Raw genomic sequence first — 72,089 nt, 5'->3', positions numbered from 1 at the left:
ATCAATGAATTGTTTGTGCTGTCGGAAGGGCCCAGGAAAGGGCAGGAAGTGTTTAAAATCGACTATTTCAAAGAGGATTCGGCAATTATAATCCAGGCTTATGGTTAGAAAAGAAAGGTTCCGCCTTTTACAGTTAATGTGCACTCTACTAGAGCAGTGAGTGCTTCATAGGCAGTGTATCACCAAGCCTCTATGACTCAGATTTGCAAGGCCGCCACTTGGTCGTCAGTCCATACTAAATGTTATCACTTGGACGTAAGATGGCAAGAGGATGCCGCGTTTGGGCGCAGTGTACTGCAGGCAGCAGTATACATCAACACGCTGATGGCAGTCTGCTTTTATTTGTGTCTCCCTCCCCTCAGAGGAATTGCTTTGGGATATCCTAGATAGTAATTACTATGGCTGCTCTGTGTCCCGTGATGTAAGATAAAGAAAATAGGATTTTTATAACAGCTTACCTGTAAAATCCTTTTACTGGAGTACATCACGGGACACAGAGGTCCCTCCCCTCTTATTGGGATATATATATATATATATATATATATATATATATATATATATATATATATATATATTGTGACAGGAAGTCAGGTAAATCTGTGGGTGTTGTCACAGACGGAACATACATTTCTGCCTTGTTTAGACAATACACCAATTGTTATTAGGCGTCGGCTGCAAAAGTAGCCAGAAAAGGTCTAAGGGCGTTGGAAAACGTCAGCTGTTCAGAATGAGGCAATTAAGGCCTCTATAAGTAATCCAGAGTATTACCACTGATTTGCTGCATCCTGAGGCTTTCTGAGTGAAAGAGAGCAGTAGCTGAAAGTCTTCTGAGGAGGTGAGGAGGTGATTGATTTTTCTGTGTGATAAAAATCAAAAAGAGACTATTGTTTTTTTCTGTATGACCAGCCATGTCTGCCCAGCACTAGGCTGTGCCAGACTCCCTAGATAGGTTCCTGTGTGGTAAAGGTAGACGCCCCAAGTGGCCAGGGTTTATTTTATGTTTGATTTTGTTTATGCTGTTTGGATGCTTGCACTTGATTCCAGCTAGATGGAAGAATAAACCAAAATCTTTGTTTTCAACCATCTTCGACTGCCTGTCTGTATAAATTCAGTGTGTAGTGAACCCATCCAAGGGGTCACACACCCCGCTACCGAGCTAACTCCTTACAATATATATATATATATATATATTGCTTTGCTACAAAAACTGGGGTACTTCCTGTATGGGAGGGGTTATATAGAGGGGGATTTCCTGACTTGGGTTGCCAGTGTCCATTCACCTGTAGGTGGCATATTACCCACATAGTAATTACTATGGCTGATCTGTGTCCCATGATATACTCCAAGAAAAGGATTTTACAGGTAAGATGTTATAAAAATCCTATTTTTCCATGTGAAAAATTTGTGTGGACCTCTATAATGTTTGTTCAATAGACTTTATAATCTATAGACTAGAAAAAAATAAAATCAAACAAGTTCTAAAAGTCCACAATTGGTTTTATTTTTCAGGGAGTGAGAACTGCATGACGTGTCTGGACCACGAATGGCCAAATGAGAACAAAACTCAATGTAATCCCAAGCAGATCGAGTTTTTGTCTTATACTGAGAACTTGTCTTTATTTTTCATGGTTATCTCTTTGTTCCTTTGCATTTTAACTTTTTTAATAACAAGTATATTTATTTCATATAGAGATACCCCCATTGTCAGAGCCAATAACAAGAGCCTCAGCTTTGTCCTCCTGGTCTCCATCATGTTGGGTTTCCTCTGTGTGTTCCTCTTCCTGGGTCGTCCCCTGGATACAACCTGCCAGCTACGCCAAACATCTTTTGGAATTCTTTTTACCATAGCGGTCTCCTCTGTGTTGGGCAAGACTGTAATGGTCTGGCTTGCTTTCAAAGCCACCAAACCGGGCAGTGTGTGGAAAAAATGGGTTGGAGTAAAGCTGCCCAATTTTGTCGTCTTCATCTGCTCATCATTCCAAGTTTTAATCTGCATCGCATGGTTGTCGGTCTCTCCCCCCTTCCAGGAGTTGGACAAACGATCATATCAAACCAAGATTATCGTTCAATGTAATGAAGGGTCAGTTGTTGGGTTCTACTCTGTCCTGGGGTATATGGGGATCCTGGCTGCTGTCAGTTTTGTTACAGCGTTTTTAGCCAGGACATTACCGGACAGTTTTAATGAAGCCAAATACATCACCTTCAGCATGCTGGTGTTCTGCAGTGTCTGGATTGCCATGATCCCGGCCTATCTGAGCACCAAAGGGAAATATATGGTGGCTGTGGAGATATTCGCCATCCTGACCTCAAATGCTGGACTTCTAGTTTGTATATTTTTTCCAAAGTGCTACATAATGATTTGTCACCCCGATTTAAATTCAAGGAAGCTTTTGCTTGACAACAGAAGCAAATAATTATTTATAGTGATATTAAAAATGTGTACCTACATATTAAAGTTAAAGCAGACCTTTCATGAGAATTGAACATCTGCTTTACTGATGGTCCTCCACCCCCCTAAAACAAATGTTTTTTTTTCCTAACAGCCATTCTTATGAAAATATGTGTTTAGGGTCTGTCAGTAAAACAAACCTTTCTTTTTCTTATAAGGTTGGCTTTAAGGTTTGAATGCGTTAAATGATGTGCCATGTGGAATAGTTTCCCGTTGTAGTGCTCCTCCATAGGAATGCACACCATTTGTAGCAGTTTGTCTAAGTTCATATATGCAATTTAGAAAATAAACATTTTCCCAATCAAAAGCTATAGAACAGATATCCTTTGCTGATTTCAAAGAAGTGTTATGTACAAGTGTTAATTACCAGGTCGACGTCCTCAGGATAGCCCCATCAGGAGGTGAGCAAGCCGGGTCCAGTAGGAGATATAGCATGTAGGGATAGTCAGTAAACAAACCAAAGGTCAGTAATGAGAGGTTGCAGGTAGGAATCAAGCAGAAGCATAGTTATTGTCAGGTCACCTGAGTCCAGGTGACAGATGCACACCGTTGGGGTTAGGAGTGCACTGCTAAGGTAGTGGACCCTATGGCTGACTGCCGCAGATGGAACTGTGGGTGGTTAAGGAAGGCAGGTCCACTGGAGCACAAACAGGGATCCCACAGGAAGCTAGAGCCTAAGATTCCCCAGGGCGTGGAATCTAAGAGCCAGCAGGTGTTCACCAGAGCCTCTAGTGGTGAGGATGGACTGGGCTGCAGGTAGATCCAGGTTGCGGCCCCCAGAGTCTTCCAGCTCTCGCTCACAGTAGGCTATAGAGGATAGAAGGGAAGCAGCAGCTCAGTATAACAAGAGATAGTAAGGGGGTAAGCCAAAGGTCGGGGCAACTAGCAGACAAGGATAAACAAAGGACACGCCAAGGGTCAGGGTCACATGCAACCAGGGATAGTCGAGAACAAGCCAAGATCGGTAAACCAGAGAAAGGCGTAGAGCACACAGCCAGCAGGAAACCAAACACACAATAGCTTAACAAACAATGTTGATCAGCACGGCTGGCTTGCAGTGCACAGGTTAATATAGAAATCCCTGAAAGGGCCTGGGGTGGAGCCATGCTTAGAGGAGAGATTACTTAAGCAGCCAGGTGAGAGTGGCTGGCCTCCTAATCTGAGCACATGGAGGAGGTAAGCTGATAGACAAACATTACTGCATAACCATGACAGTTATGGAGCAAGCCAAAGGTCAAAAATGAATGGTAGCGAAGATCCGGACAGCAGCGGGAGTGACAAGACTGAGATATGGGCTGGAGAGAGTACAATGTTCTGGTAAACAGGAGGTGTAGAGGCATGGCTTAAATCAGGAAGTTCATGGATGGAGCAAAAAGTTCAAGGTTCAGCAGAAACAAGGTACAAGGCAGGATTGTCCAATGGGTCAGTCAGGGTGCTGTCCAACATCTCAGGTGGTGGCGGGCATCATGATTGACAATGGATCTACACCGGGAGACATTGTATTTATTTATTTTAATAAAGGATTTGTCAAAAACTGCCTCCTGTCTGTTTTTACACTGAGTAGGGGTACTATGTAGGGGGGAGCTGGGATCTTCCAGATTCCGATAAGCCCACAAAACCACTGGCCAGTGTTGTAAGGAAGAGGCCCCTTTCCCAATCAAAATCAGGAAAAGGCCCTGCCCCAATGCACCCCACATGTGGAGGGCATGTGGCCTGATATTGTTCTGGGGGGCATTTGTTCACCTCTCCCTCCCCTTTCCAGACCTCCATGCTCAGATAGGGGTCTGGTTTGGATTTTGGGGGGGACCCACACCATTTTTTTTTCATTTTGACATGGGGGTTCCCTCAAAATCCATACCAGACCCAAAGGGCCTGGTATGAATAGTAAGGGACCCTACGCCATTTTTTTCTATTTTTTACACCAATATTTTTTTTTGCATTCAGCGAACACCGCTGACAGCTGATGACCCATTGGTTGTTAAGGATGCGGCTGTCGCCCCATAACAACAATGACAGAACCACACAAAAATGCCCCCCAACCTATTTGGGTTTGGATGGATGCCTATCCTGGAATGACTTAACCAGCCGTGGGGAATGAACAAATTACAAGCAGGCACCCAAGTAATTTCTGCAATGGAGTAGCCCTTCGAGTCCACTAGATACTATAATTGTCTACCCCTACGTCAGGAATCAAGAATTTGACTAACTTCGTAATCCTGATGGTCATCCACAGAGACAGGAGAAGGACTTCTAGAGTGTAGAGAGAGCCTATTCTTGACAAAGGGTTTAAGCTAGGATACATGAAACGTATTGGGAATTTTAAGGGATGGGGGCAAGCGTAGTTTACAATCCACTGGGTTGACCTGACAAAGAATGCAAAAAGGTCCTATAAATGTCAACAGGGGTTCTCTTTCCATAGCTCTAACTTGGCCAAGTGTGGTCTCTAAAGCAACAGGGTCAGTTTTCCTCAAGGAATCTGTTTTTTAATAACCAAGTCTCTCTATCGAAGTCCTTAAGGGTGTTATTGTTCCTCCTCAAACAAAGGAACTGTCTCTTGGGGACTCCTTCTAACCAAGGTTGATGATGGCAACTTGCCCTTAATATATACGCGTTACGATCAGTAGCCTTGAAGAAAGAAGGTGATGTAGTTAAACGGCCATTATCCAATGATCAAATCTAGAAAATGAATTTCCTTTTGGCTCATCTCGTAGCTTAATTTTTATTGTTCTAATAAAACAACCTCTATTGTTCTAATTCAAGGTGCTCATAAACTCTATAAGGGAGGTGGAGTCACCTCTCCAAAGGAGGAGGATGTCGTCTATGTATCTAGCTCACAAGACTAATTCCGTCCTTCGTCGGGCACAGACAACATCCTCCTCCCATCTTGCCATGAACAAATTCTCCACAATGGGAGCATGTTTAGCCCCCATTGCGTCACCTATATTTTGAAGGAAGAAACCACCTCCAAATCAAAAATAGTTATACGTAGCTGCATATTTCAACAGATTCATGATAAACTCTTTTTGAATCGAACTTACGGGTGAGTCCTGATCCATGAATTCAACAAGCCGGCCGGCTCACAATGCAGCCCATGGTCCAGGACAGGCACAAACATGGTGACGTGAGCACGTTGCTCCTCCCTACGTGTTTCGTCACAGATGTCATTGTCCTGGGGCAGCTTGAGAGGCAGAGTGGTAACGTTGCCAATTTATAACTTTGTACTGTTATTACTTTTACTTTTAATTAACTGTCAGCAAGTTCTTTCTGAAGGCCCATGTGGTTTATTGCAGACACTACTCAACCCTTTCTAGTCCAGCTTCTGAGTGCTGGTAACTCTATCATCTTCCCAGAAGAGTTGAGGCTGTTAGACATGTGCATGACAAAAAGAAATATTTTGTTTTGATTTGTTAATCTAGTTATTTGGTTTTGGAAAATCCGGTTGATTCGTTCCAATCATATTAGGGATTTGCATTGGAAAAAAGTATTCTGAATTTTTTTAATTTTCTATAAATTTACAGTTTTTTTTTCCATTTGAAATCGTTTGAATCAATAAATTTCAAATCGGTCGAATCGAAAACTTTAGATTTTTTTAAAATTTCTATTCCAATGTGGCAAAGTGAACAAACAAAAGAAAAATCTTCATTAAATTATTACAATAGGGGTTGATTTACTAAAGGCAAATCCACTTTGCACTACAATTGCACTGCAAGTGCACTTGAAAGTGCAGTCGCTGTAGATCTGCAAGGAAAATAAAAAAAAGCATTCCAGCTTGCACATGATTGGAGGATAAAATTAGCAGAGCTTCCCCTCATTTCAGATCTTCCCCCTCAGATCTACAGCGACTGCACTTCCAACTGGTGCAGATTGGTTTTCCCTTTAGTAAACTCCACACAGTCTTTGAATTCAGCAAGAAGTGCACAGTTATGCCCCATCCACACGACCGGGTTTTCTGACGGGAAAACTGCGAGGAGAGCTTTTGGCTGGGGATCCCGGCCGTGTGTATGCTCCCTCACAGTTTTTCGGAAGGAAAAACTGCCAATCCCGCCAGACAAAAAAAAAGAGAACAAAGCTCTCTTTTTTCCCCCGGGATTCCGGACTGGCTTTTTCCCCGTCAGAAAACCCGACCGTGTGTCGCAGAAACCGGACATGTTTGGCAGTTTTCCTGCGGGGAAAAGCTCCGATGGAGCTTAAACGCGGCCGGGATTCCCCACAGGAAAACCGATCGTCTGTACGGAGGGGAAAAGTAGAGAGCAGGTTCTCGGTTTTCCCCTCGGGATTTCCGATGGACCTTTTCCCGTCGGGACTCCCGGTCGTGTGTACTAGGCATCTGAATTTCACTGAATTAGAATTCGATGTCAAATTCGTTCCCCCCTCCCGCCGCCATCCGGTGCTTCTCCGGGCTCTCCTGTGCCATCGGGGGCCCGGAGAGCGAATCGGTCGGCGCTGCCTGGAAAGCATAGAGATGACTGGTGACCAGTAGTGTTGAGCAGAATATGCCATATTCGATTTCGCGATATATCTCGAATATATATTCGAATATTCGAGATATATTCGCTAAATTCGAATATTCGTGATATTTTATCGAAATTAATTGAATGCGATTTTTCGCTATTGCGAATGCGAAAATAATTGCGATTTTTTAATAACTGCGGTAGGAGCGCTCTGATTGGCTTAGAATATTCGTGATATTTTATCGAAATATCGCAACATGCGAATGCGATATTTATTGCGCAATTTCGAGATATGCTGGAGGAGCGCTCTGATTGGCTCAGAATATTCGTGATATTTTATCGAAATATCGCAACATGCGAATGCGATATTTATTGCGCAATTTCGAGATATGCTGGAGGAGCGCTCTGATTGGCTCAGAATATTCGTGATATTTTATCGAAATATCGCAACATGCGAATGCGATATTTATTGCGCAATTTCGAGATATGCTGGAGGAGCGCTCTGATTGGCTCAGAATATTCCTGATATTTTATCGAAATATCGCAACATGCGAATGCGAAATTTATTGCAGATATTTCGAAAACTGCTGTAGCAGCACTCTGAAATCGAATATGTATGATATTTTAACCAAAATACATATTGCGATTGCGATTTTTCGATCGCGCATGCGCAATTGCGCGAACAACACGCGACCATTTCCTGGAGCCTTGCCAGTTTCCCAATATTACAGCAACATGGTGGGAAGCAATTTCTCAAAGTCTGAGGAAAAGTTGCTGATTTGTGTAAGTATTTTGACCACTGTTATTTCATCATCTTCAACTGCATTTAAGTCTAGTTTAAAAGTTAGTATATATGATCAGATATTAGTATTTAACCAAAAATGTGTCTCCTGCTTTTACAAAACTACAAGTCCCAGCATGCCTGGACAGCTGCAGACACCCTGGTTGGCAAATGTGTATTTAGGCACTTTTCCTTGTTATTTAGCATAATGAATTTAAAATTTTTTTGGACATAGGACGTATGCGAACGTCCTGACTTCAGTGTCCTCAAGGCCCAAGGACGTTCGAATACATATTGCCCTTTAGATGTTGCAGAACTACAACTTCCAGCATGCCTGGGAATGCTGGCACTTCTAGTATTGTAAGTTCTGCAGGCCCACATTTTTCAGGCCTTTATGCACGGGTCTCTAAACTGTGGCACCCTAGATGCAGCAAAAGTAAAATTCTTAGCATGCACTGAAAGACCGTGGCTGATGGGAGTAGTAGTTTTGCAACAGCTGGAGGTGGACTGGTCTTGAAACCCAGAGTTAGGTAACAAACCCGTAGTGTTTTGCAACCATTCTGCCTCCAGCTGGTTATTTTCTGTTGAAAAGCCTGTGGCGTGCAAAACACAACCCAAAAACTCCACCCGGTGCAAGGAAAAATTTGCACACACCTAAAGAGTGACATCACAAAAAACTGCGACGGTTGCATACGTCAGTGGTCCTCCGAAAAGGTCCCGTCTCTGACCCCCCGGGGCGTTAGGCTCCTAGGCTCCTGACAGGGAAAAGAGTTACTGTGGTCCATACAGCCGAAGCCATATGGACCCATCTCGGTCCAAGCAGCGCAATCAACACGCGAACAACACGCGACCATTTCCTGGAGCCTTGCCAGTTTCCAACTTATGATCGCAGCGCAATCACACAGCAACATGGTTGGAAGCAATTTCACTAAGTCTGAGGAAAAGTTGCTGATTTGTGTAAGTATTTTGACCACTGTTATTTCATCATCTTCAACTGCATTTAAGTCTAGTTTAAAAGTTAGTATATATGATCAGATATTAGTATTTAACCAAAAATGTGTCTCCTGCTTTTACAAAACTACAAGTCCCAGCCCAGCCCAGCATTTAAGTCTAGTTTAAAAGTTAGTATATATGATCATATATTAGTATTTCACAAAAAATGTGTCTCCTGCTTTTACAAAACTACAAGTCCCAGCATGCCTGGACAGCTGCAGACACCCTGGTTGGCAAATGTGTATATTGGCACTTTTCCTTGTTATTTAGCATAATGAATTTAAAATTTTTTTGGACATAGGACGTATGCGAACGTCCTGACTTCAGTGTCCTCAAGGCCCAAGGACGTTCGAATACATATTGCCCTTTAGATGTTGCAGAACTACAACTTCCAGCATGCCTGGGAATGCTGGCACTTCTAGTATTGTAAGTTCTGCAGGCCCCCATTTTTCAGGCCTTTATGCACGGGTCTCTAAACTGTGGCACCCTAAATGCAGCAAAAGTAAAATTCTTAGCATGCACTGACAGACCGTGGCTGATGGGAGTAGTAGTTTTGCAACAGCTGGAGGTGGACTGGTCTTGAAACCCAGAGTTAAGTAACAAACACGTAGTGTTTTGCAACCATTCTGCCTCCAGCTGTTTTTTTCCTGTTGAAAAGCCTGTGGCGTGCAAAACACAACCCAAAAACTCCACCCGGATGCAGTGAAAAATGTGCACACACCTAAAGAGTGACATCACAAAAAACTGCGACTGGTACATACGTCAGTGGTCCTCCGAAAAAGGTCCCGTCTCTGACCCCCCGGGGCGTTAGGCTCCTGACAGGGAAAAGAGTTAGCAACGCATATCTCCCCTATACGTGTATCCTGTGTTGTTAATAATATATTCATAATTATGCAAATGATAATGGCTGCTATATTTATGCAAAAAAGGTGGCGACCGAAATGGCAGGATATAAAATCTTTCATGTTACCCCTGTCATTGATTAATAAGGCGAGAATGCTTCCAATTGTTGAATAGCATACATTTACGTCATATATCCATAAGGCTGTCAACAGAAGTATTACAATATACTTTGTTCTTCATCTTGCAGAAGTTCCTGGAAACAGGATATGATGACCTGCGGCGGCAGCCACAGAAAAGGGCTGTGGTCAGCGCCCTAATCGCTGACTTTGGCGGCCAACATGACCACAAGGCCATTGTTAAGAAGTGGTCTGACCTCAAGAGGCGCCAAATGGGTAATGTCAGACGTCTTCGGGCTAAATATCATCCAGGTAAGTTATTGTTGACAGTTATGTTTTTTTTTAAAAAAGTGTATTTTGTGCGTGAACTCGAAAGAGAGAGGAGCCGGCCTGCAGGAGTTGGGAGGCCTCCCCCAGAGGCAATCTGCCACCTTTCTCCATGCCCCGGTTGGCAATGGCGGGTGTGAGGGGGTCCTCCCAACCCAACCTCGCATAGCACACCCACCAGTGGCGGGGCTGAGACCACCAAACTCAATTCACAGGTAGCCGAGAGCGGGATCCGAACCCCTAGCTGCAGAGGTGAATCAGTTGTCAGTGCAGTGGCAATCGCGTGGAGCCACCGCAGCTCCTTTGGTGACAGTTATGTAAGGTCATATGTAATTCATGTAAGGTCAGATGTTGTTAACCAAGATGCCATGTTGTGCTAACATATATCACCACCGGCCAAGGTATTCATAGTACTGTTGAAAAAAGACATGGGGCAGCAGACAGGAACACAGAAGTTATGTGGGAACATAATTTTCCCATTGCTTTGCATGGGACTTTAAAGAAAAACCCCGACCATGGCAAGTGGGGGTGGGTAAGGTTTAAACCACCTATCCTATGTTTGTGGCTGACATATAAGTAACCTGTGTGCCAAGTTTCATATAAATATCTTTAGCCGTTTGTACGTGATGCTGGAACATACATACATACATACATACATACATTTATGCACACACACACGTTGAGTTTTATATATATAGATTACCACTAAATTCCTGTGTTAGGAGTGGGGTTGTTATAGTAATCCCGTGTGCTCCATCAGGCCCTTTTTTTAACATGAGATGGTCTGAACAAAACAAAGGAGACAAAAACAGCTCATTTTAACATGGTTGCATCCCAGCTCACGCTCAGTCCCCTGTAGTGCCCACAAGACCCTTTAATATAACATTGTCCCATTGGTTAACTGTCTATATAAATCAATTTGTATTCATATACAATACAGCACAGTACACAGAATTTGCATACGTCATTAGAAAACATTTTTATAATATATGAACATTGTGTTATTATAGGAGCTCCAATGCCAGTTGTCCGCGCCAAGCGCAGAAGGCGCCAGGCCGATGAGGAGGAGGAGGAGGATGCGGCAGAGGAGGATGCGGCAGAGGAGGACATGGATGAGGAGGAGCAGCCAGGGCCCTCCCACTCCCCAACCCCAGCTCCTGTTGAGGAGCAAGCTGAGGAGCTTCCCCCCCCCACCACCCCAACTTCTCAAGCAGAAGAGCAGGAGGAAGAGAGCGGTCCTGTGAGCCTCATTCAGGAAGGTAAATATGTGCACAATGATTAATAACATTTCAACAACAAAATGTAGATATAAAAATGGACAACATATAAAGCGCACCTGTCAGATTGTATAACCATAATATGGTATTGATGCTAGAAGTATACAGGTAGTGCATAATTATTAGGCAAGTTGTATTTTTTGAGGATTCATTTTATTATTGAACAACAACCATGTTCTCAATGAACCCCAAAAACTCATTAATATCAAAGCTGAATTTTTTTGGAAGTAGTTTTTAGTTTGTTTTTAGTGTTAGTTATTTTCGGGGGATATCTGTGTGTGCAGGTGACTACTATTACTGTGCAGAATTATTAGGCAACTTAACCAAAAAATAAATAGATAGCCATTTCAATGATTTATTTTTAACAGTGAAACCAATATAACATCTCAACATTCACAAATACACATTTCTGACATTTAAAAACAAAACAAAAACAAATCAGTGACCAATATAGCCACCTTTCTTTGCAAGGACACTCAAAAGCCTGACATCCATGGATTCTGTCAGTGTTTTGATCTGTTCACCATCAACATTGCGTGCAGCAGCAACAACAGCCTGCCAGACACTGTTCAGAGAGGTGTACTGTTTTCCCTCCTTGTAAATCCCACATTTGATGATGGACCACAGGTTCTCAATGGGGTTCAGATCAGGTGAACAAGGAGGCCATGTCATTACTTTTTTTTATTTAATACCCTTTCTTGCCAGCCACGCTGTGGAGTACTTTGACACGTGTGATGGAGCATTGTCCTGCATGAAAATCATGTTTTTCTTGAAGGATGGTGACTTTTTCCTGTACCACTGCTTGAAGAAGGTCTCTTCCATAATCTGGCAGTAGGACTGGGAGTTGAGCTTGACTCCATCCTCAATCCGAAAAGGCCCCACAAGCTCATCTTTGATGATACCAGCCCAAACCAGTACTCCACCACCACCTTGCTGGCGTCTGAGTCGGACTGGAGCTCCCTGCCCTTTACCAATCCAGCCACGGGCTCTTCCATCTGGCCCATCAAGACTCACTCTCATTTCAGCAGTCCATAAAACCTTAGAAAAATCTTTCTTGAGATATTTATTGGCACAGTCTTGACGTTGCAGCTTGTGTGTCTTGTTCAGTGGTCATCGTCTTTCAGCCTTTCTTACCTTGGCCATGTCTCTGGGTATTGCACACCTTGTGCTTTTGGGCACCCCAGTGATGTTGCAGCTCTGAAATATGGCCAATCTTGTGGCAAGTGGCATCTTGGCAGCTGCACGCTTAACTTTTCTCAGTTCATGGGCAGTTATTTTGCACCTTTGTTTTTCCACACGCTTCTTTTGTTTGATGATCACGCTTCAGAAGCTTTGCAACTTTAAGAGTGCTGCATCCCTCTGCTAGATATCTCTCTATTTTGGACTTTTCAGAGTCTGTCAAATCCTTCTTTTGGTCAATTTTGCCAAAGAAAAGGAAATTGACTAATAATTATGCACACCTGATATAGAGTGTTGATGTCATTAGACCACACACCTTCTCATTACAGAGATGTACATTACCTAATATGCCTAATCTGTAGTAGGCTTTCGAGCCTATACAGCTTGGAGTAAGACAACATGCATAAAGAGGATGATGTGGTCCAAATACTCATTTGCCTAATAATTCTGCACTCCCGGGATGTGTTAGACACATAACAAGTGTATACACATGATAATGATTGATTAATAAGCAAAAAAAAATATTTATTTATTTGGTAACGTTATTTGAAATCCAAATGTTTTTTTATTATATCCTAAAAGCATCAAGAGATCTGAAGAGGCAAAATATACTCATTGAAAAGACGCACCAGAAGATCCTTCAGAACCAGCGTAAGATGAGCTACCTCAACCAACAAAATGCTCTGCTAGAGCAGCAGCTATCGGGTCAGATTGCGGAAATGCACCGCATTCAAAAACGGATTGAGAGCTATATTTAAATTTATTTTTGTATTAAAAAAACTTATTTTTTGGAAATGTTTCATTTCTTTTTGAGATAGAGTTGTAGGTTTTTCAACACATCTAACTTCACATCAAACAAATCAACATCAACACATTTAACTTCATAATAAGCAAAAACATTTTATACTATTATTTTATTTAACATTAACCTAGGATAAACTAAAGCACACGACACAGACACGACGAACACAAAATAAACTGTTGAAAAATGAACATAACAAAAGCAACAATATATATATATATATATACAAAGAGAGAGAGAGGGAGAGCAAGAAAGAGAGAGAATGCAGATGAGCTCTTGCAGTCAGCCCAATGGTTGCAGTATAAATGCCGCAAAACAGGGTTTAACATAAGGTTCATTGTTATAGTTACACTTGCTGTTTAGATCCGGTCTGGTAGTCCGGTCTGGTAGCTTGTAGCGGAGGCTGTTGGTGGATCCGCTGTGCCAGAAAGGTCATGAAGCTTTACTCAGCATGGAGGCAGCAGCAGGAGTATTAAAATATAATATAACTAGACAATGCATTTCCTGAGGAAAATGCGAGTGGGAATGCTTAATTGGTGAGCCCCTTGCCAAAGACATTCACCATAACCACTACACTATCTTTAGGACACACAGCTTCTTTCTCTATCTGCAAAGTATAGAGTATGCTGACTTCCTGGTCGCCCCTCCCCCCTCAATAGGTTTCCCCTCCCCCCCAGGTCAGTGAGGAGGAATATTGCACTGAGGTCAGGAAAGTTATTTATGGAAAGAAATAACATTACAAACGCTTTTAATTCACAGATCTAATACATGATTTAAGCCTCCAAACAAAGCTTAATAAATCCTCAAACGTACATGCAATTGATACAACGACTACACCGTTTGAAATACACGGCCCTTGTAAACGCATCGATATGAAATTTATGTAGATAAACTTAAAAATGTGGCCATTTCTGCGATTTAGAAAAGAGCGTCTTTGTGAGTTCTGCAGCAACATTTTTTAGATAATTTCACATGAGAGTCTATGAGACATAATTTCTGGCTGTTGCTCCAATAATTAAAACTAAAATACGTATCGCAGAATTGGTCACATTGCCATAAACCAGACAAGCATAGCTACGTTTTGATCTAAAAATTGTGTATGAAAAGTAGATCTTGTGGGCGTGAGACCAATTTGTTTCCCCTTTTTGTAAAGATATTTTTAATTACAAAGATCTCCAATGTTAAGGTCACCTGACAGACTCTAAATCCCCTCCATAGGATTACATTATAACCTATTGCATTTTTGTGAAAAATTCGCAAAACGTAAATTGCGTTTTCACCAAAAAATTGTAAACGATAACGATTTGAAAAGTCATAGCCGGATAGCTAAATATTTTGTGACCGCTTTAAAGTTTTTTCAGTGTCTGTAAGTGAAAGTATGAAGTAGCTGAAACTTTTGGCATGGCATGTGAATTCAAAGGGGAAAAGGATGTTCTCATTGACTTCAATGTTTAATAAAAGGGTCTAAAAGCTTAAAATTTATAAAAGTGTAAAAAGTAGAAAAAAACTTGAAGAAGTCCCATCATTAGCTGAACGAGACGAACATTTTTACAGTTGAATGGTCTCAATAGTTGAAAGTATGCCGAAGTTACGCAGAACCAAAAAACTTAAGGAATAATAAGATTACTAAATTTACGGATATCAATACTGGAAATGTTTATTAAAGCATTCACACTAATTAAGATTAATACATTTACGGGTATCCATACTAGGAATGCTTATTAAAGCATTCCCACTAAGTATCACACAGGCATGATTTACAAGCAGTAGTGGTAATAGTAATACATAGCATAAAAACACTTGGGGAATACTTTACAGCATCAGTAGTGGTCATAGTAGTCAATAGTGTACCAAAAAATTGGGACACAGGTGTCTTGACTGAGCTGTAATAGTAGTAGTAGACATTGACAATACAGTGTCAAATCACTCGGGCAAGAGGTGCCATGATGAACAGCAGTCTTAATAAGAGTATATAGGGTGTGAAATAACTGCTGACATAGGTGTCTTGACTGGGCAGCAGAAGCAGCAGTAGTAGTATTAACAGTAGTAGTTGATACAGAGTCATATCACATGGGCAGGAGGTGCCATCATGAACAGCAGTAGGAATAGGAGTATATAGAGTGTCAAATAACTGCTGACATAGGTGTCTTGACTGGGCAGCAGCAGCAGCAGAAGCAGCAGCAGTAGTATTAACAGTAGTAGTTGATACAGAGTCATATCACATGGGCAGGAGGTGCCATCATGAACAGCAGTAGGAATAGAAGTATATAGAGTGTCAAATAACTGCTGACATAGGTGTCTTGACTGGGCAGCAGCAGCAGAAGCAGCAGTAGTATTAACAGTAGTAGTTGATACAGAGTCATATCACATGGGCAGGAGGTGCCATCATGAACAGCAGTAGGAATAGGAGTATATAGAGTGTCAAATAACTGCTGACATAGGTGTCTTGACTGGGCAGCAGCAGCAGCAGAAGCAGCAGCAGTAGTATTAACAGTAGTAGTTGATACAGAGTCATATCACATGGGCAGGAGGTGCCATCATGAACAGCAGTAGGAATAGGAGTATATAGAGTGTCAAATAACTGCTGACATAGGTGTCTTGACTGGGCAGCAGCAGCAGAAGCAGCAGTAGTATTAACAGTAGTAGTTGATACAGAGTCATATCACATGGGCAGGAGGTGCCATCATGAACAGCAGTAGGAATAGGAGTATATAGAGTGTCAAATAACTGCTGACATAGGTGTCTTGACTGGGCAGCAGCAGCAGCAGAAGCAGCAGCAGTAGTATTAACAGTAGTAGTTGATACAGAGTCATATCACATGGGCAGGAGGTGCCATCATGAACAGCAGTAGGAATAGGAGTATATAGAGTGTCAAATAACTGCTGACATAGGTGTCTTGACTGGGCAGCAGCAGCAGAAGCAGCAGTAGTATTAACAGTAGTAGTTGATACAGAGTCATATCACATGGGCAGGAGGTGCCATCATGAACAGCAGTAGGAATAGGAGTATATAGAGTGTCAAATAACTGCTGACATAGGTGTATTGACTGGGCAGCAGCAGCAGAAGCAGCAGTAGTATTAACAGTAGTAGTTGATACAGAGTCATATCACATGGGCAGGAGGTGCCATCATGAACAGCAGTAGGAATAGGAGTATATAGAGTGTCAAATAACTGCTGACATAGGTGTCTTGACTGGGCAGCAGCAGCAGCAGAAGCAGCAGCAGTAGTATTAACAGTAGTAGTTGATACAGAGTCATATCACATGGGCAGGAGGTGCCATGATGAACAGCAGTAGGAATAGGAGTATATAGAGTGTCAAATAACTGCTGACATAGGTGTCTTGACTGGGCAGCAGCAGCAGAAGCAGCAGTAGTATTAACAGTAGTAGTTGATACAGAGTCATATCACATGGGCAGGAGGTGCCATCATGAACAGCAGTAGGAATAGGAGTATATAGAGTGTCAAATAACTGCTGACATAGGTGTCTTGACTGGGCAGCAGCAGCAGCAGAAGCAGCAGCAGTAGTATTAACAGTAGTAGTTGATACAGAGTCATATCACATGGGCAGGAGGTGCCATCATGAACAGCAGTAGGAATAGGAGTATATAGAGTGTCAAATAACTGCTGACATAGGTGTCTTGACTGGGCAGCAGCAGCAGAAGCAGCAGTAGTATTAACAGTAGTAGTTGATACAGAGTCATATCACATGGGCAGGAGGTGCCATCATGAACAGCAGTAGGAATAGGAGTATATAGAGTGTCAAATAACTGCTGACATAGGTGTCTTGACTGGGCAGCAGCAGCAGCAGAAGCAGCAGCAGTAGTATTAACAGTAGTAGTTGATACAGAGTCATATCACATGGGCAGGAGGTGCCATGATGAACAGCAGTAGGAATAGGAGTATATAGAGTGTCAAATAACTGCTGACATAGGTGTCTTGACTGGGCAGCAGCAGCAGAAGCAGCAGTAGTATTAACAGTAGTAGTTGATACAGAGTCATATCACATGGGCAGGAGGTGCCATCATGAACAGCAGTAGGAATAGGAGTATATAGAGTGTCAAATAACTGCTGACATAGGTGTCTTGACTGGGCAGCAGCAGCAGCAGAAGCAGCAGCAGTAGTATTAACAGTAGTAGTTGATACAGAGTCATATCACATGGGCAGGAGGTGCCATCATGAACAGCAGTAGGAATAGGAGTATATAGAGTGTCAAATAACTGCTGACATAGGTGTCTTGACTGGGCAGCAGCAGCAGAAGCAGCAGTAGTATTAACAGTAGTAGTTGATACAGAGTCATATCACATGGGCAGGAGGTGCCATCATGAACAGCAGTAGGAATAGGAGTATATAGAGTGTCAAATAACTGCTGACATAGGTGTCTTGACTGGGCAGCAGCAGCAGCAGAAGCAGCAGCAGTAGTATTAACAGTAGTAGTTGATACAGAGTCATATCACATGGGCAGGAGGTGCCATCATGAACAGCAGTAGGAATAGGAGTATATAGAGTGTCAAATAACTGCTGACATAGGTGTCTTGACTGGGCAGCAGCAGCAGAAGCAGCAGTAGTATTAACAGTAGTAGTTGATACAGAGTCATATCACATGGGCAGGAGGTGCCATCATGAACAGCAGTAGGAATAGGAGTATATAGAGTGTCAAATAACTGCTGACATAGGTGTATTGACTGGGCAGCAGCAGCAGAAGCAGCAGTAGTATTAACAGTAGTAGTTGATACAGAGTCATATCACATGGGCAGGAGGTGCCATCATGAACAGCAGTAGGAATAGGAGTATATAGAGTGTCAAATAACTGCTGACATAGGTGTCTTGACTGGGCAGCAGCAGCAGCAGAAGCAGCAGCAGTAGTATTAACAGTAGTAGTTGATACAGAGTCATATCACATGGGCAGGAGGTGCCATGATGAACAGCAGTAGGAATAGGAGTATATAGAGTGTCAAATAACTGCTGACATAGGTGTCTTGACTGGGCAGCAGCAGCAGAAGCAGCAGTAGTATTAACAGTAGTAGTTGATACAGAGTCATATCACATGGGCAGGAGGTGCCATCATGAACAGCAGTAGGAATAGGAGTATATAGAGTGTCAAATAACTGCTGACATAGGTGTCTTGACTGGGCAGCAGCAGCAGCAGAAGCAGCAGCAGTAGTATTAACAGTAGTAGTTGATACAGAGTCATATCACATGGGCAGGAGGTGCCATCATGAACAGCAGTAGGAATAGGAGTATATAGAGTGTCAAATAACTGCTGACATAGGTGTCTTGACTGGGCAGCAGCAGCAGAAGCAGCAGTAGTATTAACAGTAGTAGTTGATACAGAGTCATATCACATGGGCAGGAGGTGCCATGATGAACAGCAGTAGGAATAGGAGTATATAGAGTGTCAAATAACTGCTGACATAGGTGTCTTGACTGGGCAGCAGCAGCAGCAGAAGCAGCAGTAGTAGTATTAACAGTAGTAGTTGATACAGAGTCATATCACATGGGCAGGAGTTGCCATGATGTACAGCAGTCTTAATAAGAGTATATAGGGTGTGAAATAACTGCTGACATAATTGTCTTGACTGATCCAAAGGAGTCATGGGAGAAAATCATGTGGTCAGATGAGACTATAATATAATTTTTTGATCATAATTTCACTAACCGTGTTCGGAGGAAGAATAATGATGAGTACCATGCCAAGAACGCCATCCCTAATGTGAAGCATGGGGGTGGTAGCATCATGCTTTGGTGGTGTTTTTCTGCACATGGGACAGGGTGACTGCACTGTATTAAGGAGAGGATGACCGGGGCCATGTATTGCAAGATTTTGGGCAACAACCTCCTTCCCTGAGTTAGAGCTTTGAAGATGGGTCGAGGCTGGGTCTTCCAACATGAGAATGACCCAAAGCACACAGCCAGGATAACCAAGGATTGGCTCTGTAAGGAGCATATCAAGGTTCTGGCGTGGCCTAGCCAGTCTCCAGACCTAAACCCAATAGAGAATCTTTGGAGGGAGCTCAAACTCCGTGTTTCTCAGCGATAGCCCAGAAACATGACTGATGTAGAGAAGATCTGTGTGGAGGAGTGGGCCAAAATCCCTCCTCCAGTGTGTGCAAAGCTGGTGTAAAACTACAAGAAATTTTTGACCGCTGTAATTGCAAAGAAAGCCTACTGTACCAAATATTAACATTGATTTTCTCTGATGTTGAAATAGTTATATTCAGCACTGTAAATACATCAGGTCCGGGGCTTCATCAGGGAATGCATGGCAAGGGACCCTTCAGCGCCCTGAACCGACGACGGGTGCCAGAAAGTCACCGCCGATCCAGGACTCATTCATCTTTATGAATGTGAGTCTGTCCACGGACTCTGTGGACAGACGGGTCCTCTTGTCCGTGACCACCCCACCTGCCGCGCTGAATGTCCGCTCAGATAGTACGCTGGAGGGGGGGCAAGACAATAACTCCAGCGCATACTGAGCGAGCTCGCGGCAGGTGTCCAATCTGGCAACCCAGTACTCCATGGGGTCGTCGGTGCTCATACTGTCAGAAGCACCGACGGACGCCATGTAGTCTGCCACCATGTGGGCCAGCCGCTGGTGGTGACTGCTGCTGCTGCTGCTGGTGGTGGTACTGGGTCGCTCGGTTTGGAAGAACATCCTCATCTCTTCCATTAGGTCCCCTGCTCGGCTGCAGCTGGGTGCAGCCACCTGCTGGGTGAGATGAGGGGGGACAACTGGAGGCCGGGGAGTTGCCTGCTCCAACCGTCTGACAATGGCTGCCTGCAGTTCCTCCATCCGGTGCTGCCTCCGGCTGGCTGGGATGAACTGCTCCAGTTTCCCCTTGCACCTGGGATCCAAAAGGGTGGCCATCCAGAAATCATCCCTCGTCTTGATGGTCTTAACCCGGGGGTCCCTCCTGAGGCATCTGAGCATGTGGGCAGCCATGGGGAAGAGCACAGCCCGCTGTGACTCCTCAATGCTGGCCAGGTTAATGAGGTGCGACTCTTCTTCCCTGAGGCTCTGCTGGTCAAACTCAGACATGCCCAACCCCCGGACTATCGGTGCCCCCAACACCGGCTCTCCCTCCTGACCAGGCCCTGACTCCGGGACGACACCAGCAACCACCTCCTCCTCCTCTTCATCATCATCCTCCTCCTCCTCCTCCTCCTCCTCCTGGTCCTGGCCCTGGTCTCGGTGGAGCATTGCTGACTCCTCCTGCTCCACCAAGGCACTCTCCCCAGCCTCGAGCAGGCGATCTAGTGTCCTCTCCAGCATGAACAGTATTGGCAGCACGCTATTGAGGCCAATTTGCTCACTGCTGACCATCTTGGTCGCCTGCTCGAAGGAGGACAACACTTGGCAGACCTGGTTTATCTGCCCCCACTGCGCACAGGCGATGAAAGGGAGTTGTGGTGAAGCCCTCTGAGTGCCTAGTTCCATCAGGTACTCCCTCACCGCCCTTTGCTGCTCCCACAACCTCTTCAGCATGTGGAGGGTGGAGTTCCACCGCGTCACACTGTCCACAATCAGCCTGTGAAGGGGCAGATTGTACTTCCGCTGCAATTTGGACAGGGACGCGGTAGCGGTTGGGGAGCGCCTGAAGTGGCTGGCAATCCTACGCGCCTTTGCCACAATGTCACTCAACCCTGGATAAGTGCGCAGGAACTTCTGCACCACCAGGTTGAGGACATGTGCCAGACAGGGCACGTGCGTCAGACTGCCAGCATGGAGGGCGGCGAGTAGGTTGCTGCCGTTATCGCAGACAACCATACCTGGCTGGAGCCTTCGGGGTGTCAGCCACTTCTGGACCTGAGCTTGAAGTGCTTTCAGCACTTCTTCTGCAGTGTGTCTCCGGTCCCCTAAACTAACAAGCTGGAGCACGGCCTGACAGCGCACGTGCCCCACACTTGAGTAGCTACGGGGGCGCTTGCTGGGAGGCTCAGCAGCTGCGGAGACAGTGGCTTGAGGGAGACCAGCAGTTCTCCCCTGGACACCCCGGGGCGGCACCACAAGATCGGTTGCCGACGATCCCTCACCGACGCCTCGGAGGGAAACCCAATGGGCCGTGAAGCTGATGTAGCGTCCCTGCCCATGCCTGCTGGTCCAGCCATCCATTGTCAGATGAACCCTGTCGCTGACAGCGTGATCCAGCGACAGGGTTACATTCTGAACAATGTGCTGGTGTAGGGCAGGGACACCAGTCCTGGCAAAGAAATGGCGGCTGGGGACACGCCATTGGGGTTGGGCCTGCTCCAACATCTGCCTGAAGGGGTTGCTGTCAACTATGTTGAAGGGCAGCAGATGTTGGGCAATAACCCTTGCCAGGAGCCCATTGAGGGAACGCACACGTCGGTCTCCAGGGGGGAAGGGAGTGGTGCGGTCAAAGGCGTCTGAAATCGACGCCTGGCGCCGGACGGCAGTGCGGGACACAGACGTGGAGGGTGCTGTGGAAGTAGAGGTCTGGCTGCCGGTACCAGTACCTCTACTAGAGGGAGCGGGGGGGCATGACCTGCTGGAAACAGATGAAGATGTGGCAGGGGCTGCTGTACCCTGCTCACTTGTGGTGGTGGCGCTGCTACCACCACCACGCTTCATCTCCTCATACAACGCCCAGTGGTTTATCCTGAGGTGCTGGTTCAGGGCTGTGGTACCCACCCGAGCCAAACACTTCCCTCTCTTCACCCTCACTTTACAAATCCGGCAGATGGCCACGGTAGGGTTGTCTGCCACCAGGGTAAAGAAATTCCAGACAGGTGACTTCAGCACCGCCCTCCTGTCAGATGGGGTGACGCTTACTTGCACCTGCTGGGATTCGGTGCGCACAGGTGGAGCTGCCTGCTGCTGCTGCTGCTGCTGCTGCTCCTCCTCCTGACACCTCCTGCTGCCATCACCAGTGGAGACCCTGACGATGGTCTCCCTGGTGGTGACCTGGCGCACCGTTTCACCAGGGTGCCTACCTTCCCCGTCGTCACTGACGTAGTGAGCCGACGCGTCAGATGGCAACCATGATGGGTCACCCTCTTCGCCCCCAGAGATGTCAGACCAAGGGCTGAGATGTGTTGGTCTGAGGGAACCACGTGACATGGAGCCTCTAGCCTGGCTCCGCTGTCCCCTCACCCACGCCTGGGTCTGACTAGGTGCTGCTGTTTCCTGCACCAAAACAGCAGCACCAGTTTGAAGGGATGTCTCTGGGATACTGCCAGCAGGTATCCCATCCTCCTCATCCATCCCTTCAAAAAGGTCCTGACCATCAGGACAGAGCTGGAGGTCTGCCTGATGCATGGCCTCCCCCAAGAGATCCCTATCACTGTCGCTGTCGAACAGTAAGATGCTGGACTCTTGGGGGCTGGGGGGGGGGTAGTACAGGCAACGGTGTAATGGTGGTACTACTGTGAGTCGGGACCGACGACTCAGTGGCACTGCTGTGCCCCATGTAGTCCACCACTACTTGAGCCTGAGATGGCAATATCGGGCGGCTGCCCGATGGGAAGAACTCCCGGATCAGGCGTACTCCCCTTGCACCCGATCCTCTACCACTAGTAGGGGCACGAGAGGTACCCCGTGCTGGCAGCGATCCAGCACTGGGAGTAACTCCCCTACCCCTACTGCCACGGCCACGGATGCCGCTCATAATTGCTGATATGTGTGTGGGGGGGTTAAACTTTATTGGGGGGGAAAATGTGAACAAAATGTGTTTTTGTGTTTTTTTTACAAGACAGGCACGCAGACAAAGACGTACACAGACAGCTACTAAACTATAAGAAAAGTAGTACACCAGACAAGGACTACAAAATTAAAGAAAAAAAAAAAAAGCACTAAACAAACACTAACTTTTTTTTTTTTTTTTTTTTTTAAACACAAAACACAGACACTAAACACACACTAAGCTAAGCTAGATGAAATAAATGTACACTAACAGTGTGTACACTTACTACACAAAATTTAACTAAACTGAACACAAAACTTAGCTTTTATAAAAGCTCTTTAGGGAAAACTAAACAAAATTTGAACTGAGATGCCTATCAAATATCACTGAACAGTGAACCTGCAAGATCTGACAGTAACACAAGATGAACAAAACTTAGCTTTTAGAAAAGCTCTTTTATAAAGCTCAGATCAATATGTGTTCTGAAATCTCTTGCAAATATAACTGAACAGGGAGGATTGCAGGATCAAACAGTAACACAAATGAAAAAAACAGCACAAAACAGCACAAAACGTAGCTTTGAAAAAAGCTCTTGGGTCTATTGCTTTGAAAAAAGCAGTTGATATACTGGAAAAGATCCACTGGAATCACTAAATAGCAATGCTGGTGATGATCTAAATCAATCAAGAACAAAGACACAGGAAACCAGGAAACCAGGAACACAGAAACAGCCTCCACACTCTATAGCAAGCTTCTGAATCTGCAATGAAATGGTGCTGGGAGTGAGCTTATATAATGTCCATGCAGGCAGGTTCCTATTGGTTGCTAACCTGTGACGAGTGTGGAAGGAGAACTCTGATTGGCTCTGATGCAAAAGGGCGGAGCAAATAATCGCGCAATATTCCTATTGCCGAATATTCGCATTGCGATTATTCGGCAATATAAAATGATCGCTTCAGCTACTCGGCCCAATGGCTCTAATCATACCAGCAATGCTTTCAGACGTCTATGGAGATCACTAGGATGTGATCTGTTTTAAAAATGAAACTGTAAAAATCGCTCTGATGCGGAAGATCGGGGCGAGGAAAATAATCGCGCGATATTGCGTTTGCCGAATAATCGCATTGCGATCTTTCTGGAAAATTCAATGAACGCTTCAGCTACTCGGCCCAGGGTCTCTAATGATACCAGCAATGCTTTTAGACGTCGATGGAGATATCTAGGATGTGATCTGATTCAAAAAAAATCAGATGGTCCAGATGGTCACCAGTCATCTCTATGACCGTCGGAGGCCCGGGCACGACGTTATGACAACAATTCTAGACCTCCTCTGTAACTCGAAAATAGTAACCTGTAAAAAATGTTAAAGCGTCACCTATGGAGATTTTTAAGTACCGAAGTTTGGCGCCATTCCATGAGTGTGCGCAATTTTAAAGCGTGACATGTTAGGTATCTATTTACTCGTCGTAACATCATCTTTCACATTATACAAAAAAATTGGGCTAACTTTACTGTTTTGTTATTTTTTAATTCATGAAACCGTTTTTTTCCCCAAAAAAACGCAATTGAAAAATTATTGCACAAATACCGTGTGAGAAAAAAAGTTGCAATGACCGCCATTTTATTCCCGAGGGTGTCTGCTAAAAAAAATATATATAATGTTTGGCGGTTCTGATTAATTTTTTAGCAAAAAAAATTAGATTTTTACATGAAGGAGAGAAGTGCCAAAATAGGCCTGGTATACAAGTGGTTAAATAACGATTTTTTTTTTCGAAAATATTAAATTCTGAACGAAACATACCGCACATGTCTAGAAGCAGTTATAGCTGCAAAGGTTGAACCCTACCGACTAAGACTGGGATGTCATTAAAGTTCATGTAAAGACAGGCGTCCCAATACTTTTGATAGTATAGTGTAACTTTAATGCCTGCTGATAACATTTAAAAAAAGACTCAATTACAAATGTTTGTCTCTTCTCTTTCTGCTGTTCAAAAATAAAATAAAAATATGATATTAACAGAAAATGTTATCGAAAATTAAATCGTTTTATATAACTGTTTCTAAATGCGGGGCCCTTTGTCTTGTCTTACACGGCACTCTATATAAGATAAGAGGACGCAGGTTTATTCCATAGACAGACATGATCTGTAGCCTTGTGTGTCCCCAGATAATGTTATACCGGGTTGTAGTGACCTCCCTTCATCTCCTTGCTGGTGTGTTGTGTAGATTTCTACTGACATCTCATACACCGATTGGAGAATTGTGTGTGCTCCTCCTGTGTGTGACGCCTTGTACCGCCGAGAACCCAGGAGCGGCACCAACCAACGTGCCGGTGGCAGCCGCCGTACATGAAGACTACGAGTATTATCAGGATGGAGACGTCATCATCGGAGGGGTCTTCACCGTCAATAGCCATTTAAAGGGAATTGCCTATGATTTGCTACCTCTTACCAAAACTTTTTTTATGATGCTGTGCTTAAAGTGAGTATATCTTTTTTTTATATACTTTTTATTAATGTTGGAACACTTCAAATACATGTAAAATTTAACAGAATCACAGTGTGTCACCGGTAAGTGCCCTTTTCCAAAACTCAAACCCTTGTTTTCACTTTTTTTTCTCACCCGTTGTCCTAAAATTTACCAAAACCATGTAGTAAAAGGGCCTATTATAAACTGAAACTCTTAGGCCCGGATTCTCAAAGGAGATACGACGGCGTATCTACAGATATGCCGTCATATCTCTGAGTCTGAGCCGTCGTATTTATGCGCCTGATTCTTAGAATCAGTTACGCATAGATTTCTATTAGATCCGACCGGCGTAAGTCCCTTACGCCGTCGGATCTTAACTGCATATTTACGCTGGCTGCTAGGGGCGTGTGCGCCGATTTACGCCTAGAAATATGTAAATCAGCTAGATACGCGAATTCACGAACGTACGCCCGGCTGACACAGTACAGATACGCCGTTTACGTTAGGCTTTTCCCGGCGTAAAGTTACCCCTGCTATATGAGGCGTACATGCGGCGCACCAATGTTAAGTATGAACGTCGTTCCCGCGTCAAATTTTGAAAATTTTACGTCATTTGCGTAAGTCGTCCGTGAATGGGGCTGGACGTAATTTACGTTCACGTCGAAACCAATACGTCCTTGCGGCGTACTTTGGAGCAATACACACTGGCATATGTCCACGGACGGCGCATGCGCCGTTCGTAAAAAGCGTCATTTACGTGGGGTCACATAACATTTACATAACACATGCCCACATCTTCCACATTTGAATTAGGCGCGCTTATGCCGGCCTATTTACGCCACACCACCGCAACTTACGGAGCAAGTGCTTTGAGAATACTGCACTTGCCCGTCTAAGTTGCGGAGGCGTAGCGTAAATAGGATACGTTACGCCCGCACAAAGATGCGCGCACCTACGAGAATCTGGCCCTCAAGGTTTGACCTCATATTAGATGGTTTTGGTAAATCTGAAGACAAAAATCTGCAGAAAATGTAATAGTGTGTATGGGGGCCTAATTCTGATCTCAAGCAATCCCTTTGCAACCATATCATGTCTACATACTGTACACTCTAACAATGGCTGCATGGTATTTCTCAGGGTGCTTCCTGATGGTGACCACGGCATTGTGTAATGTGTGGTGTAAGGGACACTTGTGATCTCCATTAAAAGCTTTGGCAGAGGTGACAACACAAGGAAGCAATTAGGAGATGGGGACAGAGCTTTACCACCCTATAACACCCTGAGCAAGGACCTCTATGGCGGGATCACCAGCAGGGCTGCTGTTAGAAATCACGGGGCCCGGTACAGCCTACCTGGCAGGGCCCCCCTCAATAATATATATATAAAAAAAATCACAATAAATATACTAAAATCATTCTTTGCGGACACACAGATAACAGAGAAACTGTGTGAATTAGCCCTTTTTTAAAATAGTTTTCAACATTTTTGAACAAAAACATTTTATATATTTTTTTTTTAAATAAATGTATTTTATTTTACAATTTTTACTAATTATTTTTATACAATTTTAATTTTTTTTTTATTTTTTTTACAATGGATTAAAACAATACAGAGTTATTTTTTTATTCATTTTTTAACAGGACAAGGAAGCCAGCAGTTGTGTCTGTGTCTCTCCCTGCAACAGTTAAAAGTCGGCAGGAGGCTTTTCACTTGCTGCCGAGAGCCGCGCAGGGCATCCTGTAATTGCCCCTCCTCCCCTCTGGTGTTTGGGCCCCCCTGTGTGCCCGGGCCCCCTACAGGAGGACTGGTGGTCCCCCCCTATCAGCGGCCCTGATCACCAGGCTTTAGTTTAATGAAAGCGGCAGATATACAAAAGACTGAAAACGACTTTTGACAATAACATGTTGAAGCTTCTGTGAGATTTTAGTGATTGGGGTCACGCCTATTTTTAATATCAGGTTACGTCTGATTGCTTTCCGGTGTGTGAAGTCTAACACGGCATTGCTCTAGTTTCATCTCTTCCATTGTATCCTCAGCATTCATCCCGGCTTTGTCTTTGAACACACAGTGTATTCCTGGGCAGGGTGAAGACCGCGCCGGTGTCATCCCAATCGACGCGGACACCTTTGCTTTTTAAAGCGGAAGTAAACCCATCGGTCTGATAGTTTAAAAAAACAGTTAACATTCCCGGCATGCCGGAAATGCTAGCTGTCAATTTGCTTGTGCTCTCAACCAAACTGTCAAACAATCCAATGGCTGGTTTCATAACTTATCACATGTGCAGCATCATGGCAGTTGCAGATTAAACAGAGGCCAAGATGGCAGCTTCCTTGGCCAAAAAACGATAGGAGGGTTCACTTCACCCAGGAAAGCGATCAGACGTAACCTGATATTAAAAATAGACGTGATCCCAATCACTAAAATCTCATAGAAGCTTCAACATGTTGATGTCAAAAGTAATTTTCAATCTCTATAAATCTGCAGCTTTCATTAACCACTTCAGCCCCGGAAGGTTTACCCCCCCCCCCCCCCCTTAATGACCAGGCCATCAAAATCTTGAGGGTTTAGGTGATCGCTTTTTCTTTTCATAGGCGGATATCTTCATCTTGTGATACGTTAAGAATTCCATTTTAAAATTAAGTGCCGACGACGCTCCATGGAAATGTACTGTGGCAGGGCAGCATCCTGTACTTGTACAAGGAATTCTGTACTTCCTGGTCTGGGACGTGCAAGTGTGCCACTGGCGCCCCCCTCTCACTGTGATTGGACACAGCGAGGAGCCAATCAGTGGGTCCGGTGGACGTAATGTCCGCCGATGCCCACCGATCGTTCGGGAGACAGGGGCAGAGAGGCGGTCTGCCTATGTAAACAAGACAGATCATCATTCTGTGATCCTGTGCTTCTGCCAAGCAGGGACATGGATCTCTGCATTCCCACAGTAGCACCTTCTCCACACAGTTAGTAAGCACCCCCTAGGAACACATTTAACCCTTTGATCGCCCCTAGATGTTAACCCCTTCCCTGCCAGTGTCATTTGTGTATTGAGAGATCATATTTTTTAGCACTGATCATTAGACATGTGCACTGGCCAAAAATGTGTTAGAGGTAGATTCACGTAGGACTTACGCCGACGTATCTTCTTAGTCCACAGATGGGCAATCGTATCTATGCGCCGTATTCTTTAAACCAGATACGCCTGAATTCGGGCTCCATCCGACCGATGTAAGTCTCCTACGCCGTCGTATCTTGGGTGCATATTTACGCTGGCCGCTAGGGGCGCTTCCATTGATTTATGCGTTGAATATGTAATTGACCTAGATACGCCGATTCACGAACGTACTTGCGGCCGTCGCAGTAAGCTACACCGTTTACGTAAGGCGTACGTCCGACATAAAGTTATCCCACCTAAAGTAGGGTATGGACGTCGGAACAGCCTTCGTATTTTACGTTGTTTACGTAAGTCGTACGTGAATGGGGCTTGGCGTAGGTTACGTTCACGTCGTACGCATTGAGCCGTCGTTTCCTAGGGAGTATATGCGACGTGATTGTGAGCATGCGTGCGCATGCGCCGTTCGTTCGGCCATTAATTTACATGGGGTCACGGTTAATTTGAATACAAGAAGCCCACTACCTTCCAAATTTGAATTAGGCGGGCTTACGCCCGCCCATTTACGCTACGCCGCCGTAACTTAGGGAGCAAGTGCTTTGTGAATACTGCTCTTGCCTCTCAGAGTTACGTCGGCGTAGCGCATATGAGATGCGCTACGCCCGCTCAACGATACGCCGAGCTACCTGAATCTAGCTCTTAGTTTTCATCTCATTCGTCTTTTTTTTTACTTCAATTCTTCGGGTCATTGGTAAATTTGAAAATCCGAAAATTAAAAAGAAATAACGAACTAATAATAACTAACTATTAAACTAGACATGTGTACTGGCCAAATAGTTTAATTTAATAGTTAGTTATTGTTAGTTAGTTAGTTATTTTTTTGAATTTTCAGATTTTCAAATTTACGAATGCTTTAAGCTTTATAAAATCACTGCTCATTTAAAGATAATCTTTCTTTACAAACTTTTTTGCATTGATGCATGTCCCCCAGATCAGGACCTAGACCCCCCCCCCCCCCATACCCTTTGTACTGTATACCTAATAACTTGCATATAAACCTTCAAAATGGGCCCTTTGGATTTTTCAAGTTTGGGTCCCATATTTTTTAATAGGGTTCGTTGTTCGGCTGCGAACAGGGGGTGTTCAGCCTATCTCTATTTACTATTTTTGTCATTGACTTACACCTTTAAGCTGATAAGGGGTTGACTATCTTACTCTAGCGTATTCTAGAAATTATGCAGAGGCTAAGGCAGCATGATTTGGACAGGGATTGGATGTGGGCCTGAAAGGACAGTTCAGTGTCTAGGGTTACCCCTAGCACCCTGGCATGCAGGGACGGACTGAAAGTTGTGCCATTGATCTTGATAGAGATCGTGGGGGAGGAAATATTATGAGCTCAGGTTTTAGATAGATTCAGTTTGAGGAAGTGGTGTGACATTCAGGCTGATATGTCTGTTAGTAAATTACTGATGTGTGAGGAGACTGATGGGGTGGGCTGAGGGGTAGAGAGATAGATTTGGGTGTCATCAGCATATAAATGGTTGTGACCCAGGGAGGATGTGTAGATTGAGAATAGTAGAGGTCCAAGGACAGAACCTTGGGGGACACCAATAGTAATGCCCTGTACACATGACCGGTTTTCCCATCTGATAACAAACCAATGGTTTTCCCAACGGAATTCCTCTCAAGCCCGCCTTGCATACAAACGGTCACACAAAAGTCTGGTGAACATTTGACTGCAAAGAACGCGGTGACAAAAAAGACTACGATGCACCAAGAAAATTAAGTTAAATGCTTCTGAGCATGCGTTGAATTGTTTCCGAACATGCACGTTTTTTTCCCCTCGGAAAAGCATACAGACGAATGGTTTTCCCGCCAGGATTTTTTCCTGACGGTAAAAAAGAGATCCTGCTCTCTTTTTTGGTCCGTCAGTATTCCCGTCTGAAAAAACGGCTGTGTGTAGGAGGCACAAGAGGTGTTGGAGAGGAGGAAGTAGAGTTGTAAGTGACACTGAAGGTGCGGTGAGTTAGGTAAGATTCGAACCAATGGAGAGAACAGCCATGGATACCAAGCACGTTTTTTGAGGAGGAGGGGGTTATAAACTGTATCAAAGACAGCGGAGAGGTCCAAGAGTGAGCGTACAGAATAATGACCATTGGTTTTAGCGGTTATTAAGTCGTTTGTGAGCTTTAGGAGAGCAGTTTCTGTGGAGTGCTGTGGATGAAATCCAGACTGAAGAGGATCAAGAAGGTAATTCTCAAGGAGGTGGCGGCTCGGTTGTAGTCAGTTGTAGACTAAACGTTCAAGGAGTTTGGAGGCAAAAGAGAGTATGGAGATGGGTCTTAGGTTGTTAAAGCGGAGGTTCACCCATGGAGAACACATTTTCCCCTTAGATTAATGCTCGTTTTGTCTAGGGGAATCGGCTAGTTGTTTTAAAATATGATCCGTACTTACGGTTTACGAGATGCATCTTCTCCGTCGCTTCCGGGTATGGGCTGCGGGACTGGGCGTTCCTTCTTGATTGACAGTCTTCCGAGAGGCTTCCGACGGTCGCATCCATCACGTCACGATTTTCCGAAAGAAGCCGAACGTCGGTGCGCAGGCGCAGTATAGAGCCGCACCGACGTTCGGCTTCTTTCGGCTACTAGTGACGCGATGGATGCGACCGTCGGAAGCCTCTCGGAAGACTGTCAATCAAGAAGGAACGCCCGCTCCCGAAGACCCATACCCGGAAGCGACGGAGAAGATGCATCTCGAAAACGGGTAAGTACTGCTCATATTTTAAAACAAATAGCCGATTCCCCTAGACAAAACGAGCATCCAGCTATGGGGAAAAAAAGGAAAAAAAACACAAATGGGTGAACTCCCGCTTTAAGATTGGTGGGTCCTGTGAGGCCTTTTTTGGGATGGGAGTGACTAGTGCATGTTTCAGAGGGTTGGGTAAGATGCCAGTAGAGAGGGAGAGGTTGAAGATGTGAGTTAAAGAGTGTAGGATAGAGTCAGTGGGTGACCGTAGTATTTGAGAAGGAATGGGGTCCAGCGGGCAGGAGGTTAGGTGGGGGGGTTACAAAAAAGTTTATTGAAAGTGTAGAAAGGAGATATCTGCATAGTGGAAGAGATCTCCAAACAAATTGTCTCAATCTTTTTTTTTTTTAAGTTATTAGCAATCTCCTGGGCATTGAGTAAATTAGTGGGTGGAGGTAATGGTGGACGGAGTAGAGTGTTAAAGGTAGATAAGAGTTGACGGGGACTGCGTGAAAAGGTGTTAATGAGAGTGATAAAGTAAGTCTGTTTGGCAGCGTGGAGACAGGAATGGTATTTTTGGAGGGCACATTTATATTGGCTGAAATCTTCCTGTTACTTTGTATTTTGCCACAGATGCTCAAGAGCATGGCTCTGTTTTTTGAGGCTTCTGCTATTGTCTGTCTGCCAGGGTTGTAGCGGTCGGGGGCTGATTCTGTGCATAGTGAGGGGGGGGGGGGCCAAGGTGGATGACAGTGAACTGTTGTAGATAAAGGTACTTTGGCTATAATGACCATATCTCTGCCTGTTGCCTCTACTGACCCTGGACTGTTCATGGACCATGTTCATGCCTGTTACCTGAAGGCCAGCCTTCTGCTTATACTGACCCTGGCCTGTTTATGGACCATGGAAAGTAGCAAAGGACGGATGGACGGCCGCACACCAAAGAACACTTTATTGAAGGAACATAAGCAAACACCGCAAATACACAGCAGAAATCAAAAACAGCCGACGCGTTTCACACTTGGTTAGTGCTTATTCATGGCCATGTGTGACATGTGTGACAGCTCAAGAGTTCTTTGGTGTGAGGCCGTCCATCCGTCCTTTGCTACTTTCCATTGCCTAGTGCATTGCCAGCACCCACATCCACCTGGACTTATCCACAATTGCACTTGGGATTTCCCTGGAGCGGTGAACCCCACCTCGCTCTGTTTATGGACCATATTCCTGCCTTCAGCCTGGACCAATGCTCTTCTCTGCAGACAAACTACTCTACTAAAACCACAGGTAATTTATTGTGTACTCTTTGTTCAGCTCGGCTGTAAAAAAAAGTCTGACACATGTGGTATTTCCATACTCAGGAGTAGTAGTAGAATGTATTCTGGGGTGTAATTCTTGGTATGTCCATGCTGTGTGTTAGAATTATCTTATAAATTGACAACTTTCTGTTAAAAAAAAGAGAGACGTTTTCTTGGGGAAACTTGGGGAAAAAAATGACACGTTCAAAAAACTCATTATGCCTAATAGAATATACATTTCATTTTCTTTAAACTTATGTCAAAAACTTGGGGGAAAAAATGACATGTTCAAAAGACTCATTATGCCTAATAGAATATATATTTCATTTTCATTAAACGTATGTCAAAAACTTGGGGGGAAAAACGACATGTTCAAAAGACTCATTGGGCCAGATTCACAAAGAGATACGACGGTGTATCTCCAGATACGCCGTCGTATCTCTGACTTACATTGGTCCTATCTATGCGTCTGATTCATAGAATCAATTACGCATAGATATGGCTAAGATCCGACAGTGTTACACTGCGTTACACTGTCGGATCTTATTTTCAATTTGAAAATGGCGCCGGGGGCGTTCCCGCTGATTTACGTTGAATAATATGTAAATCAGCGAGATACGCAAATTCACGAACGTACGCGGACCCGACGCAGTGTTCTTACGTCGTTTCCGTAGCGGCTTTCCCGGCGTATACTTACCCCTGCTTCGATGAGGCGCAGCCAATGTTAAGTATAGCCGGCGTTCCCGCGTCGAATTTGAATTTTTTAACGTCGTTTGCATAAGTCGTTCTCGAATACGGACGGACGTCGTTTACGTAAGCGTCGAAACCACTGACGTCCTAGCAACGTCAGTGGGAGCAATGCACGCCGGGAAATTTCGCGGACGGCGCATGCGCATTTAAATCGGGCGCGGGAACGCGCCTGATTTAAATAGTACACTCCCCCTAGCCGCGGAATTTGAATTTCGCCGGGGGATTTGCGATCCGCCGCCGCAAGTTTGGAGGTAAGTGGTTTGTGAATTACCCACTTGCCTCCCAAACTTGCGGGAGCGGATCTTAAATCAGGTAGATCGAGCGGATCTAAAGATCCGCTGATCTACGTGAATCTGGCCCATTATGCCTAAGGGAATATACATTTTATTTTCCTTAAACATATGTCAAAAACTTGGGGGGGGGGAAATGACAATGCCTAATAGAATATACATTGGTGTGTTTGCGTTCCAAAATATGGTCATTGTGTGGGTGTTTTCATTGTCTTGGTGCTCCAGGGCCTTCAAAATGTGTTAGGTAGTCAGAAAATTAAATGTGTAATCTATGCCCCTAGAACACCAAGAATGTTCATTTGGGTAGTATTTGTACTGTCCTGGCATTTTTTGGGCCTTAAGAAATTTGGCAGACTCTATAAACTTCACACAGACTAAATAATATACACCGATTCGGGTTATTTTTAGCAAAGAATAGTAGAAGTGTAGTTTTTAGCCTAATTTTATGAAGACAAATTACTTATTTGCAAAATTTTATAATAGTAACTAAGAAAACCAATTTTTTTTTAAAAATGTTGGTATTTTTTTTACTGATATCGCAAAAAAAAAAAAAAAAAACAGTGGTGATATGAGAACACAAAAATAAATTCTCAGCTCTCATAAGACAAATATGTACCAATTCTTCTAAGTTGCTAATAAACGACAAAAATGGCTGCATATGAAGTTTCAATTAGAGACAGATCACCTGAAAGGAAACAACTTCTGCTGGGCTCTATTTAGAAAATTCACAGTGTGCTGGAAATAAACCTTCTTTCTCAGTTTTCTGTTTTGTTTTGCAGTCCTCAGCCACACTTTTATAAGGATCTGTTGACTTTCTTTTTTGCCATTGATGAAATTAACAAGAACCCTACAATGTTACCAAATATTACTCTTGGATATCACCTGTATGACTCCTGTGCGGAAACCAGGAAGGCGATAAAAAACACATTGCAGATTTTATCCGGACCGGGAAAGATGGTCCCAAATTTCTCCTGCAGGGAACGTAAAAAAATACTGGGCTTCATTGGAGACCAGAGCTCTGCAACCACCACATCTATAGCACAGATATTGGGCTTATATCGGTATGTACAGGTGAGTAAAAAACTTTTTTATTTCAGAATTTTTGCTGACTTAAACACAGTTTATATTGTGAGCAGTGGCGGCTGGTGCTCAAATTTTTTTGGGGGGCGCAAAAAAAATAATCAATTGCTGCCACTGTGCCCATCAAACGCAGCCACTGTGCCCATCAATTGCCGCCAGTTTGCCCCATCAAATGCAGCCAGATTGCCCCATCAAATAATGCCAGTTTGCCCCATTAAATGCCACCAGTTTGCCCCATCAAATGATGCCGGTTTGCTCCATCAAATGTAGCCAGTTTGCCAAATCAAATGTTGTCAGTTTGCCCCATCAAATGCCACCAGTTTGCCCAATCAAATGATGCTGGTTTGTCCCATCAAATGTAGCCAGTTTGCACATCAAATGATGGCAGTTTGCCCCATCAAATGTAGCCAGTTTGCACATCAAATGATGGCAGTTTGCCCCATCAAATGATGCCAGTTTGCCTCATCAAATGCCGCCAGTTTGCCCCATCAAATGCCTCCAGTTTGCCCCATCAAATGATACCGGTTTGCCCCACCAAATGCAGCCAGTTTGCCCCATCAAATGATGCCGGTTTGCCCCATAAAATGATGCCAGTTTGCCCCATCAAATGATGCTGATTTGCCCCATCAAATGATGCCAGTTTGCCCCATAAAATGAGGCCGGTTTGCCTATCAAATGCCTCCAGTTTGCCCCATCAAATAATGCCAGTTTGCCCCATCAAATGCCACCAGTTTGCCCCATCAAATGATGCTAGTTTACCCCATCAAATGATGCCGGTTTGCCCATCAAATGCCTCCAGTTTTCCCCATCAAATAATGCCAGTTTGCCTCATCAAATGCCGCCAGTTGCCCCATCAAATGCCTCCAGTTTGCCCCATCAAATGATACCGGTTTGCCCAATCAAATGCAGCCAGTTTGCCCCATAAAATGATGCCAGTTTGCCCCATCAAATGATGCTGGTTTTCCCCATCAAATGATGCCAGTTTGCCCCATCAAATGATGCCGGTTTGCCCATCAAATAATGCCAGTTTTCCCCATCAAATAATGCCAGTTTGCCTCATCAAATGCTGCCAGTTTGCCCCATCAAATGCCTCCAGTTTGCCCCATCAAATGATACCGGTTTGCCCAACCAAATGCAGCCAGTTTGCCCCATAAAATGATGCCAGTTTGCCCCATCAAATGATGCTGGTTTTCCCCATCAAATGATGCCAGTTTGCCCCATCAAATGATGCCGGTTTGCCCATCAAATGCCTCCAGTTTGCCCCATCAAATAATGCCAGTTTGCCCCATCAAATGCCACCAGTTTGCCCCATCAAATGATGCTAGTTTGCCCCATCAAATGATGCCGGTTTGCCCATCAAATGCCACCAGTTTGCCCCATCAAATAATGCCAGTTGCCCCATCAGATGCTGCCAGTTTGCCCCATCAAATTCAGCCAATTTGCTCCCACCGCGTGGCACTTTCCTTTCTTGGGTCAGCGCCATCCTCCACACTCCCTCCGGAGTCCTCAATGTCTTCTCCCGTCCTCTTCATGTCGCTTCAGCCAATCAGGTCACCGGTAACCATACCCGGTGCACCTGATTGCCTGACAGGCGGGTCAGTGTTAGGGAAGCGATTCCCTATCACAGCACTACGTAAGCAGCGAACGCACAGCAGTGCGCTCGCTGCTTAACAATTTGGAAGCCTATTAGAGCAGATGGCTCTAATCAGGCACTTCCAAAACACCCCCCACCGCTGTAATTCAGATGGCCGGCACTCGACAAGGGGCCGGACACGTGAATAGTGGATGGCAGCGGCGACAATATCTATTCTTAAATGACGGGTGCAGATGAGAGGGGGCGGCGCTCCTGCGCCCACTATGGATGCACTGCCACTGATTGTGAGCAGGTCTAAGTTTAATTTTGGTTCTTCTGTATGTATTTTTTTATATTTTTAACAAAAATCATTGATTATCGGCATGTCTTCTCGTGGCCTGGTAGCCATCATGGGGTTTAGAGATCAACGTGCCATTGTTCCCACTGATTATAAAAAAACATCTGCTGAAAAGTGAAATGTAATGTTTGACCAGCCAGGTTTTTATGTATCATGCTGCTTTGCAGCATTGTCAATTCATGTTTTATAGATCAGTTATGGTGCAACCTGTCCAACACTGAAAGACAAGAGGGTCTTCCCAACCTTGTTCCGGATGGTACGAAACGATTTTGTCATTTATTCGAACTTGGCTCAAATGCTGAAGCACTTTGGATGGAACTGGATAGGAATTATTAGATCTGATGATGACGGTGGGAGAGAAGAGTTCATGGTTTTAAGGAGAGTCATGAATATCTATAAAATTTGTATTTATTTTGAATTAATAGTTGATGGCCACGCCTCCCAAATTACAAAACTGGATGAACAGGCAGATTCTTTTAAACAGATGCCTCTCAACGTCATTGTACTTTGTGGGACGTTGTTTGATTTTGAGGTTGACCTTTTACATTTTCTAAGAGGTTATATAGATGACAGAACAGTCATCCTTGACCCTACTTGGGCAACAAACATTCCCCTCATTGGTAAACACCCAGAAATATTTAATTGTAGTTTGTCCTTTGGGGCCAAGTCCACAAGTATTGCAGAATTTCAGAACTTTGCTAATGAATTCCAACCTCATAAGAAACCAAAAGACAAATTACTTGAAGATCTGTGGATAAATGAATTTGGTTGTTTTTCTGTAGATAAACGCAAAAATCATCACTTTGAATATCTATTTAAAAGGTCACTTCATGAGTGCAATGGCACAGAACACATTACTGATATCCAACACTTATTCCATGGCGGTAATGCCCACCAAGTGTATCTCGCGGTTTACTCTATGGCCACCGCCTTACATGATATGCTTGGATTCATGAAGACACAAACATCTGGAAGTCAGTTATTTAGCTTTAAACCCCAGGTGAGTGAAGCCTCGATAAATGTAATTATATCTAAACCTTTTCCCTCCCCTCTTTAGACAAAGGGCAATGTACTAGGTTGGATGCGGATATCTCTCTGGAAGAGGTGCAGGTAGCCATGGCCTCCATGCAGTCCGGGAAGACCCCTGGACCGGATGGGATACCCGTTGAGTTTTACTCAATTTACCAGGAGCATCTTGTTCCCAGGTTTGCCTCGATGCTACAGCTTTTTTATAATCTAGACTCTCTCCCAGAATCTATGTCTGAGGCCATAGTGGTGTTGGTGCCCAAGCCTGGTAAGGACCCTGAGGAATGTGCCTCCTATATGCCTTTTTCTTTGATTAACGCAGATGCCAGGGTCCTCGCAAAAAATTTGGCTATCAGGCTTGGTACAGTGATTGAGGACCTAGTTCAAGTGGATCAGACTGGGTTTATGCCGGGTAAGGGCACTGACATCAATATCCGGCGCCTCTTCCTGAACTTGGCCACTTCCCATGACAAGGAGGGTACTAGGGTCATAGCCTCTCTCCACGCGGAGAAGGCTTTTGATTCTGTTGAATGGGAGTATCTTTGGGAAGTGCTGAGAAGGTTCAGTGTAGGACCTAAGTTCCTCAGGTGGCTGGGTATGCTTTATATCTAAACCTTATCTAAACAGCCGGGTGCTGTTGTCAGAGCGTACTCTCACAGGGGCAAAGTGATCACCCAGACAACTCCTGTACAGCCCAGATAACACAGAGCACAGCCCGGCTCTGGGGGGGACAGATTACACACACAGGGGCAGCTTCTCCTTCATTCTGAGACATGGTGCCTACCTCCTCTGCCCCCCCCCCAGCTGTCCTCCGACTCCAGGGAGCTGGCTCGGTGTCGCCACCCTCCTCACAGGCTGAGCTGCTGCTGACCTCCTCCACAGCAGCTGTGATGGATGTCCTTTACGGCTGCTGCTGCTTTCTCTGGATTGGCCAGCAGAGAGCCATTTAGAGCCCCGGCCCTGTGTAGGGTGGCAGACATAAGCCCCTCGTGTTCCTTGGCCGGGCTAGTAGCAAAGCCAGCGGTCGTGGCTGTGCCCCCTAGGCGGCTGAGTTGTTTGCCTAGTGGGAGCACCGGCCCAGGGTACATGACGTCAGCCAGCATCACATTTTTTTTTTTGCCTAAGGTCCACACAAACCACTGAGGTTCACATAAAATTGGAATATTAGGTTGGACTTTTGAGTAGCTTGCCAATCTTAGTACATAATGGGCATACTGAGAAAAGATGGAGAAGTGGAAGCACTCGAGATATTAACAGCACAGTTAGTGATGGTGTGGAATAAGCCAAGCATTCGGAATCACAAGGTCCATGGCTCAACAAGGGTCCATTAAAATGCGTTTTAGCTTCAATCAAACTTTTGTCCTCCTGCAGAAGTTGCACCGATATATAGAAGCTTCTTACTACTTCTCAGAAAACACTTCACATAAATACTTTAATGAAGATGGAGAATTTGTGACGCAATATGTTATCCAAAACCATTTATTAGTCAACAAAACTATTCTCACTAATGATGTTGGATTATTTGAGCAATCTAATTCCAGTGATCAGAACATTTTTATCAATGCAAGTTTAATAAAATGGAAGAATGACCAGAAAGAGGTAAGATTAACAAGGACCTGTATTGAGTAAAATCCCCATGGACTTGTTAAAGTTGATCTTTTCCCTATCACTGACTGAATCCAGTGCAGCTCTGCATATTAACCAACCAGCTTCCAGGTTGTTTTTTTGTCAAAGCTTAATTGAACGAACTAAAGTTAAAAGCTGATTGGCTACCATGCAGAGCTGGACAGCATTTTGAAACTTCCAGCTTTAGTAAATCAACCCGCGTCTCTGTAAAGGTGGGCATCCTACTAGAGGAGCAGGGCTTTGTTTCCTAATGTCAGAGCTACCCCAGATGAATGTCGGCTAGTAGAGGAATATTTAGGGAGCAGCATTAGAGGTAGAGGAAGCAAAGATCCACAGTAGATAAAGAAGAAGCAGGGAGATCCTTGCATTGTAGGTCATCGGGTACAGCTTTCTTTCCAGCAAGGAGAACAGTCAGTACCACAGCAGTAGCATCACCAAGCCTAATTCCAAACCATCCGGTGAGACTGTTGTTGTAATATGTTGGCCGATTTATGTAGGATATTGTATTACATTACCATATTGACAAGGCAGCTGAATTCTAACATATCAAAAGGGACAGCTGAAGACCCTCTGATGTGTTAATCTTATGCAAGACTACCTAGGTGTGTGAGGTGGTCTGTTAACCTCAAAGGGTACATTGTCTACATACTTAAAGCGGAGCTCCACCCTAAAGTGGAACTCCCGCTGATCGGAACCCTCCCCCCTCCGGTGTCACATTTGACACCTTTCAGGTGGGAGGGGGGTGCAGATACCTGTCGAAAGGCAGGTATTTGTACCCACTTCTGGCCACACAATCTCGGGCAGACTGCGGGCATGACGTCACCTCCTGTCCCCCCCCCCCATTATGTTCTGGGAACACTCGGCTCCCAGTACACAGCGGGAGCCAATCGGCAGGCGTAGCGCTACTCGCGCATGCGCCGTAGGGAACCGGGCAGTGAAGCCGGAGCGCTTCACTTCCTGGTTCCCTCACCAAGGATGGCGGAGGGGGCAGCAGAGTGACGATCGATCGCTCGTCCTCTGCTGCGGACGGCGCTGGACTCCAGGACAGGTGAGTGTTCTAATATTAAAAGTCAGCAGCTGCAGTATTTGTAGCTGCTGGCTTTTAATATTTTTTTTTCAGCGGACATCCGCTTTAAGGAAGTATTTATTGATGGTAATTAGACTTCAGGGGGTATTCATTCATGGGAAACATTTGGTTGACCTGGCAGAACACGCCCCACCCCCCGCTCCAGGGTCGGACCAGTATTTGAGCAAGCTGGCATTCAGTCAGTCTTGTCATTATGAATATGCGGGAACGACGGCCATACTTAACATTGGCTACACCACCTAGGGGGCATTATCTTTACGCGGCGTATCTCTTACGGAAACGGCGTATCTTTACTGCGACGGGCAAGTGTACGTTCGTGAATCTACGTATCTAGTCATTTACATATTCTACGCCGAAATCAACGGAAGCGCCACCTAGCGGCCAGCGGAAAAATTGCAGGGCGTCATATCTTAGCTAGGTTTAAGTGTATCTCAGTTTGAGCATACACTTAAACTTACGACGGCGTAACTCTTTGTGAATCCAGCCCATAGTTTATAGCACACAAAAAAAACGCAGAGGTGATCAAATACCACCAAAAAAAAGCACTATTTATGGGCGAAAAAAGGACATACATTTTGTTTGTGTACAATGCCACACGACCGCGCAATTGTCAGTTAAATCGACGCAGTCCCGTATCGCAAAAAAGCGACTTGGGGGTAAATCTTTCTGGGGCTGAAGAGGTTAAAATGGCACTCCATGCCCAAGTATTATAGCTGGCAATGCACCATGACCTTATATTAAACATAAAGGCAATATATTAATACTTTGAAATATCTCTTGTCTAGATCCCGAGATCGCAGTGTTCTGAAGACTGTTTACCTGGAAACAGAGAAGTGCCGAGCTCCAATGTTCATGAATGCTGTCATGGTTGTGTCCCGTGCTCAGAGGGAGAGATTTCCAATGAAACAGGTGGATTTTACCATTACTTTTTAAGACTTCTGTTAGTGGGAAAACCAATGCAAGGAAACCCATAGCAGGCATTGAACACAAAGTCATTTTGTAATGCAATATAAATTCTAAATATATCGCCGTGCAACCTGTTTTTTGTTTTTTGCTTGATAATCTTTCACATCGTAAACCGTATTTAACAATTCCATCATTCGTCCTCCATTACAAGAATCCTGATGAGTCCTTTACACACATACCTTAATTATATGTTTTACTAGGAAAAATGAAAGCGGAAGCACTCACATTGCCACATCCGTAAAACTTCCGCTCATCGGATTCCTCCCCCCCTCCGGTGCCACAATTGGCACCTTTCGGGGGGAGGGGGGACAGGATACCTGTCTTTGACAGGTATCCTTTCCCACTTCCGGGAGTCCGGCCCCGACCGTGACGCGGCAGTGATATCACAGCGGGGCTCCCTCCTCCTCCTCCTCCCCTGGCCGCTGGGCTAATAGGAGAGAGGAGCTGGGCCTCATGCATGCGCAGTAGGGCTCCTGGCGTGAAGCCGAAAGGCTACACTGATGGCTTCCCTTACCCCACAATAGCAGTGGCAGTGTAGCCTTTCGGCCGGGAACCCTACTGCCGACATCGAGGGACGGTAGGACAGGTAAGTGTCCATTTATTAAAAGCCAGCAGCTGCAGTATGTGTAGCTGCTGACTTTTCATTTTTTTTTTTACGGGACCTCCTCTTTAAGTGGAATCAAGAAAAAAGGGTACTCAAAGAGTAACCATAGGCCGGACATTAGAGGCATAGTAAACAATGAAGAAGTAGAAAATATATAACAATATTTATTGAAACAAATACATGGTATAGTCAAAGTGTTCAAAAAATTTATAAAAACCATGTAAAATTATACAATTTGTACAGTGAGCCCTTGTGCATCAACGCGTTTTACCGTTAGGCCCCGTACACACGACCAAACATGTATGCTGAAACTGGTCTGCGGGCCAGTTTCAGCATACATGTTCGGTCGTGTGTAGGCGCGAGCGGGCCGAATTCCAGCAAACATTTGCCCGCCGGGCCTTTTCCCAGCGGACAAATATTCCTGGACGTGTTTTAAAACCGTCCGCTGGAATCCTGCCCGCTCGGACATGTACGGTCGTCAGTACAGACCTACCGTACATGTCCGAGCGCCCGCCGTCCCTCGCATGCGTCAAATGACTTTGACGCATGCGTGGAAGCCTTTAAATGGCAGGCCCGCCCACGTCGCCGCGTCATCGTCGCGGCGACGACGCGGACACGCCCCGCGTATTGTTTACGCGCGGACTTCTGTACGATGGTTAGTACAACCATCGTACAGAAGCCCTCTGGCAGGCATGTACGGTTTCATCTTACATGTTTGCTCGTGTGTACCGGGCCTTAGGCTTCTTCAGGACATGATCAAGGAGGTAGCAAAAAGAGAGAGCGAGTCTCACTGTCTTATAGTGGACTGGGCCTTGTGTACAAATATCCAATAGCTTGGAAGTTTTCCCCAACAGTATCCAACACATGGAATAATTCCAAGGGACTGCAAAAAGGTGACCAACAAGCAGCTAATTTCGCACCATACTTAGAGTGTTTCTAGACAGGGGCGAGTGAATGTCTCGCATAGATAGCATCAAGCAGATGACCATATTAAGAGATCCGGAATCCAATACGGGAATACACAAACGGAGCTCATCAATGCTGATGGGGTGTTGTATAGCCCACCTGCATACAATTCATGTAAAGGGAAGATATATGCACTGGAATGATCTAAAGATGCCCCTGGGAGACAGCCTGTCACTGTAAGTACAAGTCTTTGACTATACCATGTATTTTTTTCAATAAATATTGTTATATTTTTTCTACTTCTCCATTGTTTTCGTTCCCTTTAAAGTCCGGCCTATGGTTAATCTTTGAGTATCCTTTTTTATGTGTTACTAGGACTTTCCTGCTCTGGTAATACTGTATATCACACACACATACCACCAAACTGTCATGCATGCAGTACATTGCTATGGTCTTAGAATCATTGGGCCGGATTCAGATACCTGAGCCTATCTGTCCGGCCGGCGTAACGTATCCTAGATACGTTACGCCGCTGTAACTTTGGGCGCAAGTTCCGTATTCAGAAAGAACTTGCGCCCTAAGTTACGGCGGCGTAACGTATGTGGGCCGGCGTAAGCCCGCCTAATTCAAATGGGGATGTTGGGGGCGTGTTTTATTTAAATTTGTCTTGACCCCGCATATTTTACGTTTTTTTTTAACGGTGCATGTGCCGTTCGTGAAAACATCCCAGTGCGCATGTTCGGAAATCCGCCACAAAACGTATTCGCGAACGACTTATGCAAACGGAGTAAAAATTTCAAAACTCGGCGCGGGAACGACGACCATACTTAACATAGGAATACGCCTCACATACCCCTCATATAGCAGGGGTAACTTTACGCCGGAAAAAGCCGAACGCAAACGACATAAATAAAAAGCGCCGGGCGGTCGTTCGTTTCTGAATCAACGTAAATAGTAATTTGCATATTCCTCGCTTAAACAAACGGAAGCGCCACCTAGCGGCCAGCCTGAAAATGCAGCCTAAGATACGACGATGTAAGACACTTATACCTGTCGGATCTTAGGGATATCAACGCTTAACTGATTCTATGAATCAGGCGCATAGATACGACCGACCGCACTCAGAGATACAAAGGCGTATCAGGAGATACGCCGTCGTATCTCTTTCTGAATCTGGCCCATTGCCTTTTTCTATATGAAAAAAATGTGTGGACATCTATAATGTTTGTTCAATAGACTTTATAATCTATATAGACAAAAAAAAATAAAACAAGTTCTAAAAGTCCACAATTGGTTTTATTTTTCAGGAAGTGAGAACTGCATGACGTGTCTGGACCAGGAATGGCCAAACGAGAACAAAACTGAATGTAATCCCAAGCAGATCGAGTTTTTGTCTTATACTGAGAGCCTGTCTTTATTTTTCATGGTTATCTCTTTGTTTCTTTGCATTATAACTTTTCTGATAATGACTGTATTTATCTCATATGGAGATACCCCCATCGTCAGAGCCAATAACAAGAGCCTCAGCTTTGTCCTCCTGGTCTCCATCATGTTGGGTTTCCTCTGTGTGTTCCTCTTCCTGGGTCGTCCCCTGGATACAACCTGCCGGCTACGCCAAACATCTTTCGGATTTCTTTTTACCATAGCGGTCTCCTCTGTGTTGGGCAAGACTGTAATGGTCTGGCTTGCTTTCAAAGCCACCAAACCGGGCAGTGTGTGGAAAAAATGGGTTGGAGTAAAGCTGCCCAATTTTGTCGTCTTCATCTGCTCATCAATCCAAGTTTTAATCTGCATCGCATGGTTGTCGGTCTCTCCCCCCTTCCAGGAGTTGGACAAACGATCATATCAAACCAAGATTATCGTTCAATGTAATGAAGGGTCAGTTGTTGGGTTCTACTCTGTCCTGGGGTATATGGGGATCCTGGCTGCTGTCAGTTTTGTTACAGCGTTTTTAGCCAGGACATTACCGGACAGTTATAATGAAGCCAAATACATCACCTTCAGCATGCTGGTGTTCTGCAGTGTCTGGATTGCCATGATCCCAGCCTATCTGAGCACCAAAGGGAAATATATGGTGGCTGTGGAGATATTCGCCATCCTGACCTCAAATGCTGGACTTCTAGGTTGTATATTTTTTCCCAAATTTTACATAATTCTTTGTCACCCCGATTTAAATTCGAAGAAGCATTTGCTTGACAACAGATGCAAATCATTTTTACAATGATATTAGAGATTTGTACCTACATATTAAAGTTAATGAAGGCCTTCCATGAAAACTGAATATCTACTTAACTGATGGTCTTCTACACTAATTACATATTAGATAATACCACTTGTAAATAACAACATGTTTTTTTTTCTAAGAGCCATTTTTAAGCAAATACCTGTATGTGTCTGGGGTCTGTCAGTAAAGCTGACCTTTTTTTCTTCATGGAAGGTTGACTTTAAGGCTTAAACACAAAAGAAGGATGCACCATGTAGAATATTTTCCTTTTGCGATGTTGCACAGCATTTGTAGTGATTTGTTTTACTTTAAAAATGCAATTTCTTTTTAAGATAATAAACTTTAGCACAGTTAAAAGATGTAAAACTGATGTATTCACTGATTTTCTTGTTCAATATTTGTGTAGCACTACCCCCGCAGGAGCTGCTGGTTATATTTTGGGTGACACGTTACCTCTATGTTCTCGCTGTCCAGGGTGAAAGGAGAGTCTGAAGAATTTCAATGTCCACACAATGCACTTCTTTTTTTTTTTATTTATTTGGGAGAGCTTAGAAGAAAAGAAGGATGAGGGGTGGAAGGGTAGGTAGGTTCAGGTGAATAATCAAAGTAAGGAAACACTCCTGTTTCCAGCATACAGCTCTCGTCGCCACTCTAGCCAGAGTGGGTATTGCTCACCCAGATAGATCCCTCTCATTGGCCTAGCAGCCGGGATGGCGCACAAAGTAAAGTACAGTCTCTGCCACAGACCTTTCTTGATGAGACATTTTGGTCCGGAATCCTCTGCCACAGGATTCAGCACCCGGATCTCTTTAGCTTTGCTTCTTTTGAACTTTAGATCCGACAGGCGACACTGTCAAGCCTCTCGGTGCGCGGTGCATCCTTCGATGAAGTTTCCAGGCCTTCTCCCAAGGTACCAGCCTCTTGCATGGCCCTCTCCAGGGTAAGTCCTCCCCTGGCTTCCTTCATCAAGTGGCTTCCTCCCGCAGGACGGACAGCACAGCCAGACAACTGGGCCCACAGGCAAAGCCGCAGCCCCGGGCCAACGTGGTCCCGGAACCAGGATTCAGAACGTACACCTCAGGCCAGACAGGCAACAAGGCGCGGACAGACGACAGCCAGATAGGCCCCCCGCACCAATGGCGTCTGCCCCTTAAGTACCCCTCCCCAGCATGCACAACGGGCAACCACTCCCACTGACTCGCTGCCGAGGGGGACACTCAATACACATTGACCTTGCTGCTGCCACCCTTGGCCTGGGGTGGTAATGACACCCCCAGGCGAGCAATGGTGGATACTCACAGCACAGCCATGGCTGGAACAGAGGCTAAATTGCCCTTAATCATTCCGGTCTGAGCCAAATAACAGCTCAGACCCCCACTAAATTTAAAGCAGCGCCTGTTCAACAGGAGCAGGGCGTTACATTTGTATTGATGTAAAATATACAAGGATATTCCCTTTATGCAAAAAACAGCGCTCGATATTGAAAATTGTTATTGTATGTGTGTGTACACAAAGTGACATACTATAATTGTGTGGGGAAAAAAATCAACTATGTACACTCTTTGTACACTTCTCCAGACTCCTCTGGCACAACTCTTGCTTGCAGACTATTGCTCTCTCTCTCTCTCTCTCCAGGAGCAGCTAGCACATGGTTAGGCCTGATATTGGCTCAGCCAGGCCTTAGGAATTGCCCTTGGCAGGCACGGACCGCAGGCCCGTATAGTATAGCAGAAAATATGTAAAGTTTCCTTAGTGCTAGCTGTTCTAACAGATGGACTACTGCTCCCAATCAGCCCTCTTTAGGCCCTGCCAGCCCTCCTGGCTGCAGCTGCCCACTGTTTGCAACATCACAGTCCACACTACTGGCTCTGCACCCATCCTAGACTGCACACTCCCAGTTAGGGTGACCACATTTCCAAACTACAATTCAGGGACACCCCCCCTTCCCAAAAATCAGCTTGTGTTGTAACGAATCACAGCACAGTGATTGGACACAAGAGGCGGGATTTATGATTTCTCCAATCACAAACAGGGGGCAGGGATTGTGCTCCTCCAGTCATTCCCGGCCAGGACAAGTACTGCTAGTGAGTAAAGTGGTGATGTTGCGGCTTTTTTTTGGGCCTTTTTTGGGGGTGGCTGTGTCAGTTTCATTCTGGGACACTGTATTGTCCTGGAATGAAGGTGCCCGGGACAGACCTGCAGAATGCGGGACTGTCCCGGGGCAATCCGGGAAACACGTGGTCACTCTACTCCCAGTCCTCTCAAGCGTGCCTCCCCAGTCCTCCTGCCTGTTCATGTCACTCACCAGTCACCAGCACTCCTGGCTGTAACCAGTGGTTCCCTCCTGAATACTTTCCCGGCAGTACTAGCTCCTGCTGTCCTCTCTGACTCCTCCCTAGCAATTTTGCTATTATTCTACTGGGCATCCCGTATTTCCCATACCCAATCCAAGTTAAATTCCCTCAATAAAACAACAAAACAAAGCCAACAAACTGTTCATTGTCTTGGAGCGTTTGGAAGTGAATGCCGGGCCGGGCAGGGTGACAGGTGGACCACATCACCTAACAGCTCCTACGGGGGCAGCGCTACATTATATATATATATATGTTATGAAACCCAATTTCAATTTGTGCCGCTGACTTTTTATTTGAAAAGTATTTTAGCCATTCGCACATGGGCTTAACCCATTCTACTTCCATCATCCTATTACATCAGTTTCTTTGAGGGAAGCATTTCTTAACCCCAAATCCTAGATGGCACTGTAGTATCATTCAGAGATTGACGCATTATCCCCCATGTCCGCCGCGGGGGGAATTATTACTCATCGGGTAATCTACCACTACCGCTTTCTATGTCATTTTTATTTATGCTGAACTGTATCATATGATTTTATTGTGTTATGTATCTTATAGATTGGCTCTCCTGAAGAAGCGCTATGCCCACGAAACTAGTAGAGACTTCGTCCAATCTTTTGATTGTCTTGTCATTTTTTATTTGTAATAAATCCCTTTTAATGCAACTGCTTTTATTCTTCCTTATCAGTACCGAGATAGTCCGCCAACATTTGGGTGGGCATGCCCCTAAGTCTAGCTTCAGCAACTATTCTTTTGCCCCCACCCTTCCTCTTTTCCACATTAATTTGGATGATGGTACGATGTTATAGTTTTTATTTATCTTCTACATGAGGCTATACTCCAATTTTGTTCATACATGATATAAATCAAATATACTACAAAAAAACACGCAAAAAACACACAGGAGGGCGCGGGCACCATCTAATGCATTTCCTTAAATACATTTATTCAAAATCAAAACGACAAATTGATACTCACATGCTGATAAAACAATTTAGCATGTGACTCGTTAGTGTTACAAGGTCTCAGGTGTGTTACATTTGGTGTTATCGCTCTCACTCTCTCATACTGGTCACTGGAAGGACAACATGGCACCTCATGGCAAAGAACTCTCTGAGGATCTGAAAAAAATAATTGTTGCTCTACATAAAGATGGCCGAGGATATAAGAAGATCGCCAAGACCCTGAAACTGATCTGCAGCACGGTGACCAAGACCATCCAGCGGTATAACAGGACGGGTTCCCCTTCAGAACAGGTCTCACCATGGTCCACCAAAGAAGTTGAGGTCACGTGATCAGCGTCAGATCCAGAGGTTGTCTTTGGGAAATAGACGTATGAGTGCTGCCAGCATTGCTGCAGAGGGTGAAGGGGTGGGGGAGGGGGTCAGTCTGTCAGTGCTCAGACCATACGCCGCACACTGCATCAAATTGGTCTGCATGGCTGTCGTCCCAGAAGGAAGCCTCTTCTAAAGATGATGCACAAGAAAGAGCCACAAACAGTTTGCTGAAGACAAGCAGACTAAGGACATGGATTACTGGAACCACGTCCTGTGGTCTGATGAGACAAGATAAAGGTATTTGGTGTCAGGCGTCAGTGGCGGCAACCAGGTGAGGAGGACAAAGACAAGTGTGTCTTGTCTACAGTCAGGCATGGTGGTGGGAGTGTAAAAACACCTGTCCCCCACATATGTAACAGTAAAATCATATGTCCCAATGATCATCTGCACACATCTGTACGTGATCACCTGCGCACATCTGTACATGATCATCTGCACACATCTGTACGTGATCACCTGCGCACAACTGTACATGATCATCTGCACACATCTGTACGTGATCACCTGCGCACAACTGTACATGATCATCTGCACACATCTGTACGTGATCACCTGCGCACATCTGTACATGATCATCTGCGCACATCTGTACATGATCATCTGCCCACATCTGTACATGATCATCTGCACACATCTGTACGTGATCACCTGCGCACATCTGTACATGATCATCTGCGCACATCTGTACATGATCATCTGCGCACATCTGTACATGATCATCTGCGCACATCTGTACATGATCACCTGCACACATCTGTCTGTGATCACACGAACCAATTATTATACACTCAACAGGATTTTTTTATTTATTTTTTTACCAAAGACATGTAGCAGAATACATTTTGGCTTAAATTTATGACAAAATTCTATTTTATTGGATTTCTTTTCAAATAGAAAGAAGAAAATATATATGATTTTGCGCTCTTTTTTTAGCTTGCATATAAAAAAAAATGAAAACACGGAGTCGTAAATAAATACCACCAAAAGAAAGCTCTATTTGTTGGAACAAAATGATAAAAATGTCATTTGGGTGCAGCGTAGCACGACCGCGCAATTGTCATTGAAAGTGCGAGAGCGCTGAAAGCTGAAAATTGGTTTGGAAAGGAAGCGGGCAAAAGTGCCTGGCATTAAAGTGGTTAATCACTTCCATACCGGGGGGGCACTTACGCACCTTCCTGCCCAAGCCAATTTTCAGCTTTCAGCGCTGTCGCACTTTGAATGACAATTGCGCGGTCGTGCTACACTTTACCCAAACTATTTTTTTTATAAGTTTGTTCCCACAAATAGAGCTTTCTTTTGGTGGTATTTGATCACCTCTGCGATTTTTATTTTTTGCGCAACAACTAAAAAAAGACCGAAAATTTTGTAAATAAGTAAGTTTTCTTCTTCAATTACGGGCACCGATGAGGTGGCTCTGATGGGCACCGATGAGGCGGCACCGATGGGCACCGATGAGGCGGCACTGTTAGGCGGCACTGGTATGCGGCACTGATAGGCACTCATAAGCGGCACTGATGGGCACTCATAGGCGGCACTGATGGGCACTCATAGGCAGCACTCATGGGCGGCACTTATGGGTGGCACTGTTGGGTACTTATGGGTGGCACAGATGGGCACTGATAGGTGGGCACTGGACATGGATGGGCACTGAGAGGTGGCACTGATGGACACTGAGGGGTGGCACTGATGGACACTGAGGGGTGGCATTGATGGCATTGCTGGGCATCACTTGTTTATCTCATATTGTGCCAGTCAGTGCCCATGTTGCCAGTCAGTGCTCATTTGTGGGCACTGATTGACATCTATTCTCATTTATTTAAATCGTTTTTTTATTTGCCCCCCTTCCCTGGGGGTCCTGGCGGCTTCCCTGGTGGTCCAGTTTGGGCATCTGAGGGGGGTCTGCGCTGATAAACAATCAGCGCAAACCCCCCCTGTCAGGAGAGCCGCCGATCGGCTCTCCTCTACTCGCATCTGTCAGACGCGAGTGAGGAAGAGCCGATCAACATCGTGATCAGCCGTGACTGGACACTGCTGATCATGTGGTAAAGAACCTCCGCCTGAGGCTCTTTACCGAGGTCGGAGATGCAGGGTGTCAGACTGACACCCCGCATCACCGATCGGCGCGCTGCGCGCCCCCCCGGGCGCGCGCTGGCATGTTATCCTGCTGGACATCAATAGACGTCCAGTCAGGATTACACAACCACTTCCCGGACGTCAATTTACTATTGACCGGGCGGAAAGTGGTTAATAATTTGGAAACATGCCTATCTTGATGATTGGATTATTTATTAAATATTTTATATTTAGTTGACACTGTAACGGGCCTATGTATTCTGCCAGGACATTTATAATCATCATGCAGTGAGGCATACCAAGGGTTAATTGTAGAGTGACTTTTGGGCACAGATTGAGCCAGGAGATGGGGTGGCAAGTGAATCATAATCCATGTTTGCAGGATGTCTGGAGATGTCACAAGTTGTTGGCTATTCAATGTGGGGACACATTCTTTTGAAAGGTGTTAATTGCATCTACTCCTAGACATTTCATTGTCCCTTGTGTAAAGGTGTTATGTATGCTAAATACTGTTTATGTGTGGAATGAACTTATCGGAGACAGAACGTCTGTCTAGAAATGTGGATTGGAAGGAGATCATTGTGTTTGAGTTCTGGTAATGAAGGAATGTTTAGTAATTAGCTCAAAGAAGGTGATTGAAGCTTCCCCACGGTGTGATGTGTGGGTGGGGACAGCTTGATTGTTCATGTGCCTTGAATACTGTATAAAATCTCAGAGTGAACCATTAAAAATCAGTCCTGCTTGACTCTTCAAAACGTAGCCCCGTCTCGTTTCTTGAAAGGGCGTTCGATGGGATATACCGGCAGTACCTGCATATCGCCACTTGCCAGGGAAAAGGACTTCTCCAACGGCTGATACCCTCTCACTACATGGGTAGCCGTTACATTGGTTGGCAGCAGCGGGATGGTCCTTTTATCCAGACAGCAAGTTCTGAATGGAGTCGCAGTACGCCAGGCTGAAAAGATCCACACTAAAAGATTTATTAGAGAGTCGTGGTAGGAGCGCCAGCAACAGACCACGGAGGGAGCTGATAGCTGACCTGCTGGAGCTGGACGAAATCGATGGATCTATGGAAGGAACGGAGCCCCTTGCACCGGTCAGCGAAGAAGATGTAATTACTGGGATTGTACAGCGGAGATTATCCTTGTATCCAGAAACATCCGTGGAACTAATAAACCAGCTGTTCCGGGAAGCACGGGAAGAGATACAAACGAAGAGGGGACAAGAACTGGAACTGGTAAGAGCGAGACAGCCCATTACACATGCAGTTCCTACTCCCCCACCCGCGGCTACAGGAAAGAAAATACCGGTCACTGCATTTAAAGCTTTTGTAGAAAGTGAGGAGGAAATCGATGGATATTTGGCTGACTTTGAGAGGCAGTGCTCACTACCCCAGGTACCACCAGACCAATGGGTCACTATTTTGTCGGGGAAATTGTCGGGCAAAGCCAACAAAGCCTTTCGGGCTCTTGCTCCAGAGGATATTTTACAATACCAGCAAGTTAAAAAGGCGCTGCTAACCCGATACGCTGTAACTCCAGAAGCCTACCGCCGGCGCTTCCGGGAGTCCAAGAAGGGGGCTGTGGACTCCCACATGGAATGGGCCAACCGGTTACAAAGGGTGGCATCCCTTTGGGTCCAAGGGTGCAAGGCCAACACCGGGGAGGAAGTATTGCAGCTGTTCCTAATGGAACATTTCTTCCAAGACCTGGCCGCAGACATACAAGACTGGGTACGAGATCGCCGTCCCGCTAACTTAAACGAGGCGGCTCGGCTAGCAGATGAGTACGTGGAAACAAGGAAAGTAAGCCAGGGTACTACACGGCTGGCTCATGAGGTAGAACCGCGTACTCCAACCGTCACCCCACGCCCAGAGTTTCGGGCTCCAGTCCCACCACGCCCTCAGGGGCCTAACAACTATCCCCGGGATTCGTCGAGGGTGACGTGCCATCACTGCAGCAACACGGGACATATTGCTCGTTATTGCCCGTTGAGAGCTACAAATAACAACTGGAGACGCACAACACCCAACACAGAGGTCACTCCATCACATCCCTCTGCGGCCCACTGCCTAGAGACCGAGGTGGGCCCTGAGGAATGTCGGGGAATTTTGTATGAGGCAGACCCAATACAAGCTGCCTCTCCAGATAACCATCAGCATCACCGTCAGGAGGTACGGGTGAATGGACAAGTAGCACAAGGCCTAAGAGACACTGGGACTACAATCACTTTGATTCAAAAACATCTAGTAAAGCCAGAGAACGTGTCCACTCGCACAGTTGCCGTCCGGGTCGCAGGGGGTGCTGTATTTCGCGTACCCACCGCCTGGGTGCACTTAGACTGGGGAGCTGGGTCAGGAAAGACCACAGTTGGTATCATGGACAACCTACCTGCTGAGGTTGTGCTGGGCAACGACATTGGCCCTCTGACTTCGGCTTATTTACCTAAACCTGCTGCTGCTTGTCCCGTGACCACCCGAGTTGCTGGAATCAACTCGCTTGCTGCTGAGACCCGGGTAAGACTATCTTCCCCGACATGTACTGTAGATCCGGCACACTATCACAGTCTAAAATGGGAATGTGACAAGTTGGCCAGTGAGAAATCAGAGATGCAACGACACTATGTCATGTATTATGAGATGTCCTGTGGCTTGAACATTGAAATGCACAAACAGGCGGAAATTTTCAAAAGATTAAATGGGATTTGCATCCAGGTGGTGCCTTATCTGTCCCAAAAACATCAGCAACAGGTTTTGGGAGCCATTGAGAGAGCAAAGCAAGTGACTGTTCCAGAACTGAATTCCATTATTCACCTTCACCCTCAGCTACCGACCTGGTAAGCCAAATGGCAATGCGGATGGTTTATCCCGGAAAACTGAACTTTTACCCTAACAGCAGACCGGACATCCCCAAGTTGACCCGAAAAGGATCAATCCGGGTCTGCCGGAGTGTTCCACAAAAGGGGAGCAGTGTAACGGGCCTATGTATTCTGCCGGGACATTTATAATTATCATGCAGTGAGGCATACCAAGGGTTAATTGTAGAGTGACTTTTGGGCACAGATTGAGCCAGGAGATGGGGTGGCAAGTGAATCATAATCCATGTTTGCAGGATGTCTGGAGATGTCACAAGTTGTTGGCTATTCAATGTGGGGACACATTCTTTTGAAAGGTGTTAATTGCATCTACTCCTAGACATTTCATTGTGCCTTGTGTAAAGGTGTTATGTATGCTAAATACTGTTTATGTGTGGAATGAACTTATCGGAGACAGAACGTCTGTCTAGAAATGTGGATTGGTAGGAGATCATTGTGTTTGAGTTCTGGTAATGAAGTAAATGAAAGTAATTAGCTCAAAGAAGGTGATTGAAGCTTCCCCACGGTGTGATGTGTGGGTGGGGACAGTTTGATTGTTCATGTGCCTTGAATACTGTATAAAATCTCAGAGTGAACCATTAAAAATCAGTCCTGCTTGACTCTTCAAAACGTAGCCCCCTCTCGTTTCTTGAAAGGGCTTCCAGTGGAGGCATATTATTGCCCTTGTCTTTTTTAAATAAATATAGTTTTTGGGTGTTACCCAATTAAACTTCAAAAACATATTACACTATGTGGTTCCCTTTGTTTTTTTCGTTTTAACCACTGAGTGACTTTGGAGGATAACCTGGAAAAGGACCACATTCAACTTGCAGCACCCGGAAAAGGAGACAACTGAGGATCTGGGATAACAGGCCGTGACACCACAGACATCGAGGTACCACTACCATCCGCTTTTTGCCCCTTGGGGGGTGACGACGTCTGGTGAGTGGGGACCTATGTGGGGGAGCACAGATGTCACCGCCTTAACCAAATGAAGCAGCACCCATAAGTCACCAGTTTAAATCTGTTCACCCGCATGCAGGAATAAAGGAAGAAAACTGTTAGATAAACTCTGCTAAATTTCTATGTAATTAGTCTAAACACCGTTCCTGGTTGACCGGATTCTAGAGTGGATGCTAATTACTACACCTGCTACTAGCACTGAATTATTGGGACTTGTGTCTCTCTTTATTATATATATTCATTCCTTTTTTTTCCCCTTTTTTTTCCCTTTTTTTTCCTTTTTAAGTTTTGTGAACAGTGACACACATTTTTTGCTACAGATCTTCTAGTCCCAGGAGGGACAGTAGGATTCACACTTTTCTTTAACAATTGTTTTTTTAGACAAATTGATTTTTATATAATTGGTTGTGCATTGATATCCACTTCTATATTTATATAACATTTATGGTTTAGTTGCACTTAAGTATAAGGCACTGGTTAGGAACTTTATTAGGGACTCACACTTCGGTGTGTTACACCCCTTGAACATCTCTTAGCACTCAGGGATCACTGATTGCGCACGATAGCTAATACGGGGGGTGCACGCTAATGCACACACCTTCAATGCACTCTCACCTTAGAAATTAATATAGTGCATATACTATTGGGGATCCGTAGGACACCCGCACAGGGTTGAGTCTTCAAACAGACACTTATTCAAGTTATATTTTTATTCTTTAACATATAATATATATTTTTTTGTTCATGCGATTTTGGCACAACATTTATCACTAGTAATAGCACCCATAGGAACGCCGACAGTACTGGGGCACCAGACGAGTGCAAGGACTCAGTCAGGGTTTTTTTCCCCCTCTTTTGTTTCTCCACCAGCCACTCCAGTGGCAGCCATATATATTTTTTGGCACCAGCAAACAGGGTAACAGCAATCCATTTGAGTTCACTAATAGGGGAGGTTCATTACATTGGATCTACCCCTGAACAGGATTACCCAACATTTGTTACTTTGCATAGTATTTGGAACCAATCCAGTGGAATTTTACTTGCAGCGCCATTATCCTATTACCAGCATCAGTTAACATTAATCGCATTTTGTGATTACCCAGGGAGGCAGCAGCGAACATATTGAATCCTAAGCGCGGATAGATTTCCCCTTTATTTGATTGTTCATGTGCCTTGAATACTGTATAAAATCTCAGAGTGAACCATTAAAAATCAGTCCTGCTTGACTCTTCAAAACGTAGCCCCCTCTCGTTTCTTGAAAGGGCGTTCGATGGGATATACCGGCGGTACCTGCATATCGCCACTTGCCAGGGAAAAGGACTTCTCCAACGGCTGATACCCTCTCACTACATGGGTAGCCGTTACAGACACATACATATATATATATATTTTTTTAATGCTGTTCTCTTACACTAGAAAGTAGAATTTAAATCGGTTAAATTACTTTTTGTAAGTAATTAAAAACATGTGCATTATGTAACATTTGTATAACCGTCTACATTTTTTGATGTCTTTATTTATATAAAATTACGTTTATATATTTCCATTACTGTGCAGATAGCGTTTTGTATTCAGTTCTGGTCTACAGAGAATTATAAAGCATTTTGTAAGAAATATACAATATAAGAGACCGTTATTGGAAATCAGGATGGCGAATATCTCCACAGCCACCGTGTATTTCCCTTTGGTGCTCAGATAGGCCGGGATCATGGCAATCCAGACACTGCAGAACACCAGCATGCTGAAGGTGATGTATTTGGCTTCATTATAACTGTCCGGTAATGTCCTGGCAAAAAAAGCAATAATAAAACTGACAGCAGCCAGGATCCCCATATACCCCAGGACAGAGTAGAACCCGATAACGGACCCTTCATTACACTGAACGATGATCTTCTCCTGGTAGGAGTGTGTGTCCAATTCCTGGAAGGGAGGAGAGATGGACAACCAACTAACACAGATTATAACTTGAACATTGGAACAAGCTAAGACTATACAGGTGGGCAGTTTTACTCCAATCCATTTTTTCCACACGCTGTTGGGTTTGGTGGCTTTGAAGGCAATGCAAACCATAATAGTTTTGGCCAATACAGAAGATACGGCTATTGTAAAGAGAATTCCAAAGGAAACTTGGCGTAGCAAGCAGGTTACATCCACAGGACGACCCAGGAAGAGGAACACACAGAGGAAACCCAACATGATGGAGACCAGGAGGACGAAGCTGAGGCTCTTGTTATTGGCTTTCACAACTGGCGTGTCCTGGTGTAAAATAAAAACGACGAGAACTAAAAGAGTCTTCCCAAAACACAACAGTGAGACGACTATAAATACTAGTGAGAGCGTGTCATCAGCGAAGGGAAGAAATTCTACTTCCTTGGGAATACAGCGAGTTTTGTTCTCATTTGGCCATTCATGATCAGGGCATTTCATGCAGTTTTCACTATCTGGAAAACAAAATAAAATCAATGAACACTGTGATCTCTTACAGGATATCTTGTTTGGTTTATGTATGTAGTGATGTGATCATTTATTTGCCCATTATACTAGTATACTCCTGCTATGCAGTGTTTGTTTGCCCTTTTCCAATATGGTTGCTATGCTCTCACTCTCACCAAGGATGAGGTCATCAAGAAGTCCACAGTCTATTGGCCTCCATTGGCAAGCACAGTGCAGAAAAAGGTGACATTCATTGAAATATGCACTGAGCCAATCCTGGCGGGGGATGCATTCTGTTGCTGAATACAGAGCTTGTTAAGCCTGCTCAGATTGACATAGGCTTGTGACATCATCAGCCCGCGCCGCTCCAATCCGAGCAGTCTTAACAAGCTCTGTATTCAGGACTCAGGGAACCCCAAGGACCCAAGAGAACCACAAAAAGAGAGTGGGCAGGGAGGACTATTACGGTACAAGATACATGAGTGAACTCGGAGAAGAGCAGTTTTATCAAAAATATAAATCAATTTATTAATATGATAGCAAACACAGGACAACGGTAAAAAACATCAAACATCAAAGACAATTAAAATGATACATGTAGCGTGACAGCCGATCAAGTCACCAGGGTGAAGTCCCCTGGTAGGGGATTCAGGTGAATGTTGGAGTCATGGTACGAGGAATCTCTCTACTAGTTTCGCGATTCAAAATCGCTTCATCAGGAGATCTAGGAGCAGCTGTCCCATCAGTTCAAACACCCAAGGGCAACCACGGATATAGTATCTCCCACGGCGGCCGAGGGGGTAAGTATGAAAGGGAACCTGCACTAAATACAGGAAATAGGTTGGGGTTCCAGGACCAACGGTTCCAGTAGGTGGTGAGTGTTATCAGTAGCCAAGTTATTTGATTAGGAAGATACAGGTGAGGAACCAACAGTGAAATAAATAAGAGGCTATATTACCAATTAGACCCTAACCAGGAAGGGCAAAGGGCACTGGAAGTCCAGTAGGGCTCAAAGTATCCTGGGACCCCAACCTATTTCCTGTATTTAGTTCAGGTTCCCTTTCATACTTACCCCCTCGGCCGCCGTGGGAGATACTATATCCGTGGTTGACCTTGGGCCAATTGTCTTTGATGTTTGATGTTTTTTACCGTTGTCCTGTGTTTGCTATCATATTAATAAATTGATTTATATTTTTGATAAAACTGCTCTTCTCCGAGTTCACTCACGTATCTTGTACCGTAATAGTCCTCCCTGCCCACTCTCTTTTTGTGGTTCTCTTGGGTCCTTGGGGTTCCCTGAGTCCTCTTGCTATTCTACTAGACTTTGGATGATGGTACTATTCTTTTAAAAATCTTTTGATTACCAATTTACTTTAGAGGTTTAAAACTATTTCAAGCTCTGTATTCAGCAACAGAGTGCATCGCCCGCCGGGATTGGCTGAGCGGAGCATACTGCATGTAACAGTATTACAGCGTACCCGGCGGGCTTCACATCCATCTGGCGGCCTCTGCACCCGGCGTATTAAATTACCCCCGCTCTTTGGCAGTGTAATTAACCACTTGCTTACTGGGCACATATACCCCCTTTCCTGCCCAGGTGAAATTTCAGCTTTCAGCACTGTCTGTCACGATTTGCGATTTTTGTCAGGACTGCGATATTTGGGTGGACACATCGGACACTTTTGACACATTTTTGGGACCATTCACATTTATACAGAGAACAATGATATAAATATGCACTGATTACTGTATAAATGTGACTGGCAGGGAAGGGGTTAATGTATTCCCTAATTAGTGATTCTTACTGTGGGGGGAGGGGGGTGACTGGGGAGGTGACCGATGGTTGTCCCTATGTACAATTGACACACCATCGGTCTCCTCTCCCTGACAGGACGTGGATCTGTGTTTACACACAGAGCTCCATGTCCCTCTCTGTGACTGCCGATCGCGGGTGCCTGGCGGACATAGCGGCCGCCAGGCACGCGCAGCGGCACCTGATTGGCGCGCGCGCCCCCCAGTGGCCTGGAGGCCGTATATAGACATCTTCCCGGCAATTAAGAGCTGCATTGTGGCCGTAAAAACCCGCCGCCGTGCGGGCGGGAAGAGGTTAAGGTGTAAAAGGTCGTCTTATACATAAAGAAAGAGCCCCCAGTAATATTTTATAGCCATTACCTGTAATATTTGATATTTCTCCATATGAACACGGGACACAACTATGACAACATGGAGACACAGAGAAGCCGGGAACTTTCCGGTGTCCTGGGAGACAACTTTCTGAGCACTGAGCTTTTGGAACCTAACAGAAAGCAACATGTTGTATTACGTATGGAAGTTCACGAAATGTATCTATTAAAAAAAAGTTTCCTCATCTATGGTGGACACTTTACAAGTGAGGTAGTCTCACCTCTATCCTACTGCTTCAGATAAAATATCTTCCCCTATAGAGAGCAGTGATTTTGCTGGGACCATTCAACCTGAAAACTATCTGCTGACTGTGGACTTCAACGATACTTCAAGTTGGATAGTTTGCGCTTGTGAACAGCAATCTTTAAGTCTGACCACAGATTTTCTATTGGATTGAGGTCTGGGCTTTGACTAGGCCATTCCAACACATTTACATGTTTCCCCTTAAAGGGGTTGTAAAGGGACAATTTTTTTTCCTAAATATCTTCCTTTACCTTAGTGCAGTCCTCCTTCACTTACCTCTTCCTTCCATTTTGCTTTTAAATGTCCTTATTTCTTCTGAGAAATCCTCACTTCCTGTTTTTCTGTCTGTAACTCCACACAGTAATGCAAGGCTTTCTCCCTGGTGTGGAGTGTCATGCTTACCCCCCTCCCTTGAGGGTGGAGGGGGTGAGCAGGAGAGTCAGGACGCTCTTTACGTTGCAGATAGAGAAAGGAGCTGTGTGCTAGTGGGTGTCCTGTAGTCCAAGGGAGGGGGCGAGCACGACACTCCACACCAGGGAGAAAGCCTCACATTACAGACAGAAGAACAGGAAGTGAGGATTTCTCAGAAGAAATAAGGACATTTAAAAGCAAAATGGAAGGATGAGGTGAGTAGAGGAGGACTGCACTAAGGGAAAGGAAGATATTTAGGGAAAAAAATTGTACCTTTATGTAGCACTACCCCCGAAGGAGCCGCTGTTTGTTTTGGGATCGGCGTATTAAGTTACCCGGCAATGTGTCTAGGTGTGATAGCAGTGAGCCAAAACAGTGAGCGAATGTCCGGACAGTGAATAAAGGTTTTTCCAATGCTTTATTTCCAGGCCAACATGGCCAACATCAACAATAAGCGGCAAGAACAGGTTGATGAAGGAAAAGAAGAACCTTGCGGTATCAGGCCTGGATATTAGTTGAGCAGCCCTTGCTCAATAGAGTACTAAATTATAACTCGTCGCCACTCTTAGCTGGAGTGGGTGAAGTGCCCCCGGACAGACCCCTCTCACAAGCCTGGCAGCCGAAGTGTCACTTAGGATTTTCTGGGAGGAACAGGCCTCTCTCACAGACCTGGCTCTAGGGCCTCTGCCACAGGTCAATTACTTTAAAGGAGCTAATGGATGAGCAGAGCGAATCCTCCCAGTAGATTTTTAAGATAGGTCACCGGGTGACAGCAAAGCGTACCTGTCAGCATTCTGGTCACCAGATCCCCGATTGGTTCATTCAAGCACTGTTGGACAACCTGCCTCCGGGTTCTCCTCAGCCGACCCCCCAATCGAACGGCACCCAGCCTGGGATCCTCTCAATAGAACCGGGAACCCAGCGAGTCCCTGGGGTCCCCTTTTACCTCCGGATGAGGGTTTGTGTAGCCTGCGATTCTGGCCAGGTGGGCCGCGCTGGCGGGGTCCGTGGATGCCGCACCTGGAACGGGGAGCCCGCGAAGATTTTAGAACACATGACACCTGTCACAGATATACCCTTCCCCAGCATGCCTTGCGAGGGAAAACCGCCTCTAATTGGCTGCTGAGGAAAACTTGCTCTGCCAGAACCCCACTGATGCCAACTGCTGGCCAGGGATGGTAACACATCCCTGGAGCACAGACTGAGGCCTCGTACACACGGCCGAGGAACTCGACGTGCCAAACACATCGAGTTCCTCTGCGAGTTCAGCCCTGAAGCCGCCGAGGAGCTCGGCGGGCCGAGTTCTCCCATAGAACAACGAGAAAATAGAGAACATGTTCTCTATTTTCTCGACGAGTTCCTCGGCGGCTCCATCGGGCCGAAAGTGTACACACGACAGAGTTTCTCGGCAGAATCCGGCTCTGACCGAGTTTCTCGCCGAATTCTGCCGAGAAACTCTGTCGTGTGTACGAGGCCTGACCCAGTGGACCTTTCTGGAATGACAGAAGTCACAATTTAAATAAATTGTCAATGGGAGTAAAGTAACTCTCCCATTCCCACTAACTTTAGCGTAGTGCCCATACTGAAAGTAAGGGGGCGCTACATTTACAACCCCTTTAAGCAACACTTGAGTGGTTTATGGGGAAACATGTAAATGTGTTGGAACGGTCTAGTCAAAGCCCAAACCTCAATCCAATAGAAAATCTGTGGTCAGACTTAAAGATTGCTGTTCACAAGCGCAACCCATCCAACTTAAAGGAGCTGGAGGAGTTTTGCAAGGAGGAATGGGCAAAAATCCCAGTGGTAAGATTTGGCCAGCTCATAGAGACTTATCCAAAGCGACTTGGAGCCGTGATAGCCGCAGACGGTGGATCTACAAAGTATTGACTTTGGGTGGGGGGAATACTTATGCACATTGATTGACTTTTTCAGTTGTTTTGTCCTATTTGTTTATTTGCTTCACAATAATATATATAAAAAAAATCTTCAAAGTTGTGGGCGTGTTCTGTAAATTAAATGATGCAAATCCTCAAACAATCCGTGTTAATTCCAGGTTGTGAGGCAACAAAACTCGAAAAATGCCAAGGGGGGGGGGGGGGGGGGGTGAATACTTTTGCAAGGCACTGTAATAGTTATGATACAGTAGTTGATAGTTATTATTACAGCATGTGAATGACCCACATTTTTAAGACTTTTTTCTGTAGGTCTTCATAGAATCGCATATTGCGTTACCTGATTTTTCTTATTTTTCCATTGAATTAAATTAGAATTAATTGCAAGTTTCCAATAACCAAACCCATCACTGATGAAATTCCCCACAGAGCTTGTAAGCAAACTTCCATTAACAAACACATGATTCTGAATAGTAAACTGTATAGAAAGGTTTTCATTTCCTTTATTTGTACCGACATTCACATTTGATATCATTTTTAGGCACAAGTTCAACTGCAAAGTAAAAACATTGTATATTATATTAAATATCACGGTTACTGAATTACGACATTTAAAGCGGGAGTTCACCCAATGATGTTTTTTTTTATCTTTTCCCCTTAGATTCATGCTCGTTTGGTCTAGGGGAATCGGCTAGTTGTTTTAAAATATGATCCGTACTTACCGTTTTCGAGATGCATCTTCTCCGTCGCTTCCGGGATATGGGTCTTCGGGAGCGGGCGTTTCTTCTTGATTAACAGTCTTCCGAGAGGCTTCCGACGGTCGCATCCATCGCGTCACGTGTAGCCGAAAGAAGCCGAACGTCGGTGCGGCTCTATACTGCGCCTGCGCACCGACGTTCGGCTTCTTTCGGAAAATCGTGACGCGATGGATGCGACCGTCGGAAGCCTCTCGGAAGACTGTCAATCAAAATAGGAATGCCCATTCCCGCAGCCCATACCCGGAAGCGACGGAGAGGATGCATTTCGTAAACGGTAAGTACAGCTCATATTTTAAAACAACTAGCCGATTCCCCTAGACAAAACGAGCATCCATCTAGGGGGAAATAGTGTCATGTGCGGGTGAACCCCCGCTTTAAGTAGATGTAAACCCAATTACTACAAAAAAGTTTACTATTAATTTAATTTCAAAACAAATTTTCAATATTTTTTTTTAATTTTTAGCCTTAATTCCTGGTGATCCTGTCGTGAAAGTCCTTGCTCAGGCACTTCCTGTTGTACGGTGGATTCCTGTCTCCCAGGCTCGCTGCTGTGTTATCACCTTGTGTCACATGAGATTCCACCATTGACTACAAGTGATCAGGGATGGGCCAAACAGAACTCCCCGAACGGGAAATGTTCCAACCCGAACGGCAAACCCCCATTGAAGTCTATAGGAGCCGAACAGGAAAAATCAAAAGTGCCCATTTTGAAGGCTTATATACAAGTACCGTATATACTCGAGTATAAGCCGAGTTTTTCAGCACATTTTTTTGTGCTGGAAATGCCCCTCTCGGCTTATACTCGAGTCACCTTTTTGCACCTGATCTCCCAGATTTTGGGGACCTGGTACTGGCTGGCCGCAGGTCCCCTGGACCCCACACTTGGCACACATGTAGTGCCACTCCTCCTCTACAAGTGTGCAATGTTTGTTGTCTGGGGAACCTACGGCCGGGGATTAAAGATTTTTCAAAGCCGGGTCACCCCTTCTATAGACTCCTATGTTAAACAGTAATTTCTCCGGTGAGTTTGGGGACCCGGTCCTGGCCGGTCATAGGTCCCCTGGACCCATAACTTGGCACACATGTAGCCCCATTTCTTCTTTACAAGTGTGCAAAGGTTGTTGTCTGGGGGATTTACGGCTGGGGGGCACCGATTTTTCAAACCCGGGCACCCCTTCCATAGACTCCCATGTTAAACGTCAGTCTAGTCATGGACACAGTGAGGCATGGGCATAGTGAGGCATGGGCACTGTGAGGCATGGGCACAGTGAGACATGGGCACAGTGGGGCATGGGCACATGGACACAGTGAGGCACAGTGAGGCATGCAGATGGACACCTTAGGCTTATACTCGAGTCAATACGTTTTCCCATTTTTTTGTGGTAAAATTAGGTGCCTCGGCTTATATTCGGGTCGGCTTATACTCAAGTATATACAGTAATTGGCCATAAAACGGGTATGGGGGGTCTAGGTACTGCCCTGGAACACATGTATCAATATATATATATTTTTTTTAATGATCGTTTTTTTTCAGGAGCAGTGATTTTAACTATGCTTAAAGTGCAAAGCACCCTGTCCCCATGTTGACGGGAAAAGGGCCTCTTCCTGACAACCCTGGGCTGTTGTTACCGAGTCTGGGGGCAGGGGGGCTGATCGGAATCTGGATCCCAGATCCTGGCCCCACCCCTATGTGAATGGGTATGGCTCCGTATTCTGTTCCTCTGTTATACCCACCTCTGACCTGGCTCTGTTCCTGACTCTGGCTCTGTGATTTGGTTCCTTCCTGCCCGCCTGTTGACAAACCCGGCTAGTCCTGTGACTCTGCTACTGTCTTTGATCCTGGCTGCTTTTAAACCTTTGATTGCCTGCCTGGCTGACCCCTGTTCCTGCTCTGCACACCACAGCCTATTCCAGTCTGCAGAATCCTGACAAGCTGCTGATCCGGGACCTTCCACATCAGGCACTCGTGTCCCTCTTGTCTTTTGGTCTCCTCTGTCTCATCCTCAGCGGAGCCAGGACACAAGATATAAGAGAGGTCGACCTCTTCAACTCATTCTCCTATCAGGTACCTGATAAAGGGCCTGGTATGGATTTTGGGTGAGACCTCCCTTCCTGAACCATACGAGGCCACATGCCATTAACATGGGGACAAGGTGCTTTGGTGCGGGGGGCAAAGCACCCACCCCCCCATGTTGAGGGCATGTGGCCTGGTATGGTTCAAGAAGTGGGGTGGGTGCTCATTCCCTCCCCCTCCTGACCTGCCAGGCTGCACTTTTTTTTCCCCAGCTGTCAGCGGGGAAACCCACTGACAGCTTCCCGGCCCCGCTCCTTAACAACCAGTTTGCTCTGTACCCTGATTGGGCAAAGTGACACAATGCACTGTGCAGCGCTCAGTGCATTGCAGGGTGTTTATCGGGGCGAGCACCCGGTGAACACCCTGCAAATCCAGGTATTCAGCGAACTCATGCTGGACCGTTCACCCATCCCTAATTACAAACAGTAAGCTGCAAGTTGGTCACCTGTCACAAATCATGACTCGTTGACACATCTCCACTGAAGGATTCTAATAAAAAAAGTCTAATTTATTTTCGGCCACATTTGCGCTCACCTTGTGTCTATATTTTTCTTTCTCACCTGTCTGACCTTTAAGAGAAGAATAATTCTGGGATGAGTACAGAAGGTGTAGAGCATTGACCATGGACTCCACTGTGCGATACACGGGGTCCGAAGTTCTGTTAGATGAATAATCTCCGGGGTTCGGTAAATGTTCCTGACCCGTACAATTGTGAAGAGAAATACGATAAATATCTTCATACCAAGTATCTTTTTTTTCGTTTCCTGACGAGCAGAAAAGTGTCGTCATCCACAGATTTTCAAGTAACTTGTCTTTTGGGCGGATCATTGGATGGAAACCATCAACAAAATTCTTGAAATTCTTATCGGCTTCGGACCAAAAGTTTAAGGATAAGCTACAATTCAACATCTCCGGATACTTTTCTATAAAAACAATACTTGAGGCCCAATTGGGAGTGAGGATCAATGTTATGTCCCTGAATAATCTTCTCAGTGAGGATTCAAATATGAAATCATGATATGTTCCACAGAGTATGACCACTTTTACCGCTGATCTCTCAATAGTGCTATATGTACTTTCCAAAGCACGGCTTTCAGGCTTTGATACACTGATACCAGTTCTTACTATAAAGGCCACACACATCTTAAGGTGTAATAAAATTGTTAGTAACCAAGATGATTCTCTCTCCCCACTTTCATCCGCAGATGATATTATTCCAACCCAAGTCCATCCAAAATGTCTCATTAATTCTGATATATAATGATAAATCATAAAGTCATCTTGGACGGTCCGGTAAAAAGATGGGACAATAGCTCTGTCAGCCAAAGAATTATCAATTGACCCGTAACTGATCTAAAACACAGGGAGACGTGTCTCAACATTGTGGCTATAAACTTACAAGACATGCCTAAACTTCAAAGGATTTAGGAAGATACTAAAATTAGATCAATCGGAAATTCCGACAAGAAAAGTTCGATGTGAGCTTTTGGTCGGAAATTCCGACCGTGTGTTGGCTCCATCTGACTTTTTCTGTCAGATTTTCCGTCAAGAAAAGTTCGATGTGAGCTTTTGGCCGGAAATTCCGACCGTGTGTTGGCTCCATCTGACTTTTTCTGTCAGATTTTCCGTCAAGAAAAATTTGAGAGCTGGTTCTCAAATTTTCCGACAAGAAAAGTTCTTGTAGGAAATTCCGATCGTCTGTATGCAATTTCGACACACCAAAAACCATGCATGCTCGGAATCAAGTCGACGCATGCATGGAAGAATTGAACTTCATTTTTCTCGGCTCGTCGTAGTGTTGTACGTCATCGCGCTCTTCAGTGGCGGCTGGTGCTCAAAATCTTTGGGGGGGCGCAAACAGACGAAAAAAATAAATAAACATCAATTGCAGCCTCACTGTGCTCATCAAACGCAGCTACTGTGCCCTTCAATTGCCGCCACTGTGCCCATCAAACGCAGCCACTGTGCCCAAACGCAGCCACTGTGCCCATCAATTGTCACCACTGTGCCATGCCATCAATTGTCGCCACTGTGCCATGCCATCAAATGCAGCCACTGTGCCATGCCATCAAATGCAGCCACTGTGCCATGCCATCAAACGCAGCCACTGTGCCATCAATTGTGGCCACTGTGCCATCAATTGTTGCCACTGTGCCCATCAATTGTCACCACTGTGCCATGCCAAACGCAGCCACTGTGTCCATCAATTGTCGTCACTGTGCCATGCCATCAAACGCAGCCACTGTGCCCATCAATTGTTGCCACTGTGCCATCAATTGTCGCCACTGTACCATGCCATCAATTGTCGCCACTGCGCCATCAATTGTCGCCATTGTGCCATGCCATCAAACGCAGCCACTGTGCCATCTATTGTCCCCAGGGTGCCCATCAATTGTCACCATTGTGCCATGCCATTAATTGTCGCCACTGTGCCGTGACATTAATTGTCACCACTGTGCCCATCAATTGCCGCCAGTTTGCCCCTCAAAAACCGCCAGTTTGTCCCGTAACATGCCGCCAGATTGCGCCCGACCGGCACTTACCTTTCTCGGGTCAGCCAACCTCCCTCCACGATTCCTCGATGTCTTCTCCCGCCCTTGATGTTGCTTCAGCCAATCAGGTGACCGAGAATCAGACTGGTAAACCTGATTGGCTGTGACGAGTGTCAGTGTTAACCAGGGAACGCACACCCTGTGCATCCCATGGTTAACTATTTGGAAGCCGATTAGAGCCCACAGGCTGTAATCAGAAAGCCTATCAGAGCCTCTGGCTCTGATAGACACTTCCAAAAACCAACCAACTGCTGTTATTCAGATGGCCGCTCACCAGGGTTTTGGCCATCTAAATAGTGGGCGGCGGCGGCGACAGTCAGCAATCTATGTATTGTTGACTTCAGTGACGGTGCAGGAGAGAGAGAGGGGGCGGCGCTCCAGCGCCCACTATGGACACACCGCCACTGGCGTTCTTGTTGGTCGGAATTGTGTGTGATCGTATGTATGCAACACAAGTTTGAGCCAAAATTCAGTCGAAAAAAATCCACGGTTTTCTTGACGGAATTTCCGATCGTGTGCACGTGGCATTAGCCTAGGTTCAGACTGGTCCAACATTATGCTAGAGCCAACAGTTGAGGGATATGGCAATACATAGTGTGGAACACTACAGAAAAACACAAGGAGACGATAGGAGTATTGGAGGTTTTTTTTATTATTTTTACTTATGCCAGATCCTCTCCTGGGATCAAAATGAATGGAGAAAAATGATGTTTACAATTTATGATTACTGATTATTAGTCACGGTGATCTGCCGTGCTGGTTCCAGGTATCATGGAAGTTCCAGCGCATGCGCGAACTGATGCGCTGAGATGGTTCCAGCTATCGGGAAAGTTCCTTCAAGCACTGCGCAGGTGCAAACTTGCTGACGGAAATCCCCGAACGGCGGCCGGCATCCAGGGCGACGTGGATTTTGAGGTAAGTGGCCAGTCGGCCTCACGTCCTCGCTGCGCTTGGACAGCTCGCTTCCCTTGCTCGGCCTCCTGTCGCTTTTTTTTAACATCCTCCAATCCACGGGGATGTTAAAGAATGAGCCTGGATGCCGGGGCGAGGTTCGGAGATTTCCATCGGGAAGTTTGCGCCTGCGCAGTCAGTGAAGGAACTTCCCCCATAGGGGAACATTGAGGACAAGTCACTGGCTTATGTGTCTGTGCTCTCTAACCGAGTCATGGATGGAGTGGATAGTGCAGGTATATATATATATATATATATATATATATATATATATATATATTTTGTGAGGGGGTTAGCTCGGCAGCGGATGTGTGTGACCCCCCTGGATGGGTTCACTACACAAAAATTAGGTACAGCAAACAGTGAAGGTGAAAAAACAAAGGTGCAGTTTATTTACACTATTTACAAAGATTCAAAAACAGCAAAACAAAAAGAAACATGAAATTAAATCCTTGCCAACTTGGCCACTTACTACATACACAGGTTTCCCTGGCTATCAGCTGGGTGCAGCCTTGTGCTGTCCCAGCACCTATCTCCCTGTTACAGAGGCTTGCCACACAGGCGTTGTCTCACCGCGCGCACACACACAGGTATCACACTCCCCAGTCTAAACAGGCACAGAACTGGTTCCAGGATGGAGCAACCCCCTTTGCATACTGGGAGTTTTGTAGAGGTCTTAATGAGCCAACTTACTTCAGCTGGGCTCATCTACTCTACTCCTGCAGGACTCTCAGCACTTCCCCCTAGTGGTACATGTCGGCATAGAGCCTGAATCTGGGACACACATACTTGTTATGTTACAGCCTTATTCCAAAATGAATTAAATTCATTATTTTCCTCTACCCCTAATGACAACGTAAAACAAGTTTGTTTGAAATCTTTGCAAATATTTCTAAAAAAACAATGAAAAAATCGCATGTCCATAAGTATCACAGACTCCTCCCATGTACACAAGTATCACAGGCTCCTCCCATGCACATACGTATCACAGACTCCTCCCATGTAAACAAGTATCACAGGCTCCTCCCATGTACACAAGCGTCACAGACTCCTCCCAAGTACATAAGTATCACAGGCTCCTCCCATGTACACAAGCGTCACAGACTCCTCCCAAGTACATAAGTATCACAGACTCCTCCCATGTACACAAGCGTCACAGACTCCTCCCAAGTACATAAGTATCACAGACTCCTCCCATGTACATAAGTATCACAGGCTCCTCCCATGTACATAAGTATCACAGGCTCCTCCCATGTACACAAGTATCACAGACTCCTCCCATGTAAACAAGTATCACAGGCTCCTCCCATGTAAACAAGTATCACAGGCTCCTCCCATGTAAACAAGTATCACAGGCTCCTCCCATGTACACAAGTATCACAGACTCCTCCCATGTACACAAGTATCACAGGCTCCTCCCATGTACACAAGTATCACAGACTTCTCCCATGTACATAAGTATCACAGACTTCTCCCATGTACACAAGTATCACAGACTCCTCCCATGTACACAAGTATCACAGACTCCTCCCATGTACACAAGTATCACAGGCTCCTCCCGTGTACATAAGTATCACAGACTTCTCCCATGTACACAAGTATCACAGACTCCTCCCATGTACATAAGTATCACAGACTTCTCCCATGTACATAAGTATCACAGACTTCTCCCATGTACACAAGTATCACAGACTCCTCCCATGTACACAAGTATCACAGGCTCCTCCCGTGTACATAAGTATCACAGACTCCTCCCATGTACACAAGTATCACAGGCTCCTCCCATGTACATAAGTATCACAGGCTCCTCTCATGTACACAAGTATCACAGGCTCCTCCCATGTAAACAAGTATCACAGGCTCATCCCATGTACACAAGTATCACAGACACCTCCCATGTACATAAGTATCACAGACTCCTCCCATGTACACAAGTATCACAGGCTCCTCCCATGTACATAAGTATCACAGGCTCCTCTCATGTACACAAGTATCACAGGCTCCTCCCATGTACACAAGTATCACAGGCTCATCCCATGTACATAAGTATCACAGACTCCTCCCATGTACACAAGTATCACAGACACCTCCCATGTACATAAGTATCACAGACTCCTCCCATGTACACAAGTATCACAGACACCTCCCATGTACATAAGTATCACAGACTCCTCCCATGTACATAAGTATCACAGACTCCTCCCATGTACATAAGTATCACAGGCTCCTCCCATGTACACAAGTATCACAGGCTCATCCCATGTACATAAGTATCACAGACTCCTCCCGTGTACATAAGTATCACAGGCTCCTCCCATGTACATAAGTATCACAGGCTCCTCCCATGTACATAAGTATCACAGACTCCTCCCATGTACACAAGTATCACAGGCTCCTCCCATGTACATAAGTATCACAGGCTCATCCCATGTACACAAGTATCACAGGCTCATCCTATGTACACAAGTATCACAGGCTCATCCCATGTACATAAGTATCACAGGCTCCTCTCATGTACACAAGTATCACAGGCTCCTCCCATGTACAAAAGTATCACAGACTCCTCCCATGTACATAAGTATCACAGACTCCTCCCATGTACATAAGTATCACAGGCTCCTCCCATGTACACAAGTATCACAGGCTCCTCCCATGTACAAAAGTATCACAGACTCCTCCCATGTACACAAGTATCACAGACTCCTCCCATGTACACAAGTATCACAGACTCCTCCCATGTACATAAGTATCACAGACTCCTCCCATGTACATAAGTATCACAGGCTCCTCCCATGTACATAAGTATCACAGGCTCCTCCCATGTACACAAGTATCACAGGCTCCTCCCATGTACACAAGTATCACAGACTCCTCCCATGTACACAAGTATCACAGGCTCCTCCCATGTAAACAAGTATCACAGGCTCCTCCCATGTACACAAGTATCACAGGCTCCTCCCATGTACACAAGTATCACAGACTCCTCCCATGTACACAAGTATCACAGGCTCCTCCCATGTACACAAGTATCACAGACTCCTCCCCTGTACATAAGTATCACAGGCTCCTCCCATGTACACAAATATCACAGGCTCCTCCCATGTACACAAGTATCACAACCTTTGCTCAATACTTTGGCACCAATTACAGCCTCCAGTCTCTCTGAGAATGATTCTACAAGCTCGGCACTCCTATTTTTGGGCAGTTTCTCCCATTCTTCTTTGTAGGACCTCTCAAGCTCCATCAGGTTGGATGGGGAGCGTCGGTGCACAGCCATTTCCAGATCTCTCCAGAGATGTTCGATCGGGTTCAAGTCTGGGCTCTGACTGGGCCACTCAAGGGCATTTACTGAGTTGTCCCGTAGCCGCTCTTTTGTTATCTTGGCTATGTGATTAGGTACAGTGTCCTGTTAGAATATGAACCTTCGCCCCAGTCTGAGGCCCAGAGCGCTCTGGAGCAGGTTTTCATCAAGGAAGTCTCTGTACATTTGCTGCATTCATCTTTCCCTCAATCTTGACTAGTCTCCCAGCTCCTGCCTCTAAAAAAACATCCCCACAGCATGACTCTGCCGCCACCATGCTTCACAGTAGGGATGGTATTGGCCAGGTGATGAACGGTGCCTGGTTTCCTTCAGACATGACGCTTGCCATTCAGGCCAAAGAGTTCAATCTTTGTTTCATATATATATATATGTATTTTAGCTGTACCTGTATGCTTATGCATGTGATAGATATGCTGCATTGCTGTAATGTTAAAGAGGTTTATGAAAATCTATATGCAAAAAAATAAATCTATAAATAAATAATTAACAGATGAGACTGAGAAAACAGTCCCGATACACCAGACTTCCGACACAACTCATGATATTATACTCACTTGAGGACCGCCGCACGAAGATATACGTCGACAAAATGGCACGGCTGGGCACATGGGCGTACATGTACGTCCCCTTTAAAAGCCCAGCCGTTGGTCGCGCAGAGCGCCGCCGGCGAGCTCGCGTCCCGGTCCTCTCCTCCGTGACCGTCCCCGCGGACCCGATCACCGCCG

At 45.3% G+C, this 72,089-nt stretch overlaps 3 protein-coding genes across 3 annotated transcripts; 2 read left to right on the top strand and 1 right to left on the bottom strand.

Annotated features, from left to right (window-relative positions):
- The first annotated feature begins 25,029 nt into the window (after nt 1–25,029).
- LOC120917408 (vomeronasal type-2 receptor 1-like) lies at nt 25,030–37,639 on the top strand. Its single transcript, XM_040328683.1, has 4 exons — nt 25,030–25,340; nt 34,294–34,585; nt 36,716–37,525; nt 37,583–37,639. Exons 1-4 carry the CDS (start codon nt 25,030–25,032, stop codon nt 37,637–37,639), a joined length of 1,470 nt encoding a protein of 489 aa, XP_040184617.1.
- A 2-nt stretch (nt 37,640–37,641) lies between these two features.
- LOC120917407 (vomeronasal type-2 receptor 26-like) lies at nt 37,642–45,036 on the top strand. The gene is made up of 4 exons (XM_040328681.1): nt 37,642–38,118; nt 38,923–39,150; nt 41,050–41,173; nt 44,048–45,036. The coding sequence occupies exons 1-4, from the start codon at nt 37,642–37,644 to the stop codon at nt 44,962–44,964; spliced, it is 1,746 nt and encodes a 581-aa protein (XP_040184615.1). The 3' UTR covers nt 44,965–45,036.
- An 11,041-nt stretch (nt 45,037–56,077) lies between these two features.
- Nucleotides 56,078–57,157, bottom strand: LOC120917406 (vomeronasal type-2 receptor 26-like). Its single transcript, XM_040328680.1, has one exon. It carries the CDS (start codon nt 56,969–56,971, stop codon nt 56,078–56,080), a length of 894 nt encoding a protein of 297 aa, XP_040184614.1. The 5' UTR covers nt 56,972–57,157.
- Nucleotides 57,158–72,089: the final 14,932 nt, after the last annotated feature.

This window comes from Rana temporaria, chromosome 11 (genome assembly GCF_905171775.1).
Source record: "Rana temporaria chromosome 11, aRanTem1.1, whole genome shotgun sequence".
NCBI lineage: Eukaryota > Metazoa > Chordata > Amphibia > Anura > Ranidae > Rana > Rana temporaria.
The sequence above is the reverse complement of the archived record's forward strand: the minus strand, read 5'-3'. Positions and strand labels throughout refer to the sequence as shown.

Excerpts from the sequence above, each read along its gene's own strand:
- LOC120917407 (XM_040328681.1), top strand. The coding sequence starts at position 37,642 with ATGGCCTCCATGCAGTCCGGGAAGACCCCTGGACCGGATGGGATACCC. Across the intron at positions 39,151-41,049 it reads GGAAGAATGACCAGAAAGAG|ATCCCGAGATCGCAGTGTTC; the intron begins GTAAGATTAACA and ends TCTCTTGTCTAG. Across the intron at positions 41,174-44,047 it reads AGAGATTTCCAATGAAACAG|GAAGTGAGAACTGCATGACG; the intron begins GTGGATTTTACC and ends TTTATTTTTCAG.
- LOC120917406 (XM_040328680.1), bottom strand. The coding sequence starts at position 56,971 with ATGAAATGCCCTGATCATGAATGGCCAAATGAGAACAAAACTCGCTGT.
- LOC120917408 (XM_040328683.1), top strand. The coding sequence starts at position 25,030 with ATGTTATACCGGGTTGTAGTGACCTCCCTTCATCTCCTTGCTGGTGTG. Across the intron at positions 25,341-34,293 it reads TTTATGATGCTGTGCTTAAA|TCCTCAGCCACACTTTTATA; the intron begins GTGAGTATATCT and ends TTTGTTTTGCAG. Across the intron at positions 37,526-37,582 it reads TATTTAGCTTTAAACCCCAG|ACAAAGGGCAATGTACTAGG; the intron begins GTGAGTGAAGCC and ends TCCCCTCTTTAG.